This window comes from Eleutherodactylus coqui, chromosome 6, assembly GCF_035609145.1.
Source record: "Eleutherodactylus coqui strain aEleCoq1 chromosome 6, aEleCoq1.hap1, whole genome shotgun sequence".
NCBI lineage: Eukaryota > Metazoa > Chordata > Amphibia > Anura > Eleutherodactylidae > Eleutherodactylus > Eleutherodactylus coqui.
The window spans coordinates 214,712,049-214,776,803 of record NC_089842.1 but is presented as its reverse complement, the minus strand read 5'-3'; the positions used below and the strand labels follow the sequence as shown (position 1 = coordinate 214,776,803).

Below are 64,755 nucleotides of genomic sequence, written 5' to 3'. Positions count from 1 at the left end.
CCTCTGTCACTGGCTGTAGCACCTGTGATGTCCTGTAAACAGCCTGGGGAAGCCTGTAAATGTGATGTTAGAGGGGAGACCGAGAGCAGCAACGCGGGACAAACCAGGGCGAGGGGAGTATAGGCCTATTTCTCATCTTATGGCGGGCAGCTGCATTTTATGTAAATCATGTATCTCGGAAAACCCTTTTAAGTACTTAAAGTTAGTCTGAACAATTCATACCAAGTTTGGCATATTGGCACGTTTAAGTTTACTCATCAAACTTTACCAAGAGATAAAACTAATCAGAGATCAGAGCAATTCTGTATAATTCCTACTCTAGAGGCTAACATATAAATAATTATAGAGGACATGAAGAAATGCTGTCAGAAGAGGAAAATATTGAATAGAAATCAGCCAGTCACCATAAAATATCTTGGGAGAGATCCATTGAAACATCATGGCATCTATGACCAAAACTTCACTTTGTCAGGCAGGGTCATCACCATCAGAACAATGTACTTTACATAATATGAGATGTCCCATAGTGTAAGCAAATATTACTGCCATACCAACAGTCCAAAGACAATTCCATTTGACTCCTTACAAAAAATGACAGTGGCTATTAAAGCACAATATATGGGCTCTACCAGTTCTTCAGTACAGTCTAGTATAGACTGTCACTGGAACACATAGACCTCTAATATTACTTTGTGTGAGTCCACGACTCTCCGCGACTGAATGGGTGCATCAGACTAGGTACTTTTTAGTTTTTCTTTAGTTCATGATGTGGCCTACATGTTGCAGGTACTATACATTAGGTTGTTAGTTCTTAACATACTCACTACAGGATGGCTGTAACTGGAAACTGTGGGACTTATTTGTGCACTATATGGCCCCATTTTGTACAAGCATTGATAATTGTCAGTAAATCATCTTTGAAGAATTTCTGTTGATTTGATGTATTTGGTACACTGAACATTTTGTCTTAGAAGCTAGTCCTTCAAATATAGACTTTAGCCCTATACCGTCAGTGAAAATGATGCCGTTAAACTACATATGCACCACTGAATAGCATTAAAACCATCTGTCTAATATTGTGTAGTTTCTCCTCGTGTCACAAAAAAAGTTTTACCCAATCAGGACATGGAGTCCATAAGACCTTTGAGGATGTCCTGTGTTATCTCAGACCATGACATTAGCAGCAGATCCTTTATTTTCTGGTAGGAGCCTCCATGGATTGGACTTGTTTCTTTGGCACATCCCAACGATGATTGATTGGATTGCTAGCTGGGGAATTTAAAGGCTGATCATCACCTTGAATTTTTTACCATATTTTTCAAACCTTTCCTGAAGAATTTTTGAAACGTGGCATTATCCTGCTGAGACAGTCCACTGGCACTATAGAATACCATGAAGGGGTCCTGTCTGTACAATGTTTAGGTTGGCAGCACATGTCAAAGTGACATACACATTTCAGCCTAGAAAACAAGAATTGGAAACCCATGTACAAGATTGGCAGCAGAAAGAGACCACATGGTCCATCTTAGGCTGCCTGTCCATGGGCGTAGCGGGAGCCGCTGCCCTGGAGCAGGAGTCGGCAGACGGATCTCCGCCAGTCAGCCTATCTGACAGATAGGCTGACTGAGGAGAATCACAGCAAATCGCAGCATGCTCGTGGCAGGGCGGCTGCGCTCTCCATAGCAACGCTATGGAGAGCTTTCACTGCGTTCCCCGCTGCCGGATTATCGCCGCAGGGAAGGCAATGCAAACTCGCCTTAGTCTGCCCATGGAGCATCTCCCAGCAGAACATTGCACAGAGCCTGTGCTGGCTCGTTTTTCCCATAATGCACGCTGGTGATATCTCTTCACCATAGCCCTGCTCATTCATGGCTCTCCAGATCTTCCACCAGCACTAACTGTGAGATTAGATGGGTAATAGTCCTTACATGTCATCTTATAGACTTTATGGAACATATTTTTTCTTTAATTTAGCAGTGAACCGCTGCAGTACACCTGTGTAGATGTACAGATTACCATACCTCTACCTTCCAACCATCCTGTTCGTCATACAATTGTTCATTTTATTGAACACCAGTGGTGATGCTGATTATGAAAATGTTCTTTAAAGTGAGCATTTCTGGAATGCTTTGTGAGCATTAACATGCAAAAGTAGTGTGTATCAGGGCCCCCCAACTATAATGCTTCATTTAGAGTACTGGTCTCTTCATATAGGGAAGAGGGACCCTACTGGTCCTCTAAGGCCTTGTTGGGGCTCTTCAACGGAGACCAGTGCTGATGTTGCCTGAGTCCAAATTCAAAGGAAAGTTATAAAGAGTACACGGAGAACCATAAGAACCCACTATACACACAGCATAGAGTCTCAAAATGAATTCTACTTTATTTTGAACATTGCCAGTTCTTATACCAGAGGAAGAAGGCGTATCCAAATGTTGCCTGGTACAAAGATTAGTGTTACAAAGGTCAAACTACTTTACTGGTACGAAGGTCAAACTACTTTACTGGTACGAAGGTCAAACTACTTGGGACTTATTGACATCTACCAAATAGTCTCAAAGTTTAAACAATTACCCAAGTAGAGGAAATTACTGGTGAGTTAGACAATAGTTCTATAATAATTGTGTCTTCTCTGTTAACATAGCTTTATTTTTTATCTGTTGACTCCTTATCTGGTGCCTTTGTGTCTTATCACAATGTCCTTGATGCAAGGTCCAGACTAAAAACAACATCATTGTTCTATCTATCCTTATTTTTCTTAGGTTATGTTACTATAAAACAAGATTAACCCTTAACATAATCCCCCATTTGGACATCAGAGCCACTATTTTCTCCTGGTACTGTCACCCGTTGGTGCCGACTCCAGCCGGATCCCCAGGTAGGAATGGTGCACTCTATGTCCATCTAGGGTACCAAGACATTTAAGTGGGTGCAGAAAATCGGCTTTCAGTACATTTAGCTACACATGAAATTATTACCTTTATTGCAATATATACACATAAGATTATCATTACCACTTGTAATATACTTTGTAGAATTCCCATGAACCAACCTCCTAACCCCGAGAACCAATTGGCAGGGTTGAGAGAGCTAAACCACCCCTGATCTTCATCTTGTTTTATACTGGCAGCTATTTTCCCTAAGTTATTGATTCTTTGGTGTATAGATTCTGAGTGATCAGAGAGGTTAAAACAACACATCCCCTCAAATTCCTTACATCCGTGGTTTAGCGCAAGTAGCAAGTAGTCTATGGTGGCCCTATTCTGTAGGGCTGCTTTTCTAACTCCCTGTATATCTAATAGAAGAAGGTCCAAAGCCTGAGAGGTGGCATTCAGACCCTTTACCATATCGCATGCTAGACCATTAATTACTCTTGCGGTATTATTGGGCCAGCCCGGGAACACCCACAATACTGACAACAAGTGCCGTATGTTCCGAAAAACTCAGTAAAGTGGGTGGTCCTTCACACTTGCTATCTAGCCCCTTCACCTCCCGTCTTTGTCTATTCATGGATCCTGGGCTGTTAGGTTTTTGGTACATTAGTATACTTAGCCTGGACAATGCACACGGTCCTCCTGAAATATTACCAGGGATGTATGTATAAGTCAAGTTGCCGCAAGACAGGACCCAACCTAACGGTAGCTTGACATGTCGGAAATGGCTAGGACTTTTAATCGTACTGTTGCATTGCATAGTATTGGCCAGCTGTCGGCACTGACTAGTCGTACAATTGCAAAGTATTTGAGAATCATTAGTAGCTGTTACTTCTGCTGCCTTAATTTGTTGACATTTCCCGATTTCATTAGGGTCACAAGTAAAATTATAACACACTTCAGCCAATGCAACATTTCTCACCTGAAACTGAGTCATATTCGTCCAATGTGTATGTTCAACTGCATCACAATGGGGACAATATTCATATATATTAAGGAAGGTGTTTTCCTGAACAACATTGTCATCTACTACATCACTATCATTGTGTACTATTGAGTATATGTCTCGAAGAGTCTCTACAGGAGTGGGGACAGATAATAGACAAGTCCGCAAAATGTCCTCTCCACTCTTGAGGTTGGGCATACACATGTGGGAAATATTGAATACGTCTTTTGCTAGATATTCCCACATATTGGGATGTCCTTCTGCCCATCCAGTCCATCGCTTCTCAATGTGGATCGTTTGTAGTGGTGTTCCCCAATAAGAGGACAGTCCAATAAGACAAAATACAGATGTCAAAGTCAAAATGCCCAGTACCCCCCACCCAAACAACTCCGGGATCCCACCCATCACTTTTCCTTCGGTTCGGGAACTTTCTTGCAGTGGGAGGCGTGTATCCAGGTAGCTCTCCCTTCCACTTTTACCGAAGTAGGCGTTGTCAACAGAACTTGGTATGGTCCGTCAAACCTTGGTTCCAGGGCTTTTCTTAAGTGCTTTTTCACGACCACCCAATCTCCAGGTTGCAGGGAATGAGTACCTTCTAGATTGTCAGGGTCTGGAATTGAGGAAAACACTAGATCGTGTGTTACTTTCAGTTTACGACATAGTTTTTGTACATATTCAGTAACCTTATCACACCCCTACTGCAGGGCCTGCGGATTGTACAGGCCTAATCTTGGCACTGAGCCAAACAGTACTTCATACGGAGAAAGACCTGTCTTTCGATTAGGGGTGGTGCGCACAGAGTAAAGGGCCATCGGGAGACACTCTGGCCATGGTTTTCCAGTCTCAGCCATGGCTTTCTGGATCTTGAGTTTTAAGGTACCATTAAGTCTCTCAACCTTTCCTGAACTCTGCGGATGATGGGGAGTATGGAAGGCTTGTTCCACTCCTAATGCTGACATAACTTCTTGCATTACTTCATCAGTAAAATGTGTACCTCTATCACTTTCAATGGTCTCTGGAACCCCGAATCTACATACCAATTCTGACACCAGTTTTTGTGCAGTGGCTCGTGCAGTAGCCCTACCCACCGAATATGCCTCAGGCCACCCGGAAAAGAGGTTCACGCACACGAGCACGTACTCATACCTTCCTGATTTGGGCAGCTGAATGTAGTCGATCTGTAGCCTCTGGAAGGGGTACAATGGTCGGGGTGAGCATTTCTGAGGGGTCTTCACCACCTGGCCAGGATTGTGTAACGCACACACTTCACATGCCTTGACATATGCTTTTGCCATCCTGTCAAACCCTGGGGCATACCAAACCTTGTCTACCATTAAAACCATAGCATTGCGCGAAGCATGTACCTTTCCATGGGCCAATGACGCTAAGCTGGGGTAGGCAGCAGCCGGTAAACATACCTTGGTTCCCATCATCCACACGTTCCCTACTTGCTTCCCTCCACCTAGGGCCCATCATTCCGCTTTAGTGGGCTTGAGCACCACATCAACAGGGAGTGTGAGCCCTGTCAGGGTGTTCTCACCCTCCTCAGAGGTTCCCACCTCCATATCAGGGTGAGGGGTCGACCGAGTCTTTACCTTGTTGCACACATGGTCCTTTCTGTCCAGTAGGGCTGCAGTCTTATCTGCTCTATCTGCCTTCTTGTTGCCCTTACTCTCCATGGACTGACCCTGGGTGTGTTCTTTAACCTTCACTATGGCCACCTGTTCTGGCAACATGATAGCCTTCATCAATGCACTTACAGCTTTACCATTCTTTATCGGCTTGCCTTGAGCTGTGAGGAAGCTCCGTGCGCGCCAAATAGGCCCATAGTCGTGTGCCACACAAAACGCATACCTGGAATCTGGGTAGATGTTGGCAGTTACACCTTCAGCTAGTTTACAGGCTTCAGTCAAAGCGCACAACTCGGCCTCCTGTGCTGACATATGTATCAGTACCTTGTGCAAAGTGACCACAGCATAACCCCTGACAAAACTGCCCTTCTCATTCAGGTATCTAGATCCATCCACAAACATTTCAAGGTGGGGGTTTAGGAGAGGTTTGTCAGTGACATGTGCGAACCCAGCTGTCTCCTGCTCCATGAGCGCTGCACAATCATGCTGGTGTTCGGCGTCAAAGGCGTCCTCATCAGTCAGGGAATTTGCAAAAAGCAGGTCCCCTGTACTTACTCCCCTATTTGAATCAGTGTCACCTAATGGTAATAAGGTGGCCGGATTCAGAGTGGTGCAACGTTGAAATGAGACATTGGATGAAGAGTGTACTGCAAGTTCCATTTTGATCTGTCTAGCAAGGGACAGATGTCTACGGCTTACCTGTGTCAGAATTCCATGTACATCATGAGGGGTGTAGATCACAATGGTGTGATCTAAGACAACGTCAAAACTTTTGTCCAGTAGCGCCTGAACTGCTAGAACCACTCGGACGCATGATGGAGACCCTTCAGCCACCGCGTCAAGATGGGCACTGTAGTATGCTACAGGTCGCTTTTTGTCACCATGCATTTGTGTCAGTACAGCGGTGGCGTGTCCCGCCATCTCAGTGACGTACATTTGGAAAGGTTTGTCATAGTCTGGCAGCCCCAGTGCTGGTTCACTGGTTATCTGTACTTTCAGCTGATGGAAGGCTGACTCAGCCTGCGGGGTCAGGGCAAATGGCCGTGAACCCAAACAGTCGTACAGAGGCTGCATGGTCATGGAGGCAGAGCGTATCCATGGCCGACAGTATGAAACCAGTCCCAAGAAGGTACGCAACTGAGCATGGGAGGTGGGAAGTTGCATGTCACTTACCACCTTCGTGCGTTCCGGCGTCAGGTGTTTAGTACCCGGACCTAGGCAGTGGCCCAGGAACACTACGTGAGATTTGCAGAACTGAAGTTTCTCTTTACTGGCTTTGCAGCCATTCTACTCTGATGGAGGAAACACAAAAGGCATAGTGATGCATTGAGGCAACTATTTGGGTCAGGAGCACACAAAAGTAAATCATCAACATATTACAAGAGGGCGGTGCCCTCGGGAATTGGCCAGGCGTCTAAAACCAGTTCATGAAACTAGTTTTGGGCTATTCTGTGCCCCTTGGGCAGCACTGTCCAACAGTACTGCTTTCCTCTGAAAGTAAATGCAAAGAATAACTGACAGTCTGCCGTGGTCCGTCTGACTGGTATCCCAAAGGCTCGAAGGAACGACACTAAGAACTTGTTAACCCCTTCCCTGCCGCGATCTAAGTAGATCGCGGCAGGGAAAGAGTTCACAGAGGGAGCGGACTCCCTCTGTGTCTCCGGCCGGCTCTCGCGATAACATCGCGAGAGCCCGGCCTGTCACCATCTTATACGCCAGACACTGGCGTCCTGTATTGCCTATGCCTATGATAGCGTCCCGCTGCCTATGATCGCTATATAAGTGATGAGGCATGGCAGAGCAGTAGCTCTGCCATGCCTTATGACAGCGATCATCAGGGCAGTGGTTAAAGTCCCTCAGAGGGACTCAAATAGTGTAAAAAAAACAAAGATTAAAAAATGAATTAAAAAAATGTAAAAAAAGAGTAAAAAAAAATTTTTTATGCTTTTTCTCAGATTAGCATAAGAAAAGGGGAACCCCCCCCCACATATTTGCTATTGTCGCGTCCGTAACGACGCGTACAATAAGTTGCACATGCTTTTGACTGTGCACGAAAAAAAAACGCTAAAAAAAACGCTAAAAAATTAAAAATTAGCATTTTGCCTCACTAAAAACGCAATTAAAGTGATCAAAAAAGCCGTATGTACCCCAAAATGGTACCAGTAAAAACTACAGCTCGTCTCGCAAAACATAAGCCCTCATAGAGCTCTGTACATCACAAAATAAAAAAATTACAGGACTTTGAATAGAAAAAAGATTTCCAAAAAAAAGGGGTTTTTATTGCAGAAAAGTGGGAAAACCTAAAAACAATGCATCGACACTACAGCGTTCCTGCGCCCGTCAGCAGCACTCTGATAGCCATATGGGCGGCCAATTATACTAAACGACCAGACAGGCAGCCACCAATATACGTGCCCTGCTCTGATATTAGGCTACAGGGGTCTATAGAGAAACAAGAGTAGAAGCATATCCGTGTATGAAGGGGTTAATACCAGACATCCCGCCTCCAGCATGCAGGAAGGGGTTAATGCTAGACGCATCCCTCGTTCAGCAGGCGTGTATGAAGGGATCTCCACATCCAGGCACCCACACTGCGCTGCATGGTGCCCCCAATATACCGGCTATGAATGAACCGCCAGCTTCTCTGAGGAGTGCGGAGCCCATTACCTTTCCCTCTCCGTAAGGTCCTCTTACGTCACCACAACACGTGATGAAGCACCTGACCCATTACATCACGTGGTACGGTTGTCTCACGTGAACAAGGTAACGTGCCTCCTCTGGCGGCTGAGGGTAGTGCGGCTCATATGGGGACGTGAGCGGCACAGGAGGGGAGTGCCTGCGGCAGGGAACACGGTGATGTGTACTGTGGTCAGCGTTACCTGAGGGGAAGAAAGGCCTTGGACCAAGCTGATGGTAGTAAGGGCAGGCCCACTCAAATGGCAACTACAGGCGGATCCCACAGTAAATATGCACCCGGCTGCTTTTAGCCCCTCCCTCACACAGGAACGCGGGAAAGCAGCGCAATTTAAATTCCGGCGCTTTGCCGCACGTTACGTTTTCACTGGCTTTCAGCAGTCCTCGTCATTGAGGAGCACTACACGCTCAAAAATAGACCAGACACGGAAATCGCAGCAGTCTGAGGCCGTGTGAGAGGCTGCGCCTAAAGCCAAAAATATCGCCTGTGTGAGGGAGGCAGGACGCCATCCTTTGTTATCATGTTTGTTTTTTCCTCCCCCTTTTATAAAATCATAACTCCTTTGTTTATCCATCGACGTCGCTGTATGAGGGCTTGTTTTTTGCGGGACGAGTTGTATTTTTCAATGGTGTTATTTAATGTACCATATAAGGTACTGAAAAACTTCTTAAAAATTCCTAATGCAGTGAAATGGTAAAAAATTGACATTCTGCCATCTTTCAGTGCGTCTTGTTTCTACAACATACAAAAATGACATGATAACTTTATTCTATGGGTCAGTACTAGAGATGAGCGAACGTGCTTGGCCACGCCCCTTTTTCGCCCGAGTACCGCGATTTTCGAGTACTTCCGTACTCGGGCGAAAAAATTCGGGGGGGCGCCGTGGCGGCACGGGGGTTAGCAGTGGGGAGTGGGGGGGAGAGGGAGAGAGAGAGGGCTCCCCCCTGTTCCCCGCTGCTACCCCCCGCGCCGCCACGCCTCTCCCTCCCCCCCGGCGCCCCCCGAATCTTTTCATCCGAGTACTGAAGTACTCGAAAATGGCGGTACTCGTCCGAGTAATTACTCGAAACGAGTACGTTCGCTCATCTCTAGTCAGTACGATTACCACAATACCAAACTCGTGTAGGTTTTTTTTTGTTTGTTTTGGTTTTTTTGCTGTACTACTTTTTTTTTTTTAATTAACCCCTTCCTGCCCCAGGGTGTAAGTTTACGTCCTGGGAGCGGGGTACTTCCTGCCCCAGGGCGTAAACTTACGTCCTGGGGATAGCGTGGGATCACATATAATCCCACGTTATCCTGCAGCGGGAGCCGGCTGTCAGTCACAGCCGACATCTCGCTGCAACAGTGGTGGTGGTGGGGGGGGAGGGGTGGCATCGGAGATGTTAAACCCTTCCCTGCCGCTTTTTTTTTTGCATTTTTTCTCATATTAGCATTAAAAAAACCACATATTTGGTATCGTAGTGTCCATAAAGACTTGTAGAATAAATCAAACATGGTTTTTATCCTGCACGGCAAAAAGCGTTAAAAAAAACACAAAAAACTGAGGCAACATGCTAATTTTTAGTATTTTGCCTCTCAAAAAACGCAATAAAAGTGATTAAAAAAAAAATATGTACCCCAGAATGGTACCAATAAAAACTACATCTCGTCTCGCTAAAAATAAGCCCTCACAGAGCTCCGTCCGTGGAAAAATAAAACAGTTATAGGACTTTGAATGCAGCGATTTTAGAAAAAAATAATTTCCAAAAAAAGGGTTTTTATTGTGGAAAAACCTAAAAAAAAATATAAGAATTTTGGTATCGCTGTAACCATACCGGCCCGCAGAAAAAATGTATCGTGTCATTTATGCTGCATGATTAACGCTTAAAAAAAAAAATCTATGGCAGAATTGATGCGTTTTCTCTCCCTACAATCATAAAAAAAAGTAATAAAAGTTTTACAATATTGTCTATGTACCCAAAAATGGTACCAATAAAAACTACAGTTCGCCACGCAAAAAACAATCCCTTATACGGCCGCGTCAACGGAAAAATAAAAAAGTTATGGCTTTTGAAAAATGGAGATGAAAATCTACCAAAAATTATTTGGTCCTCAACTCCAAAATAGGCCATGTCCTTAAGGGGTTAATGGCATCATTATTGGGTACGTATAACGCATTCTTGAACTTTTATCAAATTTGGGATTTTTAAAAATTTTTTTTTTAGACCCTTTTCGATTGTAGAATAAATTACTAGTATTCTCCGGCTCAGCTAATTTCCAGTGATATTACCCCCATTGTGCCACAGGGCAAAACTGTACGTCCTGGCAGGGAGCTACTTAGCGCAACAGGACGTCCACTTACGCCCTGGGGATAGTGCGGGATCAGTAGACATCCGGTGCTATCTGGCAACAAGAGCCGGCTATCACCAATAGCCAGCCTCCCCTTGCAACAGCGGGAGTGCATCGGGACAGCAACACCCATTGTTAACACTTTCCCTGCCGCAATCTACGTAGATGGCGGCATGTAAAGGGCTCACAGAGGGAGCGCGCTCCCGCTGTAACTTCATCACACTCTCGCGATGCAATCGCAGAGAGCCCAACGGGTTGCCATGGCAACGAGGCACCAGATACAGGCGTCCTGCTTTGCCATTGCCTTTGATCGCTATTACAAGCGATAGGGCATTGCAGGACAGAAGTCCTGCAATGCGTTATCATAGTGATCAAAGCTGCTATTGTACAAGTCCCCTACAGCAGGGGTCCCCAACTCCAGTCCTCAGGGACCCCCAACAGGTCATGCTTTCAGGATATCCTATGGTAAGAACACCTTTGGCAATGTCTGAGGCACCTGCAATAATTACATCACTTGTGCAACACTGAGGGAATCCAGAAAACATGACCTGTTGGCGGTCCCTGAGGACTGGAGTTGGGGAACACTGACCTACAGGGACATAAAAAGTGTTTAAAGAGAAGTGTAAAAGAAAAAATGTAAAAAACTTTTTGTGCTTTTTCCCATATTAGCATAAAAAAATAACAAACCCACATATTTGCTATCGCCGTATCCGTAACAACGCGTACAATAAGTTGAACACTTTATCCTGCACGACAAAAAGCATGAAAAAAACTGAGGCACAAAGCTTATTTTTTTTATTTTGCCTCCCAAAAAACGCAATAAAAGTGATGAAAAAATCCGTATGTACCCCAAAATGGTACCAGTAAAAACTGCTGCTCGTCTCGCAAAAAATAAGCCCTCACCGAGCTCCGTCCATGGAAAAATTAAAAAGTTATAGGACTTTGAATGCCGCGATTTAGAAAAAGAAAATAATTTCCAAAAGAGGGTTTTTATTGCGGAAAAGTGGAAAAAGAAAAAAAAAAGTTTTGGTATCATCGTAATCGTTACGGCCCGTGGAAAAAATGTTTTGTGTCATTTATGCTGCATGATTAACGCTGTAAGAAACCCAACCAAAAAAATCTATAGCAGAATTGATGCGCTTTGAATTTGTATTTTTTATACTTACTTTTCAGTCGCTGCATTCCAGGAGACATTATGTTTTTTATTTTTCCATCAATGGATCCTCTGAGTGCTTGTTTTTCTTTTTTGTTTTTTTGCCGGAAAGGAGACTCTAGTACCCTGTTGTACCGCCTCTAGCTATGATACAAGGTATGATACAGGCGGGCATGGAGACTCTAGTACCCTGTTGTACCACCTCTAGCTTGAATACAAGATGTGATACGGGCTGGCATGGTGGCTTAGTACTCTGTTGTACCGCCTCTAGCTTGGATACAAGATGCAATATGGATGGGCATGGAGGCTCTAGTACCCTGTTGTACTACCTCTAGCTGGGATACAGCATGTGATACAGTGGGCATGGAGGCTCTAGTACCCTGTTGTACTGCCTTTCTTTAGGTGTTTAGCGCCGGTCCGCGGCACCGGCGGGAAGTTTTGTTCTAAACACAAGGCCCGCTGCCTCGTGTCATGTGCGGCGTGCCGCTCACCACTGAAGCGATTACCAGCTCGGTTGCCGCAGCTCCCCGCTGGTAATCGCGCTATTCCCACTGATCCGGCGCACACTGATGTCAGTGTGCAGCCAGGATCCTCCTCCCCGAGTCCCCTGCTCATTAGTTCCGCAGGAGAGGACTCGCGGAGGAAGCATGCCAGGCTACACACTGACTACAGTGTGCGCCGGCTCAGGGCAATTAGAGAGGGAGCGACGCTGACAGCAGGGAGGAGGTAAGTATATGGGTTGGGGGGGTGCTTATTACTAGGGGGGGCTGTTTATTTCTGAGAGGTGGTGGCTGCCTATTACTGGGGTGGGGAGTGCTTATTACTGTGGAGGGGGCTGCCTACTACTGTGAGGGCTGCTTATTACTGAGGAGTGGGGGCTTCCTATTACTGGGGGGGGGATAAATTATATGCTGCCCTATGTGTGTGCTTGGGGGGGGGGGGAAGATAAATTTTTGCTGCCCTATGTGTGCTGGGGGGGCGGGGGGAAATACATTATATACTGCCCTATGTGTGTGCTGCCAGGCTGGGGGGGGGGGATATATTATACTGCCCCCTTCATAACCCCACCCCATATAACCAAAGCCCCGCCCATGTTCCGCCCCACTCTGCCGGGCCTTGTAAAAATGGTCTTGCTTGAAGCCGGTCCCTAGTGCCAAAAAGGTTGGGGACCACTGCTCTAGATCATGCAAACTCGTGGGCTGTGGGAGTTGGCGTCCCAAATGGTCATATATATGTTCTATTGGTGATTAATCTGATGACCCACACCCTCACTTGGACGTCCGTGCTTTCGACCCTTACCCCTACTCCTCATCATGGCGGATTAAGAATAGAGCAGGGCCCAAATTAATTAGCCGACTGTACAGCACTGACAACTATGGCTTAATTCACCGCACACAGAGACTTGTAGATAGCGGAATGCTATGCTGTGACTTGAAAAAATTAACCCGCTGTCTTGCGCTGATACCTAGGGGTAATTTACTGCTCGCAGAGATTTGTAGATAATAGAGGCTGTATGGAGTGGGAGAAGATTCTAAAGCCAGTGGATAGTGCTGGTAACTGTGGCTATCTCAACCCCACCAAGAAAAGGGTATGGTGAGACGCTCTGCACAGCGGCAGAGCTGAAATATTTTGCAGTGGCCCAGGAAATATTACAGTACTGTTTAGCGGTGAGACCTCTGTCTAATGCACTGCAGACACAGAACGGTATAACTGAAGTTGTTTGCAGTAGGCTAGGAAATGTTAGCCTGGGTTCACACAGGGCGGATTTGCTGCGGTTTTGCCGCGGATTGCCGTTGCATATCCGCACTGCGGCAAAACCGCTGCCTTTGCAGTGCAATGCAGCACAAATGAGTTTTGCAAAAAAGCTGTTCTCACAGGGCGGATTTTTTCCGCACAGCCGCAGTGCGTAAATGCAACTGCGGTGCGTTTTTCAAAGATGCAGCAAGTCCACTCTTCTGTCTTTTCCGCAGCACTTTTTTCCATAGACCTCTATGGACGCAGCAAAATCCCTACCAAAATACTCGGCAAAAACTTTTTTAAAACTGTGGAAAAAAATGCTTGCGGATTTTTCCACAGGAAAATCCGCAAGCCAAAATTAACCTTTGAAGCGGTTTTGCCGCAGAAGCATTTCTTCTGCGGCCAAACCGCAACGGAAAAACTGCGGCAAATCCGCCCTGTGTGAACCCAGCCTTAGAGTGCAGTTTCATGGTGAGAGCTGGTTGTACGGCACTGCAGGCTGAGAAGGCTATTACGGAAAGACTGGGAACAGGCCTAGATGCGTAATACAAAAGTTGGTGCACTACTGCTCCCAGCCAGCCACAATTGTAAAGTACACGGATCAGATGTAGCCCTAAGAAGGACCGTTGGGGTTCTTGTACGGAGGATGAGGACTGTATAACTTTCCCTATAGAAGCAGCTCTGTCCCTAAACTCTGCGTTATGCACTGCAGGCTGAGAACGCTATAACTGCAAGGCTGGGAACAGGCCTAGATGCGTAATACAAAACTTGATGCACTACTGCTACCAGCCAGCCACAACTATAATGCACACGGTCAGATGTAGCCCTAAGAAGGACCGTTGGGGTTCTTGCACAGAGGATCAGGAGTACTGTAAAACTTTCCCTGTATAGGCAGCTCCGTCCCTAAACTCTGCGTAATACACTGCAGACTGAGAACGCTAAAGTTGAAATGGCCTGCACAGCCCGAGATGGTTAAAAAAAAATAAATTGGTGCACTACTGCTCCCAGCCAGCAACAACAGTAATGCAGACGATGTGGAGTAGCCCTAAGAAGGACCGTTGGGGTTCTTGACGACAGGATCCTACTCTAACACTGTCCCTATATCAGCAGCAGCACTTTCCCTAACCCCTGCCAGCATGCGTCTGAGGCGAGCCGCGGGCGGGACCAGTTTAAGTACTCGGCGGTCACCTGATCGGCCCAGCCACTCACTACTGGGGGAAGGGGGGCACGTCACAGCAGGAAGTGGTAATGCCTTCTCTCTTTAATGGCTAGAAAATGGCGCTAAACATGCGAGGAAGGAAATGCAATTGACTCCAGTACCGCGTGGTGATCGTCTCGAGTAACGAGCATCTCGAGTACCCTAGTTCGCTCATCTCTAAACTAGATACAGCTGATATTGTTGTAATTATTCTGTATTCTGACAAAATAAAGCCAACATGTCATTTTAGCTACAGGTTGTTTACTGTAACCCCCCCCCCCCCCCCCCTTTACAAAAAATGGCAAACCTGAGGGTTTGTTTTTCATTTCAGCTCACTTAGAAATGTTTAAAAGCTTTTCAGTACATTATGTGGTACATTAAATGATATAATTGAAACATACAACTTGTCCAAAAAAATCAAGCCCTCAGGTGGATATGTTGCCGGACAAATAAATAAGGTATGTTTTTTTTTTTGTTTTTTTTTTTAATGGGGAGAAAGAAAAGAAAAATGTTAAACCAAAAATTGGCCGTTAAAAAACCCCTTTAAGGAAGGTCTCTTTACATATGGATGATAATCACTATCGTCCACATGTGCCACAACGCAAGAACGCAGATGAGGAGGGCATTGATGTCTATAGATGGCACAGCTATGTAGTGTATTAACTATGTTGGCTCATTGCCTCCCTCTAGTGTCTGCTTATTAAACTGCATTTGAAGGGATAATCCTACCCAACACATAATGTCATTGATGGCATATTATGTGATATCTGATGCTATGTGATATCCATGGATGTCTGCACCCCCCGGGTAACGGCTCAACTGTCCCTTTAGCTTTTTTCTCATAATAATGCTGGTGAATGCAGCTGCACTTCCTTTACAGCAAGGTGTGGGAATGGTAGGGGTCCCAACAGCGGACCCCTCACTAATCAGACAATGATGAGATATTCTATCAATATACCATCCGTGTGAACCTGCCTCCAATTCTGTCATATGGCACTGCTAACGTGGGCACCCCGTGGCTGGCACTGTGCTCTGATATTGTGAACGGGGCTGTTGTTGGGGTTGAACTGTTTACTGGGACACTATGGCTGCTACTCTTTATAGGGTCACTGTCAGGCATGTGTGACCGAGCTGTTCATAGGGGCACGCAAGCTGCCTGTGTACACTGTTTATGGGGGCACTCTATCTAGCACTATTAATGGGGGCGCTCTGTCTAGCACTATTTGTGGGGACACTCTATCTGATACTATTTATGAGGGCACTCTGTGTAGCACTCGGGTGGCATTCAGTATCTTGCCCTATTTATTGGGTCGCTCTCTATGGGTCACTATGAGGGCATTCTATCTGATACCATTTGGCACTATTTATGGCTTTTGCTCGTGATCAATATGTGGATTTAGATCTGTCAGTGGGCAAAATCCGCGTACTGAATGTCTGACACATTTTTTCTTGGATCCCCATGAAGAAGTAACATACAACTTTTTTTTCTTGAATACACGTCAAAAAACGTGCTCGCAAATTTTTCCCACTGATGGCTGCAGCCACGTGTGGATCCACGGCAAAAACTGCAGCAGAATGGAATTCCAGGTGGAATCCACCTTGTGAACATATCCTTACTGTCCCCTCATCTCACCATGAGTCACATTCATTACTGTCCCCTCATCTCACCATGAGTCACATTCATTACTGTCCCCTCATCTCCCCATATGTTACATTCATTACTGTCCCCTCATCTCCCCATATGTTACATTCATTACTGTCCCCTCATCTCCCCATATGTTACATTCATTACTGTCCCCTCATCTCCCCATATGTTACATTCATTACTGTCCCCTCATCTCACCATGAGTCACATTCATTACTGTCCCCTCATCTCCCCATATGTTACATTCCTTACTGTCCCCTCATCTCCCCATATGTTACATTCATTACTGTCCCCTCATCTCCCCATATGTTACATTCATTACTGTCCCCTCATCTCCCCATATGTTACATTCATTACTGTCCCCTCATCTCCCCATATGTTACATTCATTACTGTCCCCTCATCTCCCCATATGTTACATTCATTACCGTCCCCTCATCTCCCCATGTGTTACATTCATTACTGTCCCCTCATCTCCCCATGGGTCACATTCATTACCGTCCCCTCATCTCCCCATGTGTCACATTCATTACTGTCCCCTCATCTCCCCATATGTTACATTCATTACTGTCCCCTCATCTCCCCATGTGTCACATTCATTACTGTCCCCTCATCTCCCCATATGTTACATTCATTACTGTCCCCTCATCTCCCCATATGTTACATTCATTACTGTCCCCTCATCTCCCCATATGTTACATTCATTACTGTCCCCTCATCTCCCCATATGTTACATTCATTACTGTCCCCTCATCTCCCCATATGTTACATTCATTACCGTCCCCTCATCTCCCCATGTGTTACATTCATTACTGTCCCCTCATCTCCCCATGGGTCACATTCATTACCGTCCCCTCATCTCCCCATGTGTCACATTCATTACTGTCCCCTCATCTCCCCATATGTTACATTCATTACTGTCCCCTCATCTCCCCATGTGTCACATTCATTACTGTCCCCTCATCTCCCCATATGTTACATTCATTACTGTCCCCTCATCTCCCCATATGTTACATTCATTACTGTCCCCTCATCTCCCCATATGTTACATTCATTACTGTCCCCTCATCTCCCCATATGTTACATTCATTACTGTCCCCTCATCTCCCCATATGTTACATTCATTACCGTCCCCTCATCTCCCCATGTGTTACATTCATTACTGTCCCCTCATCTCCCCATGGGTCACATTCATTACCGTCCCCTCATCTCCCCATGTGTCACATTCATTACTGTCCCCTCATCTCCCCATATGTTACATTCATTACCGTCCCCTCATCTCCCCATATGTCACATTCATTACTGTCCCCTCATCTCCCCATATGTTACATTCATTACTGTCCCCTCATCTCCCCATGTGTCACATTCATTACCGTCCCCTCATCTCCCCATGTGTTACATTCATTACTGTCCCCTCATCTCCCCATGTGTCACATTCATTACCGTCCCCTCATCTCCCCATGTGTTACATTCATTACTGTCCCCTCATCTCCCCATGTGTCACATTCATTACCATCCCCTCATCTCCCTATGGGTCACATTCATTACTGTCCCCTCCTCTCACCATGTGTCACATTCATTACTGTCCCCTCATCTCCCAGTATGTCCCATCCATTACTAGGGTTGCCACCCTCCTGGTAAATGACCGGCCTGGACAGTAATTACATCTAGAGGCCGGTGCTGGTAATAATTTTTTACTGGCAATTTTAATTATGAGAAAAAATGATGTTATGGCGGGGTGGCAACTTGGACAAATGTTGGGAAAAAATAAGTAGCTGATTTTGTGCACAAATATAGCCAGCACTAAGACTTGTAACTTTTGGGATTTTTGCACCACACTCCACACTTTTAGAGAAGTGGGGGCACCTACTATATTTAGTAGAATTTACACCAGAGAACTGCCTCATAGCTGGTAACGATTTCTTCTTCTGGCACATGAGCCGCCCAAGACACTTGTATTAAGTGGCATAGACCTCTTACCCTTAATGCCACAGGACGTAAAGTTACATTACTGGTTACAGTTACTGGTCTTAATAAATCAGCCCCATAGTGTTTAAACATAGAAGAAAACCGTGTTGTGTCTCAGTCCAGCATGGAGAGGGTCCTGGAGCCGCTTGGGGAAGAGTTGGGAGGATACTCAACCCTCATTCCATCCCATGAATTACACCTGCTGCTCTGACTGACCAGGTGAGAAGAGCTGTCTCTTTCTAAGTCACCCCGCTTGCTGTAGTGTCGATGACATAAACCCCTTAACAACACAGGATGTAAGATTACGTCCTCCACGTTTGGGGTATCCATTGAGGGAGATCATGGGGTGATTCGCTTTCATACAGCGCAGGTGCCGGCTGTTTCTGACATCCACCTGCAACATCCATCGGCCAATGTTCCAGCGGGTCGTGCGGGTGTCATGGCAGCCTGGGGCCTTCTTGCAGGCCCCAGGGCTGTATTAGCAAAATGCCTATCAAACCATGCCTGAGGCATGGCTTGATAGGATGCCTGTTAGGCCTCAGTCAGACGGGCAATTTTTCGCACGATTTGCGCATGCGTCTGGCGATTTTTTTTTTTAAAACCATTGCTTTGCAATGGAATCGGACACACGAGCGCTTTTTATGCGCTCGTCCGATAAATTATAGAACAGAAATCGCAGATCGCACCTATCTGCGATCTGCGATTCCTGTTCTCTTCTCTATATGCGGTCAATGGGGCCGGCGGCAGCAGCGCCGACCCCATTGAGAACATATAGAAGACAAATCATTCTTCTCTGCCACAGCTGTAACAGCTGTGGCAGAGAAGAACGATGTTTGTCCATTGAATTCAATGGAGCTGGCAATACAGCCGGCTCCATTGAAAGCAATGGGCTGCCGGACAGCGCTGGATGAATTGTCGGAAAGGGCTTAAATATATAAGCCCTTCCCTGCAATTCATCCAGAAATGTGTTAAAATAAAAAAAATATATATACTCACCTTGTCCCAGGAGTCGGAGTTCAGCACGGCCGGCCTGCAGTGGGTGTGAAGGGGGTGTGACTCAAAGCTGCCCCTGATTGGCTCAGCGCTGAGCCAATCAGAGGCAGGTCTCACTCACACCCATTCATGAATGGGTGTGAGTGAGACCTGCCTCTGATTGGCTCAGGCTGAGCCAATCAGGGGCAGGTCTGACTCACACCCACTGCAGGGTCAAGGTAAGTATATATATTTTTTTTATTTTAACACATTTCTGGATGAATTGCAGGGAAGGGCTTATATATTTAAGCCCTTCCTGACAATTCATCCCGCGCTCGCCGGCAGCACATTGCTTTCATGGAGCCGGCTGTATTGCCGGCTCCATTGAATGCAATGCGCTGGACAGCTCCAGCCTGTTTCTAATGAAACGCGGCTAGGAGCAGCTTTTCGGGCGATTTTTGGGCATCGGTCACGCGATTTGCGGATGCGCATCCGTCATGCGATCCGCAAACCGCGCGAAAAAACGCCCGTGTGACTAAGGCCTTAGAATGCGGTATGATGTTCAGCGATCAAAACATCACTAGTTCTTGTTCCCTCGGGAGACTTAAAAAAAAAAAAAAATTTAATTTTAAAAAAGTTTTACTAATTATGAAAAAAAAACCGGTAATAAAAAGTAAAAAAAATCCTTTTGCTATTTTATAATAAAAGAATCGAAATAATAAAACAAGAATACATATTTCGTATCGCTGTGCCTGCAAAAGTCCGATCTATCAATGTAAAACATTATATACTCCGCATGGTGAACGTCGTCAGAAAAAAAAATAAAGAATGCCAGAATTGCACTTTTATGGTCACTTCGTCTCCAAGAAAAAAATGTAATAAAAAGTCATATGTACTCCAGAATGGTACCAACGAAAACTACAGGACATCTCGCAGAATATGAGATGTAGCATAACAATGTCAACGGAAAAACTAAAAAGTTATAGCTGTCAGAAAATGGCAGCAGATAGTAATTTTAAAAATGTATTAATAAAAGCAATACAACAACAAAAACTTGGTAAATTTGGTATCCTAGTAATCGTACTGACCCTTAAAATAAAGTTATCAGGTCATTTTTGTTGCAATGTTTACACCGTAGAAAGAAGACGCAATCAAAGATGGCGGAATTTAAAATAAAAGAGTTATGATTTTTTAAAATTGGGGAGGAAAAAACAAAAATGGGGGAAAAAAAGGTGACGGTCCCTAACCCCTTCCCTCTATATGACGTACATTTACATCATGCAGCATTGGGGTATTATGAAGAGAGATCATGGGGCGCCTGCTGTTTACTACAGCTGACACCCGCGGGCAATAGCTGCAATCAGCAGCACAGCCAATCGCGGTTTTTAACCCTTTAACGCCCCGTGTGAGATTGCAGGAAGCTGTGCTGGTGGCAGCCAGGGATGGATTGATAGGCTGCCTGTCAGATTGCAGTATGATGTAATGCCATGGCAGGAGCGATCAAGTTGTGGTCCTAAAAAAAAAAAAGTTAAAATCAGATCAATAAAGTTTTACTAATTGTGTAAAAAAAAAAAAAAATAATAAAAATTTAAATCACCCTCCTTTTGCCATATCTATAATAAAATCTAAATCATAAAACAAAAATACATAATTGGTATCGCTGCGTCTGTAAAAGTCTGATCTATTTACAGCGCATTATTTACAGCACACGGTGAACTTCGTCCGGAAAAAAAAAAAGAACATCAGAAATGCACTTTTTCAGTCACCATCTCCCAGAAAAAATGCAATAAAAAAGCGATCAAAAAGTCTTATGTATTCCGAAATGGTACGAACATAAACTACAGGATGTCTCGCCAGAAATGAGCCCATACTCAACTATGTCGATGGAAAAATAAAAACGTTTTTGCAGCAGAGAATAATTCTAAAAAATTAAATGTCTTGTATTTTTTTCTTAGTAGTACAGCAAAAAAACACTATAAAAGTTTGGTATAATAATAATAGTAGTGACTCATAGAATAAGGTTATTGTGTCATTTTTGTTGTAGCTAGAAACAGGATGCACTGAAAGATGGCGGAATGACGTGGGTTTTTTTGTTTGTTTTTTTTAAATTTTACTCCACTTAGAATTTTTTAAACATTTTTCAGTACCTTATAAGGTACATTAAATAGCACCATTGAAAAATACAACTCGTCCCGCAAAAAACAAGCCCTCATACATGGACAAATAAGGGAGATACAATTTTTTAAAAGGGGGGAGGAAGAAACAAAAGTAGAAAAAAAAGGCGCTGCATCATTAAGGGGTTAAAAGAGAATTATTTTTTTCCCTTTAACAAAAATATTCCATAGGGTGCGTTCAGACGCAGCTGCAGATTTACACCAACGTTACGGAAACGGTGCGGATTTCACCCTTTCCATAGAAGGGGTAAAGTCCGCTGCAGATCTGCACCAAGAATGATACGGAAATGATGCAGACTTTCCACTAGGTGTGAACGTTCCCATAAATGGATTCTAATTAGTGATCTTTATCTCTAGCACGTTCATATAGCAGTGCAGTAGTCGGTGTATGACTGGATACGCAGATAACATCACACTAACGTCTGTTTGTCATTCTTACAGGATGAAACATTTATCGTCTCTGACAATCTGCCCGCATCTCTGGCGCTCCATGCCATGCCATCTCTCTGAGCTCCGCCTGGATTATGTTCTGGCAGGTGGTCAGTCCTTTCAGTTGGTTTGGTTTTGGTGTATTTTTTGTTTCTTTTATAAGTGTAACATATTCCTGATAACAAGTAAATGTACTACGTTTGTCCCCCTTTGTGACTGCAAACTTCTTGCAAATTCGTGACTGGAAAACTCTGTAGCTTATCTCCCGCAGCCTCATTTTAGCACCCTTACTTTTTCCGGAACACATTAGGCCTCATGTCCTCGGAGCGGAATCCGACCCTGCTTACCCGTTCGGGTCTTCTGTGTGTCTGTCCGGATCTTCAATTTTCTTCACTGCAGATGTGTGCAGGAGCGCCGGCCATCGCACATGTGCAGTGGAGATTTTTTTTAACCCCTTCCCGCTGCAGGGCGTAAGTTTACGTCCTGGCAGCCTGGTACTTCCCGCAACAGGGCGTAAACTTACGTCCTGGAGATAGCGCTGGATCACATATGATCCAGCGCTATCCCGCAGCGGGAGCCGGCTGTCAGTCACAGCCGGCGTCTCGCTGCCACAGCGGGGGGACATCGGAGATGCGCCCGCCACTGTTAACCCCTTCCCTGCCGCGATCTAAGTAGATCGCGGCAGGGAAAGAGTTCACAGAGGGAGCGATGTCATCGCGAGAGCCCGGCCTGTCACCATGGCAACAGGACGCCAGACACTGGCATCCTGTATTGCCTATGCCTGAGATCGCTGTATGAGCGATAAGGCATGGGAGAGCAGTAGCTCTGCCATGCCTTATGACAGCGATCATCAGGGCAGTGGTTAAAGTCCCTCAGAGGGACACAAACAGTGTAAAAAAAAGAAAGATTTAAAAAATGAATTTAAAAAAAGTTAAAAAAAAGTAAAAAAAACATTTTTTATGCTTTTTCTCAGATTAGCATAAAAAAAGGTAAAAAAAAAATAAAACCCCACATATTTGGTATTGTCGCGTCCGTAACGATGCGTACAATAAGTTGCACATGCTTTTGACTGTGCACGGAAAAAAAAAACGCTAAAAAAAAAACGCTAAAAAACTGAGGCAAAATGCTCATTTTTAGCATTTTGCCTCACTAAAAAGCAATAAAAGTGATCAAAAAAGTCGTATGTACGCCAAAAACCAATAAAATTTACAGCTCGTCTCGCAAAAAATAAGCCCTCATAGAGCTCTGTACATCAAAAAATAAAAAAGTTACGGGACTTTGAATGCAGCAATTTAGAATAGAAAAAAGATTTCCAAAAAAAGGGTTTTTATTGCAGAAAAGTGGGAAAACCTAAAAAAAATGTTAGAATTTTGGTATCGTTGTAACCGTACCGGTCTGCAGAAAAAATGGAAAGTCTCATTTATGCTGCATGATTAACGGTGTAAAAAAAAAAAAAAAAATCTATGGCAGAATTGATGCGTTTTCTCTCTCTATCATTAAAAAAAAAAAAATTTACAATATAGTCTATGTACCCAAAATTGGCATCGATAAAAACTACAGTTCGCCACGCAAAAAACAAGCCCTCATACGGCCGCGTCGACGGAAAAATAAAAAAGTTATGGCTTTTGATAAACGGAGAAGAAAATCCGCCAAAAATTGTTGCGTCCTTAAGCCCAAAATACGCCATGTCATGAAGGGGTTAAACTCCTGCTTTACCGTGGGAACCGCACTGCAATGGAGCATGCTGCGACTTGTTTTCTGTGCTAAAAGGTCAGCAAAACAAATCTGCAGGCTTTTACCCCTTAGTGACGGCCCCATAGTGTTTTTACATCCTAGCTAAGTGGGCTTTAATCCTAGAGGATGTAAAAACATGCATCTTCTGAGGATTAAAGCCCCATGGGCTGTGGACGTGACAGCTCCATGTTGTCGGTTCCAGGGGGTAGCTGACAACATGGAGCAATCATGGGAGCCCCCACCCGGCAATGCAATCGGTGCTATCCGATGGATGGCGCCGATCGCAATAAGGTAAATAAAAAGTTAAAGTTTCAGCTCCCCTCACAGAATGTACCCATGAGGGAGGCTAAAACTACTCACCTCCATCCTGCGTGATGTCCGGCGACGATCTGGGCTGGAACGGACCCTCCGACTTCTTCTGCGCATGTGCGCCTTAGTTAAAATGGCGACGCATGCGCAGATAACCAGATCGCCATGGGGCATTTGAAATCTCCTGTTTTCCGGCTACTGAAGGTAGTCGGGAGGCAGGAGATGTTGCCGGGCTCCGTGATCGCCGCTATCCAATGGATAACGGCGATCATGAAAAAGTTGTAAAAAGTAAAATAAGCTAAAATTTCACCTCCCCTCATGGATCAGATCCATGGAAGAAGTTGAAAATACTCACCCTCATCCTCCATGATGTCCCCTGGCGGTATGGTCCTTCCAAGACCTCACGTCACCTTCTGCCCATGCGCGCGCCCGACATTTCTGTACAAAAGTGCCCTCCAGCTCTTACATTTAGAAGGGATACACAACCCACTTAGAAAGATGATAGGACATATTTTTATGTCTGCATCTTACCTAATTGCCAAACATTGGAAAAAAACAGTTGACCCCGACATTAGAAAACCTTCAAGACTTACTGACATTGCATGCCTGGATGGGGAAATTGATGGCAATTCATTCTAATTACTTGCCAAAATACGAGGATATGTGGAATGTATGGATATGAAAGTATGCTGGATAGACGTATAGAGAGTAGAGATGAGCGAGTATACTCGCTAACGCACATTACTCGAGCGAGTAGTGCCTTAGCCAAGTATCTTCCCGCTCGTCTCTAAAGATTCGGGGGCCGGCGCCGGTGACAGGTGAGTTGCGGCGGGGAGCGGGAGAGAAAGATCTCCCCTCCGCCGGCCCCCGAATCTTTAGACACGAAGAAGGAAGACTTCAGCAGCATTGAAGGTGCAAAATTGTAGGTAGTTTTTCCTCCATCACACACAAAAAGACAAGCAACGTTTCGGCCATCTTGGCCTTTCTCAAGCTTAATTACAGAGTGGTAACACCCACATATAAATAGTACAAGACAAAGAGTAACAGCCAATGAAACATATACACATCACAAATAATCCTCCCCTTCTCAGGTGAAATCTATTAGCTTCATACAAACATCATGACGAGTATGGTCCAGTGCCGCCCTCCATTCCACATAGTCCACCAATCAGAGATGCATATGCCGACATACCTCCTTCTTGGGGGTGGTCGTCATGAGAATGCATTAGGAGATAGATCGCTACGTCACACGTCGCATAAACGGCAACGCGTCACGTGGATGGTAACGTCATTACGTCCTTCTCAGACATCATATGAGCCGATATGTCTGCATAACGCAGACGCGGGATTTTGCATCAGCGGCCGCGAGACCACAACAGCGCGTCCCCGCATACCATGTAGAGAGTGCATGCGCCGATGTATCTTCATAGTACAGGCGTGGGACTTACACAGCAGCTGCGAGAGCTCGGCAGAGCCACATATGATGGATCAATTCAGCCTTAGCAGCAGTTCTCCACGGGGGAGTGCTGATAACATGGTTTCCTGATGGAGAACAAAGGATCTGAGCTCAGATAAGTGCCCTCTGGCTATTAACTGCATTCAGCTAAAGGCTTCATTTACACACTAAATAGCTATTAAGTAGCTGAGTGGCTACTTAATAGTTTATGCAAAATGATCGCTCAAAGCTGTCACTCAAACTGCTGTCTGAGCGATCATCGCTCCTTGTAAATGGGCCTTTATAGCTTTTCATAACAATCAGTACACTTGTGCCTATTGTAGACAGAAAAGTTGTGAACTAACTAAATTCTGCACATCTCCAAATTTTATACACCATTCACATAAATGAGGCCTGCTGTAGATAACCATACGTATAGCGTTTGTTGTATCAGTGCATATTGAAAAATTCTAAATTACAGGTTTTTTTTCTGCCATGAAACATTTAGGTGGAGAGAAAGCAGTCCCGGGTACTGGACAGGGGTATTACATGGACGTGTGTGGACTCAGAAAGGTGGCCACTTGTGGTACGCAGTGTATCCCAGCCCAGGGACAATGGAAAGTCGGTTGGAAAAGAGCACTCAGAAGAGGTTGGCAAAACGAAAGCTGCCCCATACTGTCCCAGAATCAATAAAGCGGAAAAAAGACACCATAAAGCAGGAGAATGAGGAGGTAGCCGGAGATGATGGCTCTCTACGTACAGATTGTACAAAAGACGGTGACATCCTGCAGGATTACTTCCAGTTGCACGTTAGTCTCAGTGAGCTCTACAGTTTATGGGGAGCGTCTGACCAGAACTTTCTGAAAGTAGCTTAGGAATTTTCAGGTAATATACATAATATAAAACCCTACATTTTTTACCTGTGTCATCCAGCCATAAATGCAGAAAACGTTATTAGGGACCTCTCACTCTATTTATAACTGAGAAATTTGGTATGTGGGCTAACTTAAATTCCCAGTCATGTTACAAGGCCTGTTAGCATTTTGTACATAGACTTCTAGGGAAGCTGCCTTCTAATAAGTGATGCTGCTGAGACATTATACCATTCTCCATTTGCATACCAAATTTCCCAGAGGAGCATTGCATGACCTATTAGTCTCCTTGTGCCTGCATGTCCTCCTCCACAAGGAGAAAGAGTACCTCTCCCGAATTACAGAAAAATGTAGTATTGAATTGAGAAAATACCCTTTAACTAACTAAAATGTTAATTTCAGTGTGTGTCTGCGTATTTACATACATATAATCTGTAATTGCCATTTGTCTGTCTTCCAGGAATTCGAGTTTTGCGTCAGGATCCTGTAGAATGCCTTTTTTCTTTCATCTGTACCTCCAACAACCACATCTCTCGCATCACTGGAATGATTGAGCGATTGTGCACTGCTCTGGGAAGAAGGCTATGCCAACTTGACACGGTGGAGTACTATTCATTCCCCACACTCCAGGCACTGGCAGGCAGGTAACATGGCAGTTTTCATTTGACTGGCTAAGCATACAAAAAAAAAATCAAGCACCTAGAAGGAATTGCTCTTTGCTGCAAAACTCGGCATGCAGTTACATCTCAGGCAGATATACAAATGATTAGAAATAACCTAGTGCAAAACAGCTTTAACATGTTAAAGAGTCTTTACACTCACAAATGAGCACTTAAAAAAAGAAATATCAGTCATTTAGAATCCACTTGGCAAATGACAAATGTATCAAAGTCTTCCGTAGTTTGCAATCATCAGAAAGTCACAGAATTTTTACACAAGTAGTGTGTTGCTCAAAAACGTTGAAAATTGTTGCTTTTCTACGCTTCTTACTCCACTTTTATAAACTGTCTAGAAAAGGAGGCTTGGGTGGGGTAAGATTTTTTTACAAACATTAAAGAAATGTGAGACTTTAAAAAAGTTGATACCTTATATGTTTTTTTTGTTAATATTAAAGGTCTTTTTGTAATTAAATGGGTTTTTTTGCAATTAAACTAACTTTTCCACTTTTTTAGATGCTTATTTAGTGCAGTGTAATATACTTTTGACAACACCTGATAATCGCATTTCTGGGTGCTGATGAGTGACAGGGGGAATCCCTTTCCCTGTCAACCACTTTCATGGTGTGATTGCTGTTTATCACAGCATGTAAGGAGTTAAACGGCAGGGTCAGAAGTTTCTCTGCACCTGGGCCTTTAGAGCAGGAGCCCTGCTGCCAGTAGACAGGTAAGCCCTGGCTCTTCCAAGTATGGGAACTCCATGCTGGCTTTAGGCTAAGCCAAGACCAAGCCTAAATGCCCATTTAGACACGACGATTATCGCTCAAAATTCGCTCAAAAGCTGCTCAAAATGTTCGCCCATCGTGCAGATTTCGTTAAGCTGTCGCTCATCAGAAAGACGATGATTAGCCTTATCAGGGATTCACAGCAGGATACAGCTGATACTATTGTTTCAGGCCCCTATTAACAGGCTCGGTATGAAGACCAGCTCTGTTCTCCATACCTGGCACGGAGCGCCCGGCTGTATAACTACCAGGCTCTCCGAGCCGAAAACCTCTGGATGCAGAAGACAAGCAGGGACAACCCACTTATCTTCTGCATCCTCCACTCCCAGCGCTGGGCTGTATGACAGCCGGGCACTGGAGCGGGGGAACAGCTGTATGCAGAAGGCAAGCAGGGACACCCCGCTTATCTTCTGCATCCTCCGCTAACAGCGCAAGGTGATCGCTCATCTTGCGCTGTAAATGACACCGATGATCGCTCAAAAGTCGCTTGAGCAACATCTTTTGAGTGATTATCGTTGTGTCTAAATAGGCCTTTAGGCCCCTTGGTGATAAACAGGTCTCTCAATATGAGGAAGTGGCATTGTGCGTGTATACAGATGTATGCGTATCGCTAGGGGGCTAAAAGGTATTTTCTAATGGGATTTTTGGTATATTTGTGTATAATTTTAGTATATGGATTGCATATTTGTGTATTGAAATATACAAATTTTATACTACTATATACCATTTGTAACGTACTGCAATTTAGTGTGATACTGCCGTCAATAAACCTATTTACCATAAGATAATGTTGGGTTGTTTTCTGTTATCGTTTACCTTATATTGTGCCTCAAATCACAACAAACTTCGTCCGCCTGCAGACGAGCGGGTCGGATCCGGCGGCGAGAATTCTCGCCGCGGGACCCGAGCGCCTGCAGAGACGAGCGCGTACTCACCCGCGCCCGGCAGCCCCGCCTCTTTCTTGTGCCGGCTGCCAGGCAGCCGGCGCATGCGCCGACCGGAGTCGGCGGCCGGGTGAGTGACGTTTCTGTGCGAGGCTCTGCAAGCCCCGCACAAAAATAGGACATGCTGCGGTTTGTTTGCCGCGCGAGATTTCGCGTGGCCAAACCGCGGCCGCCTGCATAGGAGTGCGTATTGTAATGCACTCCTATGCAGGCTTTCAGTGGCGGAAATCCCGCTGCGGGATTTCCGCCCGTGTGCAGGCGGCTTTCCCTATAGAGTGTTGTGACAATTTTTGGTAAAAATGGATTTCATGAGCCTAATAATATTCTAAGTTTGCTGTAGATGTTGCACTCCCATAAATAAGCTGCTTGGAGCGAATATGTTTGTTCTGAATATTCAGTACATCCCTGTTGGTGACAACAGTGTACCAGTGCTGACTGAAGGCTACTCTGCCCAATCGGCTGTATTCTTTCAAGCATTATTGCTTACTGAACATTAATAGTCTACACGGTTAAAGCCCATTTACACAGGACGAATGTCGAGCAAACTATGCCCGACACTCGTCCCCGCATACACTCGCTCCCGTGCTATCACACAGGAGCAAGTATCGCTGGCTGACAGAGCAGCCAGCAGGTGGGCGGAGAGGCTGCAGGAAATTTATCTCCTCGCTCTTCCCCCTGCCTTTTTCCATTCACATAACATAATGAACAGCTGCTATTTACACTGAATGATCATCGTTCAGCTCATCGTCCATGCAGAATAAGTGATGGACGATGAGCTGAACGCTGGTCGTTCAGTGTAGATACCAGCCATTCAGTATTGAACGTCCGCTGTGTTCAGTTAACGGAGAGGGGCGGGGGAGAGCAAGGAGAGTAATCTCCTTCTGCTGCCTCGCTGTGAGCCAACGATACTTGCTACTGTGCAGTAGCATGGGAGCGAGTATGTACGGGGACAAGTGTCAGGCATCGTTTGCCCGACATTTGTCTCGTGGAAGGGGGCCGTTACTCATTATTCTTATTTGCATATGCCAAGATATAAATGACTCCTAGTGTGCCAGATAGGTGTAAGATGCTAGAGTACTTTTATATATACTCAGCCAAATGTCCTATACTCTACTAAATTAGTTAAGCTGTTTCCTCTAGCCATGTGTTTCGATGCAAATACAAATGGTCGTGGTTATAGTAAATCCAAATGTATGAGGTTTTCTTGTGTTTTTGTTGCAGCTGATGACACTGAGGCAAAGTTACGAGATTTGGGTTTCGGTTACAGAGCAAAGTTTGTCAGTGAGAGTGCCAGGTCAATTTTACAGAAGCAAGATAGTGATTGGTTGGACACCCTTCGACTGGTTCCCTATGAGGAAGCAAAGTCTGCTTTATGTGCCCTGCCGGGGGTAGGAGGCAAAGTGGGTGTGATATTTTCACTTTAGAAGCTATGACCATTCAGCACAAGTAATAAAAATGGTTCTTGTTTGAACTAAAATTGTGTTACTTTGTTAACTTCAGTCTGTTCCCCAAATGCAATCCAAATGTTTGGGGACATTTGATCTAGTGGGGATTCCATCAGAATTGGTAGAAACATATCTACTATGCATGAGCAGCTTTAGCAAAATGTTCATGATGAAGTTAGCCCTTAACTGCACATATTATTACTAACCGGGCAATCACTGACACACAAAACTGCAGGCGTGCTTTAAAAACGCACCTCTTCAGGGAGGCATGCCATATTCCCTAAACCAAACCTCTCTGTAATCCACCTGATAACATGCTCCCTGTCCTACCGACTGCAGTTCCTGCTAGCCGCCATCACACCGCCCCTGCAGTCCTACTGATTCAGCCCCCACACGTATTGTCTGACCATTGTCTATGTGTATAGCATCCCACACTCTCCACCCCTCCATACCGTGCACATCTCCAGCCCCTTTACCTTCCGTATCCCCTTATTATCTGTAGTATGTAAGCTCGTTGGAGCAGAACTCTCACGCCTAGTGTCTCCATCAACTGGTTACTACATGTAACCGTGGTTACACGAAATGTGTTGGCACTATATAAATAAAGATTATTATTGTAACCTACTAAGTAGCTGAAAAGACTGGAATTGCCATCAGTAGTAGATTACAGTAATATTAGGCCTGATGCCCACAGCCAGGTCAGATTCTGACTGCAAAATATCGCAGCGGAATAATACCCGGCGCCCACCAAAGACCCTATACCCACCTCACCGAACCCACCGGAACTGTCTCATCTGGCACGCATGCACAGTGCAGTACATGACGCTCTGCGCTGTGACACGGATTCTTGCTGTACTTCCTCAGTGCTCACTGCAATAGGAGCCGTCCGTGCTATTTTTTTTTTTTCTGCACAGAATAGAACATACTGCGATTCTACCCTGCAAGCAGAAAATCGCAGTTGATTTCCCTCGTAGACAGGGGAGAATCGTTTACCACAGCATGTCTATGGATTGGCATTGCTGCAGAATTCGCGGCAGGTGGCTTACCACGAATTCTGCAGCGATAATCCGTCCGCTGGCATTCGGCCTTAAGGTACTATAATGATGGATCTCGCAGTTGTTCAGACTGCACTGTTAGTTCCAGAATACATGCTTCTATTTGAATTTGGTATATTTTTTTAGGTTGCAGATTGTGTTTGTTTGATGGCTCTAGATAAACCGGGGGCGGTACCTGTGGACACTCATGTATGGCAGATTGCAAAAAGAGACTATTTACCTCAGCTCGGTCATGGCAACAAGACTCTCACAGAGCGGGTTTACCGGGAAATTGGTATGAACATTCAAGAATTGTTGGGAAGATTTATGTCTTTCATGTCCATTTCCAATTTTTTGGGCAATGCAGATAGGAGTGAGGTACATGGCACAGAGGGTAGTTGGTTGGCAAGCTGACCTCTCAAGGACATTGATTTAGTGCCAAGTAGCAGCTGCAAAAACATAAGATTTTGTAATTTATAAAAAGAGAGACCGAGTGTAATATTGTTTCTATAAATCTCTTGTAAAACCACATCTTGAATGCAGGAGGAAAAGATATTTGTATGGTGTTTGCAGATAAATAGAGAAGATTAAGAAGTGAGTTGTCGGTTGTTGATACTGTCAGTCTTTGCTGACAGTGGAAGCCAGTTGACCGCTGCAGCCAGAGACTACAATGTCTTTGTTCCAAGCTCCTGGCATCTTGGTGCCCAGGATGTGAGCGTTGATGCCAGGAGAACAAGCAGTTGGCTCTGTTTAAATGCAGCAGTCACCTGGCTTCCGCCGTCAGCAGAGCCCGGGTTGTCGCGGAGGTCGTTACACACTTTTTTCTGAGGGCGAAGAGAGGGGAGAATCCTTTCTTTTGTTTTATTTTATGCCATGGGCATCTGTTCATAAATTTAGTCACCAGTCACTTCATTTTAGCTCATTGAAGCCACTAGTAAATGACTTCTCGCTCAGTATAAACAGGCAGCCTTTCATCTTTGAACAACTTCCTCTTCTCAGTGAACGGAGGTGGGTCAGCGTCGGGAAGAAATCTTTTCTGCGCTCTGTCTCTATTCACTCAATCGTCACTTCTGTGTGAAAGCATAGTCGTCCAGTGGAAAAGTACCCTAAGCTGCTCTCTGACATTCAGTGATGTATGATTGATCTGAGAAAGATTGAACTTGAAAGAAGTGTGTTTCTTATTTTCAGCCTAAGTAATTCTGTAACTATCTAATATGTCTTTTCATATTTCTTGCTTTTCAGGAGATTATTTTTGCAGTATTTGGGGTCCCTACGCTGGATGGGCTCAAGGAGTAAGTTTCATTTGCTTATAAGACTTCAATCACATATACAATTTTTGTGGCGGTTTGAGGTGGAGTTTTAGTGGCATTTTTGATGCAGTCTTTTGAGCCAAGACAAAAATGAGGGGATCCCAGGAATCTTAAGCAAGACGATCTTCGCTGGCGGGTCACAAAGAAGTTAGGGCTTCTCTGTGTCACCTTGCCTTTCAGAGGCAGGGAATCAGCAGGGGAGTTAGAGCAACCTGGATGTCCCTCCTCAGTGGAGTTCTGTCACCCTGCTAACCCTAAAAGTCCAAGGAATTCCAGGATTTGGAGGACCTGCAGCAGGAAGGTCTGCCTCCTATGGATACTAAGCTAAAACTGATTTAGCTTAGTGGCCACAGGAGGAATATAGCTGGTAGGAGGAGTTACCTCCTTTTTTGCTTAGTGTCTGCCTCCTAGTGGCAGGAGCTATACCATAAGGTCTTCGCTGTATCCTCCAATGAGAAAAATTGTCTACAGGTGCATAAAGTTGACATCTATTTATTTTCTTTAATCTACAAACATGTTGTGAAATGAGCCATACAGATGGGTCCTGAGTTCTTAGTTTTTTAGACTAATGGTGGAAAGTTCACTTTTAGATGCAAGGTGAATATGAATTTTGTGTACTGCCTAAATAACTGTCCTATTGATTAAAATGATATAAAACTTGTTTTTACAGTTGAATTAAAACTCTAGAGTTGATTTGTAAATCATGGTCTAATCAAGCTTTCTGTTGCTGCTGTTATTTTACTCATTGGCACCACAACTAGTTTTCTTTTTTTTTTTTCATCCTTGACTTCCAAAAGCCATAGTGTTTTCTTGTTTTTATGTCAACTAGTGATGAGCGAGTATACTCGCTAAGGGCAATTGCTTGAGCGAGCATTGCCCTTAGCGAGTACCTGCCTGCTCGAGAGAAAAGGTTCGGGTGCCGGCGGCGGGCAGGGAGCTGCGGGGGAGAGCGGGGAGGAACGGAGGGGAGATCTCTCCCCCCTGCTGGCTGCCGCTACTCACCGCTCCACCACGCTGGCACCCGAACCTTTTCTCTCGAGCGGGCAGGTACTCGCTAAGGGCAATGCTCGCTCGAGCAATTACCCTTAGCGAGTATGCTCGCTCATCTCCAATGTCAACGTAACCATATGTGGGCTTGTGTAAATCGCAATGCAAACAATTTTTAGGTTTCGTTTCTACGAAGTTCACTGCAAGTAAAATGGTATGGTATCTGTCAGTATAATAATGCAAATAAGGGAGATGGAATAATATCTCCACAGTGCCACCTATTGGAGGGCAGCATTCCTTCAAACCAAAGTTAGACTCTTTATGCAAGCCTTGCAACAATGACTGAGAATTAAAAGCAAAGTCAGACTCCATGAAAAGATAGCTGTTTCGGGGTATTTATAATGGCAATACCAAATTATAGAAAGCTTTTGTTATGATTCTTGGGGGAAAAAAATCTGTTTTGTAAAATTGCTTTGTGTCAAAACTCTCTAAAACCCATAGCTTTGTTATTTAATGGAGCTGTGTGACGTTGGTTACAGGTTACCATGACAATCCCATGGTGGCATTTTAATGACCACTTAGATGCCTAGATCAATAAAGAACATGGCATCCAAGGAAGTAAACGGCTGAAATAATAGTGACCTCTGATCCTAGCCGTTGAGGGTGAGTGCCAGCTGTATGAGCCTGCTCCATACACTTCTTGGGCACATCTACACTTCTTGCGCGCATCTATCATAAAAATATGACAGATGGTATCAAGGTGTTAAAATTGATAGCCTATCCTTAGGATAGGTCATCAACATTAGATCGATGGGGACCTGACTGTTGCCACCCCAGCTTCTTTAAGGAACTTCCTTGTTTACCAGGCAGATTCCTGTTTAGTAACGGCTTTGCTTGATACTACAGCTTCTTCCCATTCAAGTGAATGGGACTGAGACGAAATATCTGGCACCAACGCTCCTAATAAAACTAGGGCTGTGCTGTACAGAACATTGTAAACAGTCATGGTGGTGGCCCCTTCAGAGAGCTGTTAGGTGGTGGTGCTGAGAGTCAGACCCCACCGATCTGATCTAAGGATAAGCCATCCATTTTGAAGAATTGGAAAACCATTTTTTCCACCTCTTACTAATTGCATTTTTTTTTTATTTACAGGTTTTATTTTGTTCAGATTGTGGGAGATATCCTATATGTATTTTCTATAATGTTTTAAACCTCTGGGAGAAGGAACATCGCCCCCCCACCTCCACAAGAATTTAAGGAGCAGTGCCTATTGTCCCAAATACTGGTTAAACCAGTTCTAACTGGCCAAACCTTTTTAGGAGTGTTTTGTCTTGGACAGCAGAGAGGAGAAACCCAGGATGCTTCTCTCATGAAGCCAAATTCAAGAATGAACTGAGCGTGCTCATTGAAGTTCCTCCCAGATGGATGACATCACAAGCTACCTCACAAATACCTCCCTCTGAGAAATGGCCTATAAGCTCACTGTAACTGCTAAATTGCCTGACTTCCTGTGTTGAAACTTTATTTAAGGTTTTACGCGCGCATAATAAAGACAGACTCTTTTGGGAACACATGATGTAGGCTTGTGATCTTTGAAGGCTCTCCAGGCCTGTACACATATTATTTAATTTGGAACACATGGTATATCTATAATAGCGAATTTGCGCTAACAAATTTGGAGGCACCGCTGGGATAATGAAGATACAGAGATATGAAGATATTTCATCGTTATCCGGACACAAGGGGACTTCGAAGCAGAGACGGACAGATAATGAGCTCAAACAAGGTAATAAGCTATTCTTGTACCTGTCCCATCTCTCCCTCTCTGCTATGATCCGCCCCGGGCCGGGTGAGTTGAAATATGATAAGTCTGTATCTAAAGAACTATGAAATAGATATACTGTGTGGTTTTTATGTTGTCTGTGAAGAAAATGTCCTGAGTGAAAGAAGGTGTGAGCTATGGGGGGTTTTGTATTGTCTCTGTAGAAGTGAATGGTGTGAACAGACTGTGCAGGTTAATAAGGAACAAAGAATGTGTAGTATAACTTGTTAAAAGAAAGCAAAAAGGAAAGTTGATATAAGCAATTTTAGCTGAAGGTTATAGTAGTGATTCTGGTTAAAAACAGTAGTGTCCATGCGGTCAGAGAGTTTCCATTGTGCAACATGTGGCTGAAGAGGTCTCCCTTTGTTATGTGGGGGGAGGGGTGCACATGGAATGCTTGTATTTGCCATGTTGGCATACCTCAACTCAAGGGAATTTGGGCTTGGAGTAAAGATGTAGGCTAGCCAGAGATTCTGCTCCGATTATGGCAGGCCAAGCAGGCTGTTGAGGTTCCACAATGTGGTGCCAAAAGTGCAGATCTGTGCCATGAGGTGCAGGAGTAGAGAGTCTCAATTAATTAAGGATTTTTCCAATTACGACAAGATGGGCAGGGGTGAAATTGTAAGTGCTTATTAGTGGTAAGCCAGACCTGTGTCGTGAGTTGTGGGAAAAATCGTAAGTATGACTCGCAAGCAAATTCAATGAGCTGATGTTTGTAAACACAACTGGACACACAAAAATGGGTGAAGGAAAAAGCAAGTCAATGAGTTAAGAGAAAGGTAGAAGGTTTAACAATGAACGGTGATAATGGCTGCTATCTGGAGTGGTGAATATAAGTATGTGGGTGGAAATGGGCATAAGTTGTATTGTGTTTGTCATTGGATAGCCTATTCTGAACAAAATATGTAAAAACCGCGGTACATAAGAGTTATATATATATATATATATATATATATATACACTTTGTTCAACATGGGAAGTTCTATGACCAGTAAATACAATCCCAGTTTCTACTTCACATGAGATACTTATCAGTCTGTATATATGAGTGAGTGAAAACCCCAGTGAGTGTGAATTTGTGTGTATAAATGAAGGGCCCGTATGAGAGTTAGATTGTGTTATATGGTATATACTGTCCGGTGGCTAGAAACGAAATGAGGCAAGAATGACCAAACGCTGAGCCAGACCACAGGGGGTGGAGCTAGGTGATGTAAGGAGATGGGAGGGAAGAACAATAGGAAGAGGTCTTGCTCCACCCTCCACACAGACCAGCCTAGGAGAGAAGAGTGTCTCCATTTAAGGGGATGTTGGTGTATATATATATATATTGTGGTAATGTATAGAGGGAAGGTCACTCTTAGACTCCATGTTAAGTCTCTCACTTGAACAAATGTAGGTGACCAAAGGAGGGGCATCTAATTTTATCCCTGAGGGTAGTTGTGTGAGATAATAGTCCAGGGTTACCACAGTATATTTATATATATATATATATATATATATATATATATATATATACACACATATAGGTTCTTGGAGTATGTGGAGAATTTAAAAATATTGAGTTGTGTTAATTTGAATATTAGAAAATTAAGATACGAAAATGAGATAATTGTGTACTTGAGACATCTGATAAGTACTTTAGTCAAATTAATAACAAAAGTTCTATTTTAGAGAGTATCTCATTTTCAATTAACAACAGTATTTTACATGAAAATAGTTACTTTTGAAAAATAAGTAAATGTTGGATGCCAGTAATTGAGTTATCAGGGATACGAGTCCCTTAGTAAACCAGTAATTAACCATCATTGGTGCAGTTGTCATGGTTGCAGATTGTAATAACAATATTTCCTCTCCTGTTTGCAGTATGTTTTCGTACAGGTACCAGAAATGATGTGGGGCCCCTTAATATCATGCTTCCTCAAGGGGTCATAAAATACTGTATAGAGTGCAAATTAAACATCTTTCAGTTTCCAGACTAACTATGTATGAGACTGCCCTGCTAGCACCCTCACATATCACAATCAAGAGGGGTATCGTTCCAAATGATGTTTCATGTCCTTTACTGAATTCAGAAGGTTGAGAGGAAGGGGCAGCAGGCGCAGACCATGACATTAAATAGCAAGCACATGATTGTATGGTTGTAGAAACACGAATGAAAAGGGAAAATAGGGTCCTAACAATAATGTTGTAACTGCCATGATTAATGTAAATCTTGAGTTTTACCCATAGATGGTTCCAAATATTGTGAAAATGGACAAGCAAAACAGGCTATGCAATGGTAACCGACAGAAAGAGGTAATTATACAAAAACCACTCTTTCCCTCCTGAGACACTCAGTTACTCACTGAAATATGTAAGCTGGCTGCAGGTAAGACTGTTTGTGTCTGCACCGACTTAAGGTACACATTGGGAATCGTACACGATTTCACATCTTATGGGGCACAGTGGAAGTTTCATGGGGTCCTTGAGTAAGCCAATCCAGAATGCAGAAGCAGTGTCTTTGTTCTACAAGTTTTTAGCTCTTTCCGCACAGGTGACTTATCAGAGTCCAGGCTTATGCCACAGAGACAACCACTGAGGCTGGAAGGAACCAGAGAGCAGGCACCACAGCAGCCTGACTTCCATTGAATGAGGTAACGGCTGGTAACCTGCTTGCACCTGAAACAGGTGTAGATATTTCTCTGTTGCTTGAATTACAGGAACAGGCCTCAAAAGAAGAAAAAGGAGGAGTGGAAAAGCGAGCGGAATGCTACTGGGGTCTGGCAGAAAGGTAAATGCCTGTGCCTCCCCTGCACGCTGTACTCCATGATGTCACACCTGATCCCTGAGCTAACCCATTCATCCAAGGAGGTAACGTGTGGTATGGTGTCTTCTGCTTGGCTTACCCCAGGGTTCAACACTGCTGCAATAGGGTTTGTACAGGGATGCATAATATGCGCCCGTTACAATCCAGGCCAATTGGTCAAGGTACCGTCTCGATGCGAGCCAGACTATCTGTATCAGTGACTGCAGGATGATAGCATACAGCTACCACAGGTAGGTGTTTGGAGTTGTTGGTTTGCATAGGCCTCTTTTCATGTTATTTGGAGGCGTGGCTTGAGAAATAAAGAAATAAAAAAAAAAATAATTTTTAACACGCCAAAAATATGACCTAAGAATATGTTTTATGAAAGTAATTTTGAATATTTGGATACACCAGAAGTAATAATAATAATGGAGGTAAACATTTTATTAGTCATCTACTTGGTCAGAGCCACGCCTAAATATAAGACTAAGTTGAGGCCCTATGAAGGTTTTGTTTGGTAATGCTGCTGTAATAGGCCTATGCCTATTCCAGGCCAAAAAGGAGGGCCTTACCTCCCATGTGAGTGCCTAATATCAGGAGTTATATCATCTGTCACTCATAAATGTGTATTCTCCGTGTTTCCAGATCAAAATGCAAAGAATCCTTTCAAGTGCTGTTAACCACTACGGTCTCAGTGAAACCTCAAGAAAAGCTAATTTGGGTTCATGTCAGACATTGAATAAAGATAATCAAGGAAGGAGACAAATGTGGCCCATAATCCTTTGTTATATGTAGGACCCCTGCGGTCATTGGGCTGTCATTTCTCTTCTTCCTCATAAGGGATGTGGTAAATACATAACTACTGATGAAGAGGATTATGACAAAAAGGAATATTGCGTTGTGGTGCAAAAATAATTGGCTATTTGTAGCCCTCCATTTTGTCCTTCATCCTCCATTTTGTATTTTCCTTTATTCTCCATTTTGTATCTTACATACGAATAGCTATGAACATTCATGTGGCCTTCAAACCTGTTTGGTGTAGGAAGCTTTGATGGAACTGTGAAATGTGACAGAACAATGCTAACTGCATTAACTACAGTTCCATTTGTATAGGTTTGTTTGAACTCTGTCCATATACATTGTATGGCCAGGAATCTGTTGTCTTGTTAATCCTGTGATACCATCATCATTGTCTAGGAAATTGAGTTGCTGATTCTGAACCTTTGATCAATGAAACTGGCTCCTTCAGATGGTGGGGGGTCTCAGACTGATAACATCTTGGTTTACAAAGCTTGTGTATGACCTAGCAAGTTTTAGTGTATAAAATAGTTACGCCCCTGGTAATGTGTCAAAGATCGGAAAAATGTCAACAGATGCAATAAGGTAGCAGTAAGTGTACCAATGTTTCAGCCATATTGTGTAATCAGACCAATGTTAACATGTAACAAACAATATAACCTGAGATCACACTTGGAAAGTCGGTCACATTCAACATGTTGTATGTCATCTAAACTATGAACAAGGTGGCTTATGCAGAAAACGTGAAAAAAAAAAAGATAAATCTTTCAGGAGCCATCTACCTAGAATACCGTTGGGAAACTGTAACGTGTTGTGAGGTATTTTCCTTATCCTGGATATCACCCAGCAGTAGGAAGGGATAAGGCAGGAGGCAGCCCCATGGCAGAGGTGACAGCTAGGGTCCCCTGTAGGTGGTAGGGAAAAGGCCCGAGAACACAAATAGGAAGGAAAAACCATCCAGGAGAATGAAAATACGCACAACAAAGGAGGGAATTGTGGGAGATATCCTATATGTATTTTCTATAATGTTTTAAACCTCTGGGAGAAGGAACATCGCCCCCCCACCTCCACAAGAATTTAAGGAGCAGTGCCTATTGTCCCAAATACTGGTTAAACCAGTTCTAACTGGCCAAACCTTTTTAGGAGTGTTTTGTCTTGGACAGCAGAGAGGAGAAACCCAGGATGCTTCTCTCATGAAGCCAAATTCAAGAATGAACTGAGCGTGCTCACTGAAGTTCCTCCCAGATGGATGACATCACAAGCTACCTCACAAATACCTCCCTCTGAGAAATGGCCTATAAGCTCACTGTAACTGCTAAATTGCCTGACTTCCTGTGTTGAAACTTTATTTAAGGTTTTACGCGCGCATAATAAAGACAGACTCTTTTGGGAACACATGATGTAGGCTTGTGATCTTTGAAGGCTCTCCAGGCCTGTACACATATTATTTAATTTGGAACACATGGTATATCTATAATAGCGAATTTGCGCTAACAAATTCTAAAGAAATTCAGAGAGAGTTCAGGATATAAACCAAACGCAAAAACAATAAAGAAGCTAAAAGGATAAAAATAGTATTTCTTTTTCTTTTGTGTTTTTCTATACATAATGATTATTTCCCTGTGTACAACAGAAATAAAGTATTAATTCTATATTACTCCTGTGTCGGTGGTATAAGTTTTATAAATAAATTTCAAATGCAAAACTTCTTTGCAGCATATGGTACAATGGTACAGTCACTTAATAAATATACTAACTAGCAGAATAATGGTTTCTGGCATCTTTTCCAATGTTGTAGGGTTTTTCTTTAAACTCCACAGATGTTAGCCTTAGGCTGTCCAGGTAAACAGTATAAGGCCGGGCTCACATGAACATATTTGCTTTGCGTATTGCATGCGCAATGTACACACGCCTAATATGTGGTAAATGGCGTCAATGAAAGTATTTTATTCTAAGAGAACTATTGTTCTCTAAGGGTGTGTTTGCAACCCAGTAAATGCACAATTTTTTTACGCACCGCATTACCATACGGCCATGTGAGCCCGGCTTAACATTGCTAACTAAATTTTGTTCCCATAATGCACAGATTCTAAATTTATTGTAGGCTTCACTATACAAAGTTTTTTGGTAATTAGATCCTGTTTCGCAAGCAGCAGAAAAACATGTGAACTAATGTAACTTTTATAGTTTAAAAATGGCACCAAACTCTCCAGGAAGGCCCCTTTGTGCCATTGGAGATGCCCACATTTGAGATGTAGAAAGCCTCTGCTACAAAATTACTTTTCAGCTGTGGCCCTCTACAGCAGTTGTTTAAAACATAATCAGCAATACTCACATAAAAAGACTCAAGATCTGTCGAACACCATCAGGAGCAACCCCTCCATTAGAGGGATTCATCTAAACAAGAAGACCCACAAACTAGCACTGTACGCAGACGACATGCTGCTCTACATCACATCTCCGAGAGTAGATATCTGTATGCTTCTACAAGAATTTTCTAATATAGTAGGATTAGTAACTTCAAAATTAGCATTCAGAAATATTAAATATATCTATCCCGGTGGGGAAAGTGGAACACTTCCCATTTAGGTGGAGAAACTCGTCCATAAAATATTTAGGAATCCAGCTTGCAGCGACCCAAAACAATCGGCAACTGCATCATAGACATTTGTCAACATTCTAGGACTAAATTCTATGTGGAAGTGGAGCAGGCCAAAAGCCCTATTAGAATTAAGGGAGCATTCTGGATACCAGGGGGACTGAATTGAGGGAGGATTGGCGCCTCAACTTTAATACAGACATTGCTACATGCCTGGCATGGGTGAGCTAGAGGGAGTTTGATGATATCGAGACCGGGACTATTTAACCCACTGGTAAGGAACCCCGATCTGTTAAAAGGAGTACACAGTCTGCCAAGGAGATCCTGGTTATTGTATTTCCATTTATATAACTATATTACCATGCTTGCCCCAAACTTTGACCAGACAGTATATCTCACACCATTTAAAAGACAATGCACAGCAGAGAAGGCACCCACACACGTGATCGTACTAGTGCACGCGCTCCTGTTGGATGGTCGGATGAGGAACTCTGACCCTAGTTGGATCAGGAAGTGGGACGAGGCATTGGGGAGGACTGTTCCCAGAAAGCTCTGGTCTAAATCTTATGCCCTGTCAAGTAAAATGAATATATCGCTCAACTTCAAAATACTTTCGCAGTGCTATAGAACCCCGGTCAGACTGCATAGAATGCACCCCTCAGTCTCGGAACAGTGCTGGAGGGAGGTGTATGTCAGGCAGGGGCTCCATGCTACGTATGTGGTATTGCCTTTTGGCAAGATGTTGCCCAATTATACCAAGCCATGTGTGCATTTTCACTGCAGTTCACACCGGAATTGGCACTCCTATCTATCCTCCCTGGTCTAATCTCCCAGTTGAAGAAAGGTCTGCTCAAACACTTTATTATGGCAATGAGACAGATAATCCCAGAATATAGGAGGCAGAGCATTGCTATTCTGAGAGTGGTGTGGTTGGAGGCCATGGACTCCGTGATATAGATGGAGAAGCTTAGAAGCAGACAACTCAAAATTTTATGCTACTTGGGCCATCTGGGTGGAGTTCCAAGACTCCCCCTCTCACATCTTGATTGAGGAGTGGTTTGATGACATAAGAGATCCCAGGTGAATTTTCATGAACAGTATTGCTCTATGTCCCCAGGGTATTTTCCCTTCCCTAAAGTCCCCTACTAATCCCTCTTCAGATTTTCTATTCAACTTATCTGGCTTTCCTCTTCAAACTACTTCTGTACTTTCATATAATTTTGGACTAAAATGGACAAGAGGGGAGGGGTTGGCGCTCGGCGAGCTATCTTAGGGGGACCAGACGGCGGAGAGAGAGGGGCTGGACGAGTAGCCCCCAGACAAGACACAGAAGAATGTTGAAATGTTTATTTTGTTCTATACATAAATAAAAGGAACAGAAGAAAACGCCAAATTAAGGCTGTCTGTCCACAGGCGGGTTTTCATTGCATTCCCCGCGGCGATAATCCAGATGTGGGGAACGCAGTGAAAGCTCTTCATAGCGTTGCTATGGAGAGCACTTCCCCCCTGTCCACCAGCGGCTGCGACTTGCCGCGATTCTCCGTGGTCAGCCTACCTGTCCTACTCCTACTCCCGCGCATCGGTATCCCGTGACGGACATCCACCACAGGATACCACAACGCCTGTGGACCGGCAGCCATAGGTGTGCTGAAGGACAACGATGAGTCTTATCAGGGATTCACAGCGGAATACAGCTGATACTATTGTTTCAGCTGTATCCCACTCCCTGATGACAGGCTGGGTATGAAAAAAAGAGCGGTCCAGCTATGTTCTCCAGACCCCACACGGTGCTCTCTGCTGTATAACAGACGGGCGCTCCATGCAGAGAACAGCTGGATGCAGGAGACAAACGGGGACAACCCGCTTGTCTTCTGCATCTTCCACTCAAAGCGCAAGGCTGTCTAACAGCTGGGCGCTCGAAGCAGGGAACAGCTGGATGAAGAAAGCAAGCAGGGACACCCCGTTTGTCTTCTGTATCCTCCGCTCGGAGCGCTTGGCTGTACAGTCTCTCCGGTTATCCGCAAAAATAAAGTTAAAGTTCTGGTTTCCATATTCTTTTACAAAAGATAGCAGGTATGGAGGCAATAGTTTTCAGATCTCAGCATTCTCTTGTTGGATCAGTATCTACGGTGGGTACTGGCTTTCAACATAGCTGTCTCCATTAAGGTATCGTTGCAGGCTTCCTAGACACTTCCTCACAGGAGGAGCAGCGGTAGAAGAGGTGGATGCTGAAGCAGAGGACGCACTCTCTGGCCAGATAGGGTCCCATTTCTTAGATTCCCTCAGGCAGTTCTCCGGCTGTGGGGAGACCGGTGTAGACGGTACATAAACGGGTGCTGGTAGTGGCAGAACCAGCTGCTGCAGCTCCGGCTCGTCGCCCCGATAAAAACGGGGTTGAACAGGAGAATAGCCAGCAGAAATTCCAGGAATAACTCTGGCTGCCAGCTCTCCTGGGTCAGCATTCTTGTTAGTCTGCCGAGACAAGTCTAGTGGTTCGCTGGTGGCAGAGGAAGTCTCCTTCTATGTGCGGTTCTCAACTGCAGACTGTTGCTCCATGGCAAGGGAGATCCCCCTACTTTTTCCACAGCCTTCGTGGGACCTCCTTGGTGGGAAGTTTTCGTGGGCTCTTGAAGAACAGCAAAACTGGGCGACATTTTGTGCAGATATATTAGCTTCTCCCTCCACAGTTACGGAATGTAAACTTGTCAAGATAACAGGGTCTAACAATTTCACACGCCCTTTTCTCAGGGCGTAATGCATCCTGGCAATATAAGAATGAGATCCAGGTGAAGAATTTTCTTTTTGTCTCTGCATTCTTAGCAGATGGCTCAGTCTTGTCTCTCTGACACTTCTTCAGAGAATTCAGTGGACTGGAAAAAACAAAAAAAATTCCTAGACACTCAACCTTTCTCATCACCGGTCTGGAAAATAATGGCTGAGGCATTTTCTCTCTGATCTTTTTATACAGGCACATTACACCCATCCTGTTCCCATAAGGGAAGAACGTGACCCGTCCAGGCCACCGCTAGGGTAGCCGTCAAGGGTAAAACAATTCAAGCGGTGTTGAAAAACTACAGTTCGATGTCACGTGATGCCACCGTTCCTTCCTCTGCGGTGATACTGGATAATAAAATGAGAGTTAACACATACAGAGTATTGATGTAAACAAAGCCGGAAACAGTTGGCAAAATTGCTTTACTGAAATACGCCAACTTCAAACAGTCCAGCAATAATTTGGCCAAAGCTTAGCATGGGTGCAGACAACGTGAATGATGAGACAGGGAGGCAAAACACAGGATGACTATCAGACCCACAGTCCAAGTTATCTGTGCAGCTCCGCTCCTGGACAAGTAAACTCTATTCTTCTCCAAACTCTTATCCTGTCAACACTCACTCTTTTAGATGCGTCACAGCTCTGCTTGGTGATTTCTTCTCCTTAGTTTACTGAAAATGACTCCTGGGGGCAGTAGTCTCAGGCAACTTCCATTCTCCAATTCCTCTCTCAGCCTACTCCCTGACTGCCTGGTTACTTCTATTGACTGGCTACTACCGTGTTTCCCCGAAAGTAAGACAGTGTCTTACTTTCTTTTTATCCCCAAAAGCCCCACTATGTCTTACTTTCGGGGTATGTCTTATAATAAAAAAAATCATTACTCACCTCCCCCGGCGTTCTGTCGCGCTCCGGCAGGATGTCGCTCGCTCCTCGTCCCCGGCGCAGCATTGCTTTCTGAATGCGGGGCTTGAAATCCCCGCCTCCAGAAAGCTAATACACACGCCGTCAGCCAGTTACAGCCATTCAATGACAGCATTGAATGGCTGTGATTGGCTGAAGGCGCACGTGGCTTCAGCCAATCACACTATTCAATGACATCATTGAATGGGTGTGATTGGCTGAAGCCAATCGGCTATACCTTTCACAGCACAATTCCAGGTCTACACCCATTTTTGTGGTGGAGACAAGATACACCAGTACCCAAGAATCTAACTACTATAGTACTGCCCACTAAGTACAGGAATATAACTACTAGAATACTGTCCCCTATGTACAAGAATATAACTGTTACAGTACTGCCCCGTATGTACAAGAATGCAACTACTATAATACTGTCTCATGTACAAGAATATAAGTACTAGAATACGGACTACTATGTACAAAGATATTATTACTAGAATACTGCCCCCTATATAAAGTAATATAACTACTAGAATACTGTCTGTTACATACAAGAATATAACTAATATAATACTGCCCCCTATGTACAAGAATATAACTACTAAAATATAACTACGTAGAAGAATATAACTACTATAGAACTGCCCCTTATGTACAAAAATATAACTACTTTACTAATGTCTCCTATGTACAAGAATATTACTACTAGAATACTGTTCCCCCCCCTGTGTACAAGAATATAACTACTAGAATACTGTCCCCTATGTACAAGAATATTACTACTAGAATACTGTTCCCCCCTGTGTACAAGAATATAACTACTAGAATGCTGTCTGTTACATACAAGAATATAACTAATATAATACTGCCCGCTATGTACAAGAATATAACTACTACTATACTTTCACCTATTAGCAGGAATATATTTACTAGTATACTGTCTCTTATGCACAAGACTATAACTACTAGGATACTGTCTCCTATGTACAAGAATATAACTACTATAATACTGTCTCCTATGTACAAGTATATAACTACTAGGATACTGTTCTCTATGTACAAGAATATAACTACTAGAATATTGTCCCCTATGTAGAAGAATGCAGCTACTAGAATATGGTCTACTATGTACAAAGATATAATTACTAGAACACTGCCATCTATGTACAGGAATATAACTACTATAATGCTGTCTCCTATATACATGAATATAACTACTAGAATACTGCCTCCTATGCACAGGAATATAACTACTAGAATACTGTCCCCTATGTAGAGGAATATAATTACTAGAATACTGTCTCTTATGTACAGGAATATAACTACTAGAATACTGTCCCCTATATACATGAATATAACTACTAGAATAGTGTCCCCTATGTACAAGAGTATAATTGCTATAGTAACAGGAATATAACTGCTTGGATGATAATAATCATCGACTTGGCCTAAGAAGTTAAACGTACGGTATGCATTTTTTTTTGCCGCAGATAACTTAACTATATCGCTATATATGCATCTATGTATAGATAGATAATATATATATGTATATACACATATACACAGTCATTTAGCTGACATGTGGCTAAGCCGTATTGGACCGCAGTGCGAGATATGGGCAGCTGGTCCTTGAAGCTCCACCACAGATCGAGGGCGAGGCTGATCCAGGGCAGCAACAGTAAGTACTGGATGATAAGAGGCAGCGGATGCCAACAGAAGGCCAGGATATTGAATTTGGGAACTCCTCTCAGAGATGTTTCTCCATGTCGGTGGTTAACGCCCCACCTCTTCCCGATATTACAGTAATTTATTTACTAAATCACACAGTCATTAACTATCAATTGAAAACCCCAAACAACTGCGCAGCGGTTACGTTTTTTTAACCAGAATGTGTAAACCCAGCTTGAAACCTCATATATTTAATGGACATAATACGGACAACCTACAACACCATTGATTTGCATTGGTGTATTCATGTGTGCGGTGTTTTGCAGCATGTCTTATTTTATTCCATATTTACACACCAAAATTGCACATTCAAATCTATAGATGCATAAAAAAAACTATCCTACGGCTGTCAAATGCATATTCACTGCATTTATGCCAGAAGACCGTGTGAAGAAGAGCGGACATCAGTTGGGCCTTTTTTTTGCACAAGTGAAAAAAAGCACAAATTACACACAGACCAAAATAGCATGCGCCCGTATGAATGAGCCCTAAAGCTGAGATCTCACTGTGGGGAGTTTTTAACTTATGAGATGCAAGGAAAAAAACACTGAAAACCCAGAAATAAAACATACTGTTTTATAACATACATGCATTGTACAAGCTTAACCAGTGATAATCAGTCCTTGCACTATCATCATTTACATTCATATATATATATATATATATATATATATTGTAATGGAGCGACATGGGCCCTTTAATTTAGCTCTTGTGAGACAAGACATAACAGTTATCCTCTGTGTAGTGCAGTGAAGTGGGCGGAGCTTGAAGTGGGCGGAGCTTCCAGAAGAAAAAGTGGCAGTTGGTCAGTCAGACGCCATCTTGAAGCCAGATGAGAACTGTTGCTGCTGCTGACAAGAAGCTAACCCTACTGGATTGGATTTTGCCAGGAACAGCTGGAGAAGCCAGAAGAGGAGAAATGGTGACAGTGGCAGATGAAGAAGAAAGAAGAGGCAACAGAAAGTCATAGTCCAAGGAGATCTATCCTGTAGCAAAGACCAGGCAGACAAAGAGCGCAGCGGAGACCCAACTAGGGGCCCAATACGTTGGATTGGAGGACAGAAGGAACAGACATTAAGGACTGGATTATTACCTGATAGGACCAGTGATCTGCAGCTGTCCGCGGGGAAGCCAGTGCCGGCCGCAGCGTTAAGCCTCAAGGAGCGCCAGCGAGGGGGTCACCTGGAGCCGTAAGCAACCAAGTCACACAAAGATTAGCAGTCATTTAATTCACAGTTTAATGTTATAGATTTTGTCTTGCATTTTGGGTGGACTTGCCGCAGATTTCACACTTTGGATTCAAAAAGGTGAAATCTGCAGCACATAGTTAACCTGCTGCGGATATAAAGTCCACAGCGTATCCCTCGGGGAGATCGTCTGCACTCTGCGGGGAAGATTTGCTAAACTCTCATCCCCATGGCTTATATTGTAAATGCTGCTGATTCACCTTGCGCAAAGTCCACACCGAAAATCATTCTTGTCCCATGTGATATACCCTAATGCTCTAGGAGGAGTCGGACAATTAGGCCTCCTTCCCACGGACGGATTTCCGCCACGTAATACGCGGCAAAAATCCGCCGCGTTGCCCGCAGCTATTAGGTTCTATTGAACCGAATAGCTCAATGCTCATGGTGCGGAATTCCATCGCGGAATTCCGCACCGTGAAATCTCCCGTCCTCACCCGCGGCATGCTCTATTTGCCGCGGGTGTACGTGCGGCCGGCTTCCATTGCAGTCAATGGAAGCCGTCCGCTCACGCTATCTTCCGCTGTGGCACAGCGGAAGATGGCGTGAAATCGCCTCTCCGCCCATCGCCGGCGCGTCATATGACACGGCCGGCCGCGTCATATGACACGGCCGGCCGCGTCATGTGACGCTGTGGACATGTCTTGTGACGTGGTCGGCGTGTCACATGACGCTGCGTGCGCGTCACGCCGAAGCGTCATGCGGGACCCAGAACACCGGATCCGCTGGTAAGTATGGGGTCTCTGGGGGCGCCATGACGGGCTTCGCCGCGGAATATTCTGCGGCGGAGCCCTTCACGGCCGTGTGCAGCCGGCCTAATTCTACATCTATATATATATATAAAGACGAAAGCCCTCACTGACTGACTCACTCACTGACTGACTGACTGACTGACTGACTGACTGGCCAAAAGTTCTCCAACTTCTCGATGTCGTAGAAACATGAAATTTGGCACACGCATAGATTATCTCCAAAATAGGAAAAGTAATTGGGTCCCAACTCGATTATTCAATTCTAGCGCAAAAGAATTGGTGTCAAAATTTTACGTGCGGAATGTAATTTCTTCACTTTTCTGTGTCATAGAAACAGGAAATTTGGCATGAGCATTGATTATGTCATAAATAGGAAAAGCTAATGGGTCCCAACTTGATTATTCAATTCTATGCGCAAAAGAATTAGCGTCCAAATTTTACGTACAGAATCTAATTTTCTCACTTTCCGGTGTCATAGAAACGTGAAATTTGGCACGAGCATGGATTATGTCATAAATAGGAAAAGTTAATAGGTCCCAACTCGATTATTTAATTCTAGCGCAATAGAATTGGCGTCTAAATTTTACGTGCGCAATGTAATTTTTTTCACTTTCCGGTGTCATAGAAACGGGAAATTTGACACGAGCATTGATTATGTCATAAATAGGAAAAGCTAATGGGTCCCAACTCGATTATTCCATACTAGCGCAAAAGAATTGGCGTCGAAATTTTACGTGCGGAATGTAATTTTCTCACTTTCCGGTGTCATAGAAACGGGAAATTTGGCATGAGCATTGATTATGTCATAAATAGGAAAAGCTAATGGGTCCCAATTCCATTATTCAATTCTATGCACAAAAGAATTAGCGTCCAAATTTTACATACATAATCTAAATCTCTCACTTCCCAATGTGATAGAAACATGAAATTTGGCACGGGCATTGATTATGTCATAAATAGGAAAAGTTAATAGGTCCCAACTCGATTATTCAATTCTAGCGCAAAAGAATTGGCGTTGAAATTTTACGTGCGGAATGTAATTTTTTTACTTTCTGGTGTCATAGAAACGGGAAATTTGGCACGAGCATTGATTATGTCATAAGTAGGAAAAGCTAATGGGTCCCAACTCGATTATTCAATTCTATGCGCAAAAGAATTAGCATCCAAATTTTACGTGCAGAATGTAATTTTTTCACTTTCCGGTGTCATAGAAACGGGAAATTTGGCAGGAGCATTGATTATGTCATAAATAGGAAAAGCTCATGGGTCCCAACTCGATTATTCAATTCTAAGCGCAAAAGAATTAGTGTCCAAATTTTATGTACGTAATCAAATTCTCTCACTTCCTGATGTCATTTTATATAAAGGAAACGTCGCATGGTTGCCTCCCCGTGGTGTTTCCTGGGTAACGCAGAGAACTATGCAAAATGGTGAACATATGTTTTTCCTCGGTATCTCTAAAGTAACCACGACTTCATAAGATTTTTCGTGTGAACACCAGATAAATACCAGTACCAAATTAACTCGGGCGAAGCCGGGTATATCAGCTAGTGTAGTATATTTGTGTGACTATTATATACAGAACAATAATATATGTATACACACACACTGAATAGCCATTGAGACGTGAAATAATAAAGTTAAAAGGGTTTTCCAATTCGGTGACATTTTTTGAAAATCGATCGATCAGTGGGGGTCCTACTGCTGGGAACCCCATCCCATTGATCACCAGAATAATGGCTTTAAAGACGTTCAAATGGCCACCTTTAGCAGTCCTACTGCAATAAATGGAGCAGCAGTGTGTATGTACAGCCAACGCTCAATTAATTCTGCCAACTTCAGCACTACCATTGTGGTGATTGGTGGGGATGCCGGCAGTCGGACCCTCACCGATCTATCAGGTATCACCTATCCAGAGAACAGAAAGAGGAAACATGAAAACCGTCACCGAACCAGAAAACCCTTTAATATAGAAATATGACATTGCTGTATTTTCCTCAAATGGGCCGATACACAAGTAACGATTTCCTACTGAGTTATTTGGCCTATATGGTATTCATTGAGGACCCTTATCTATTTCATGTTTATCTAAGGAAACGGTTCTATAAGGAGCAGTCAGTCCACAATAGACTAATATGTAGGTGTAAGTAGTGATCGTTATTCCTCAATGACTGAAGCGCTTGTAGTGATGACATACGGGTCATTGGGGCTTTATTATAGATATTGGTAGAAATTACATCTCTGGAAATTACACAACTAAAATGCTGGTTATTTCATTAACCCCTTCATAATAAAGGTTGTACATGTTTGGGAGCCAAGCCCGCTCCAAGCACGGAGGGTGCCCAATGTGTTACATAGCAGACATCCACCTTCAGGGATCAGATGCCAGCTGCTTAACTTATTTCACACTCAATGATGAACGTGGCATCTAAGCCGTTAGAGGGAATCCCTCCATCCGTCCCCAGCAACACAACTGTAGGGTGGCTATGGGTTACTATGGTAACCCAAGGCCTAGTTAATGCTACTGGGACTAGTGTATATTAAGGCCTTTTAAGTCTCAACAGTGAAAAGGTGTAATATATATAAGTATTGCAGTGTTTTCTGTCAGCAATCGCATGTTCCAGTCCCCTAATGGGACTAAAAAGTGTTTAATAACATTTTTAAAATAAAATATATTGAAAAGTTAAAAACCTCTCACATATATCTAGACAATAAATAAATATAATTGCTGTGACACAGTAGAAAGGATCACAGCACTACAGACATTACGTCATGTAAGTGTTGCAGGTTGTTCATATATTGTACATACCTACACAGTATTTGAATGGAAGAAGTCCGAAGTAGAAAACAGCCACAAATAAGGTAAGCTGCCAAAATGAACATTTCTTTCCTGTCTAAAGTTTATGGCGCTGTATGTATAAGAAGCGCTTTATGTACTTGTCCATTCCATATGGTATGCAGAATAATGTGCCCGGTTACAACAAACCTGTCAAGTCACCCAAATTCAGGGCTGCCAACCGTCCATAAATTCATGAACAGTTGACAAAAACTGGGTGCTATTTTTCTATCCCAAAAAAAAGCAACGTTCATTAATTTTCAGCTTTCATTTCTGAATTTGCACAGTGCGCATGTGCCAACATGGTTCCACTACTGCAGCCGACAGGAGAGGAAAGAGGATGTGACAAGAGAGGGGGGGATCTCATTCACCCAATCCCCACTCTCTTTAACCCCTTAAGGACATGACGTATTTTGGGCATATGGATGCCCACTTGTCAAAACTCATATTTTTTTTAATTTCTCTGATGACTTGAGGGCTTCTTTTACTTGCAAGGCGAAATGTAGTTTTTATTAGTACCATGTTTAGTGAAAAAATACCATATTTTGTAAATCTTAACTTTTTGGAAAGCAAAGAGAAAACACGTCAATTCTGCCATTGTTTCTTTTACAGCATTAATCATGCGGCATAATACATTTTTTATGAGAGTCAGTTCAATTATGACGATAACAAATTCTTATTTTTTTAGCTTTTCCACTTTTCCGCAATATTTCATTTCTACATCGCTGCAAAGTCCCATAACGTTTTTTCTGTCATGTTTGGAGCTCTGTGAGGGCTTGCTGTTAGCGTGACAAGATGTAGTTAATATTGGTTACCATTTTGGGGTACTGCTTTTTTAATCACTTCTATTGCGTTTTTGGGAGGCAAAAAGAAAATACCGTATATACCGGCGTATAAGACGACTTTTGAACCCCGAAAAATCTGCTCTGAAGTCGGGGGTCGTCTTATGCGCCGGTAATACAAAAAAAAAAAAGGGTAAAAAAAAAAAAATCATTACTCACCTCCCCCGGCGTTCTGTCGCGCTCCGGCAGGATGTCGCTCGCTCCTCGTCCCCGGCGCAGCATTGCTTTCTGAATGCGGGGCTTGAAATCCCCGCTTCCAGAAAGCTAATACACACGCCGTCAGCCAGTTACAGCCATTCAATGACAGCATTGAATGGCTGTGATTGGCTAAAACACACGTGGCTTGAGCCAATCACACTATTCAATGACATCATTGAATGGCTGTGATTGGCTGAAGGCGCACGTGTGTTAGCAATCACACCCATTCAATGATGTCATTGAATAATTTTTTAACTTTTTTTTTTTTGTCCCTTTAGGGGACTTCCACAGGGACCCATCAGGACCCCCTGATCACATTCCGGGGGTCTGATGGTGACAGCCCTTTACATGCTGTAGTGACAGCCCTTTACATGCTGCAGTCACATAGACTGCAGCATGTAAAGGGTTAACACAGCAGAGATCGGAGGTTTTCTCTGATCTCTGCTTTAAGAGCTGGTACCTAGCTGTCCTCTGATAGCCAAGCACCAAGCTCTCCCTGTCACAGAGACCATCGGCTTGCTTCTGACAAGCCGATGGTCTCTATGGCAACCTGTAAACAAAGCAGGACATTGCCGATATGCCGGCAATATCTTCTGCTGGTTTTTCAAAGCCCTTGCTTTCTTCTTTGTGGGTCTGTGCAGGCAGAGCACAGTGTCACAGCTTGTGGCATTGTGCTCTGCAGCTTCCATAGTGATACATAGCCCGGAAGATTTCCGGGCTGTCACTATGAGCAGTGGAGCTCGTCCCGGAAAATTTCCGGGCGTGCCACTCAAGGGGTTAAACGTTTCATTTTTTTCCCCCTTCATTTTCCTGTAGGGGATTTGAATCATAATGCGAATAATCGCTATTAAAAGGCATTGTAGGACTTCCGTAACGCAATGCCTTATTGATTGTAATAGCGATCATAGGCAATGGCAAGACGGGACACCAGTATCTGGCATGCTGTTACCATAGCAACTCATCACCCGGCTGCAATTACATTGCGGGGGGCCAATAAGGTCACGAATAGAGCGCCCACCCTCTGTAAACCCTATTCATACTGTGATCTAAATAGATAGTGGCTTATAGGGGGTTAAAAGCAAAGATTAATGTTAATTGTTCTCAGGTGTTGCAACGCATGATATAAGTTTATGTCCTGGTGCATTAAGTAGCATGCTGCCATGACGTAAACTTACTTCATACAATGTTGATGTTAACCAACAGGAATCAGAGAAGCATGCCATTACCTCACTATCTGAAGAAAATGGTACACTCACCTGCTCTATACAGAACAAGCCGTTCATTTGTTTCAAAAAACAACTAAAATACCCACTTATCTTTCCATAAAGAGAGGCCCTACGTGGGACAGACCGGCCGAGAGGCCCTACGTGGGACAGACCGGCCGAGAGGCCCTACGTGGGACAGACCGGCCGAGAGGCCCTACGTGGGACAGACCGGCCGAGAGGCCCTACGTGGGACAGACCGGCCGAGAGGCCCTACGTGGGACAGACCGGCCGAGAGGCCCTACGTGGGACAGACCGGCCGAGAGGCCCTACGTGGGACAGACCGGCCGAGAGGCCCTACGTGGGACAGACCGGCCGAGAGGCCCTACGTGGGACAGACCGGCCGAGAGGCCCTACGTGGGACAGACCGGCCGAGAGGCCCTACGTGGGACAGACCGGCCGAGAGGCCCTACGTGGGACAGACCGGCCGAGAGGCCCTACGTGGGACAGACCGGCCGAGAGGCCCTACGTGGGACAGACCGGCCGAGAGGCCCTACGTGGGACAGACCGGCCGAGAGGCCCTACGTGGGACAGACCGGCCGAGAGGCCCTACGTGGGACAGACCGGCCGAGAGGCCCTACGTGGGACAGACCGGCCGAGAGGCCCTACGTGGGACAGACCGGCCGAGAGGCCCTACGTGGGACAGACCGGCCGAGAGGCCCTACGTGGGACAGACCGGCCGAGAGGCCCTACGTGGGACAGACCGGCCGAGAGGCCCTACGTGGGACAGACCGGCCGAGAGGCCCTACGTGGGACAGACCGGCCGAGAGGCCCTACGTGGGACAGACCGGCCGAGAGGCCCTACGTGGGACAGACCGGCCGAGAGGCCCTACGTGGGACAGACCGGCCGAGAGGCCCTACGTGGGACAGACCGGCCGAGAGGCCCTACGTGGGACAGACCGGCCGAGAGGCCCTACGTGGGACAGACCGGCCGAGAGGCCCTACGTGGGACAGACCGGCCGAGAGGCCCTACGTGGGACAGACCGGCCGAGAGGCCCTACGTGGGACAGACCGGCCGAGAGGCCCTACGTGGGACAGACCGGCCGAGAGGCCCTACGTGGGACAGACCGGCCGAGAGGCCCTACGTGGGACAGACCGGCCGAGAGGCCCTACGTGGGACAGACCGGCCGAGAGGCCCTACGTGGGACAGACCGGCCGAGAGGCCCTACGTGGGACAGACCGGCCGAGAGGCCCTACGTGGGACAGACCGGCCGAGAGGCCCTACGTGGGACAGACCGGCCGAGAGGCCCTACGTGGGACAGACCGGCCGAGAGGCCCTACGTGGGACAGACCGGCCGAGAGGCCCTACGTGGGACAGACCGGCCGAGAGGCCCTACGTGGGACAGACCGGCCGAGAGGCCCTACGTGGGACAGACCGGCCGAGAGGCCCTACGTGGGACAGACCGGCCGAGAGGCCCTACGTGGGACAGACCGGCCGAGAGGCCCTACGTGGGACAGACCGGCCGAGAGGCCCTACGTGGGACAGACCGGCCGAGAGGCCCTACGTGGGACAGACCGGCCGAGAGGCCCTACGTGGGACAGACCGGCCGAGAGGCCCTACGTGGGACAGACCGGCCGAGAGGCCCTACGTGGGACAGACCGGCCGAGAGGCCCTACGTGGGACAGACCGGCCGAGAGGCCCTACGTGGGACAGACCGGCCGAGAGGCCCTACGTGGGACAGACCGGCCGAGAGGCCCTACGTGGGACAGACCGGCCGAGAGGCCCTACGTGGGACAGACCGGCCGAGAGGCCCTACGTGGGACAGACCGGCCGAGAGGCCCTACGTGGGACAGACCGGCCGAGAGGCCCTACGTGGGACAGACCGGCCGAGAGGCCCTACGTGGGACAGACCGGCCGAGAGGCCCTACGTGGGACAGACCGGCCGAGAGGCCCTACGTGGGACAGACCGGCCGAGAGGCCCTACGTGGGACAGACCGGCCGAGAGGCCCTACGTGGGACAGACCGGCCGAGAGGCCCTACGTGGGACAGACCGGCCGAGAGGCCCTACGTGGGACAGACCGGCCGAGAGGCCCTACGTGGGACAGACCGGCCGAGAGGCCCTACGTGGGACAGACCGGCCGAGAGGCCCTACGTGGGACAGACCGGCCGAGAGGCCCTACGTGGGACAGACCGGCCGAGAGGCCCTACGTGGGACAGACCGGCCGAGAGGCCCTACGTGGGACAGACCGGCCGAGAGGCCCTACGTGGGACAGACCGGCCGAGAGGCCCTACGTGGGACAGACCGGCCGAGAGGCCCTACGTGGGACAGACCGGCCGAGAGGCCCTACGTGGGACAGACCGGCCGAGAGGCCCTACGTGGGACAGACCGGCCGAGAGGCCCTACGTGGGACAGACCGGCCGAGAGGCCCTACGTGGGACAGACCGGCCGAGAGGCCCTACGTGGGACAGACCGGCCGAGAGGCCCTACGTGGGACAGACCGGCCGAGAGGCCCTACGTGGGACAGACCGGCCGAGAGGCCCTACGTGGGACAGACCGGCCGAGAGGCCCTACGTGGGACAGACCGGCCGAGAGGCCCTACGTGGGACAGACCGGCCGAGAGGCCCTACGTGGGACAGACCGGCCGAGAGGCCCTACGTGGGACAGACCGGCCGAGAGGCCCTACGTGGGACAGACCGGCCGAGAGGCCCTACGTGGGACAGACCGGCCGAGAGGCCCTACGTGGGACAGACCGGCCGAGAGGCCCTACGTGGGACAGACCGGCCGAGAGGCCCTACGTGGGACAGACCGGCCGAGAGGCCCTACGTGGGACAGACCGGCCGAGAGGCCCTACGTGGGACAGACCGGCCGAGAGGCCCTACGTGGGACAGACCGGCCGAGAGGCCCTACGTGGGACAGACCGGCCGAGAGGCCCTACGTGGGACAGACCGGCCGAGAGGCCCTACGTGGGACAGACCGGCCGAGAGGCCCTACGTGGGACAGACCGGCCGAGAGGCCCTACGTGGGACAGACCGGCCGAGAGGCCCTACGTGGGACAGACCGGCCGAGAGGCCCTACGTGGGACAGACCGGCCGAGAGGCCCTACGTGGGACAGACCGGCCGAGAGGCCCTACGTGGGACAGACCGGCCGAGAGGCCCTACGTGGGACAGACCGGCCGAGAGGCCCTACGTGGGACAGACCGGCCGAGAGGCCCTACGTGGGACAGACCGGCCGAGAGGCCCTACGTGGGACAGACCGGCCGAGAGGCCCTACGTGGGACAGACCGGCCGAGAGGCCCTACGTGGGACAGACCGGCCGAGAGGCCCTACGTGGGACAGACCGGCCGAGAGGCCCTACGTGGGACAGACCGGCCGAGAGGCCCTACGTGGGACAGACCGGCCGAGAGGCCCTACGTGGGACAGACCGGCCGAGAGGCCCTACGTGGGACAGACCGGCCGAGAGGCCCTACGTGGGACAGACCGGCCGAGAGGCCCTACGTGGGACAGACCGGCCGAGAGGCCCTACGTGGGACAGACCGGCCGAGAGGCCCTACGTGGGACAGACCGGCCGAGAGGCCCTACGTGGGACAGACCGGCCGAGAGGCCCTACGTGGGACAGACCGGCCGAGAGGCCCTACGTGGGACAGACCGGCCGAGAGGCCCTACGCGGGACAGACCGGCCGAGAGGCCCTACGCGGGACAGACCGGCCGAGAGGCCCTACGCGGGACCCCATATATTTAAAAAATTATGTACTATACTCACTTTTCTCTTTTTCTTTTTAGAGGCCGCCCCCAGCGCCATCCAACACAGAGGCCGCCCCCAGCGCCATCCAACACAGAGGCCGCCCCCAGCGCCACCCAAGACAGAGGCCGCCACCAGCTGCACCCAAGACAGAAGCCGCCACCAGCTGCACCCAAGACAGAAGCCGCCACCAGCTGCACCCAAGACAGAAGCCGCCACCAGCTGCACCCAAGACAGAAGCCGCCACCAGCTGCACCCAAGACAGAAGCCGCCACCAGCTGCACCCAAGACAGAAGCCGCCACCAGCTGCACCCAAGACAGAAGCCGCCACCAGCTCCATAGTTTAAGACAGCGGTCCCCAACTCCAGTCCTCAGGGACCACCAACAGGTCATGTTTTCAGGATATCCTATGGCAAGAACAGCTGTGGCAATGTCTGAGGCTACGGCAATAATTACATCACCTGTGCAACACTGAGGAAATCCTGAAAACATGACCTGTTGGCGGTCCCTGAGGACTGGAGTTGGGGAACACTGGTTTAAAAGACTCTTTGTTCCTGCAAAAGCTTGCATACAGAGACAGTGTTGTTTAATAGTAAAGCAAGCATAGTCAAAGTAGTTGAAACTGTTCCAAGTTTGTGACTGTACCATTAATTCAGCTGTCAAATAAAGACCTTTATTTTACTGCAATGTGTGTTGTTGTTAAATCTACCTACACACGCTTTCAGTAGTAGTCTGTGACCTGGTTCTTAATTTGAACTAGGGGCCCTCTAGACTCTGAATTGAGGACATATCCTCTGGCAGGCCTCAATGCAAGATTCTGCAAGGCTACCCATTGTATACCCATTGCAAATAGTGGCGAGGGGCGTAGAGGGGGCAAGAGCTCAGTGCACTGCTTCTGGCCTGGCCCACTTCCTCCCCCTGCAGAGAGGAACAGCGTATATCAGCCGGGCGTGAAAACCCCACCGATATACGCACGTCTGAATAAGCCCTAACACCGTGCACTGTGCTGCTTCCTTAACTCCCAGACTTTTGATAACAGTGTAGTGTTGGTCTGTGCCGTTTCCTTAGCCGCCATTTACTTCAATGAGATTAACAAAAACAGCCCTGTATTAAGCACTCAGTTCTCCTCTTTGACTGGTAAAATGCCGATCCAATACTCCCCTCTGCATAGGGTTTGTGTTGACAGTCTGCATTCAACCCGTTTACAGAAAATCAGACTACGGCAGCCAATCAGAGACCTCAGTGCTCGAATGCTGAGATCTGATTGGCTCCATCTGCCTGTGACATTCCATACACAGGCCGACTGCAGCCTGTCCACACTGCATTAGAGAGAAGACTGACGGATGTGACACTGCAGCTGCACAAACCTGGGAGAAGGGGCTATACATTATTTCTATGTAATATATATTTTTTTGCATTGTGAGCAGGAATATAAATGGAACCTGTCACGTCCCCACCGCACCATAGACAAAGTTAGTGCACCATTAGGGGATGTGACCGAGTCAGACGATGTATTATATATACTCACCGATCCCCATGATCCAGTGAAGAGTCTCATACATGTGCTCTCCAACAGACGTGTATGGGAGTGTGCATGCACAGGACTCGGAAAAGAATCGGAATTTCGTGCCATGCGTTGTCTTCAGAGGGGGCATCGTGAGAGTTTCTAAAAAATACTATATCTGGCTCCCTGTCACGTGTCTCAACAGCACCATAACTTTGTTTATGGCGCTGTGGGGACTAGACAGGTTTTCTGTAAAAAAAAAAAAACAAAAAAAACTAAGTGACAAGCTATGCTGTTATTGCGCAATAGAAGAATAAAGAAAAATCTTCTACATAGTTGGCATCACTGTAATTGTACTGAGAATAAAGGTAACACATTATTGCCACTCGTTACTGTAGAATTTAAAATGCAAAATAAAAAGCAACACTTCTGGTTGTCTGAAAAAAGTGACAAAGTTGGCCTGGTAAGTAGTAGGAGATAAGTGCTTTGGTAATTGCCTCCGTTCAAACCGTCTATCCCATTTTTGGAGCAGAGCGACCAAAGTAAGGTCTCTTACACACTGGCGATAGGTTTTCTAGTGAGTGGAAATGCATGATTATGAAACCAATGTTTTTCAATGGTTTCTTTCTCATTTGCTGTATTTACTCAAGCCTCCGTGCGATACAAAAAAACTTGCAATATCACCCATTGTTTTTTATGGGGCCGGGGCCCCATTAAAATCAATAGGAGAAGATCGCACAACAGTCTTGGAATCCCCCATAGCGAGGGGAGAGAGCGGGCGGAGCTACACGGGATCTCTGACATATCTTGAAGAGATATGGGGCGCTGCTAAAGGGCTTTCTCAGGGTTTAGCTGAGAGAAGGGTGAGGCTAGAGGGATTCTCATAGTGATTCTTGTCTAGCAAAGAGAGAAGGCAGGGCTAGCGGGAGGATCCCGCTAACCCTACCCCCTCTCTTGGCCACAGATTGAATTACTATATCACTAGAAAAGTAAAGTTATGGGGGAAGAATTTACTAATACTGGAATTTGTTACAAACCTTGGCACAAAATGCCCCAAATTTATTAAGGGCTCAGGCCCATGGGCTATGTGTAAAACACGAGTTTAACTACAGAGGCCCCTCCCTCATATAAGTAGACCAAAGTATTATAAACACCGCATGTAAGTAGGGGGTCACTGTTATAGATTTTGCATCGGGGCCCAAGAGCTTCTAGTTACGCCTCTGCTTGTGACCAGAGAGCTGGCACAGACCGCGTATGGCACTGCACATGCCCGCGTATCATTTTTTATCTTGACTTTAGTAAAGCATTTGACAAAGTATCTCATACTATACTTATTGAAAAAAATGACCAAATATGGGATTAACAAGGCAACTGTTAGGTGGATTCACAACTGGCTGAGTGATTGTACTCAAAGAGTGGTCATAAATGGCTGCACATCCAAGTAGAAGAATGTATCAAGTGGGGTACCACAAGGCTCTGTCCTAGGCCCAGTGTTGTTCAACATTTTTATAAATGATCTGGAGGAGGGAATTGATGCGAAACTGATCAAATTTTCTGATGACACAAAGCTAGGAGGGATAGCTAACACTAGGGAAGAGAGGGAGTATTCAAAAAGATCTAGAAAAGCTTGAACAGTGGGTGGCGACTAACGGAATGGTATTTAACAAGGAGAAATGCAAAGTCCTACATCTAGGCAATAAAAATGAAAAAAGCACATACAGAATGGGAGGAATTGGGCTAAGCAGCACATGTGAAAGAGACTTGTGTATACGAATAGATCATAGACTGAACATGAGTCAACAATATGATGCAGCAGTCAAAAAGGCAAACACAATTCTGGGATGTATTAAGAGAAGCATAGAATCTAGATCATGTGAGGTAATTATCCCCCTCTACTCTTCCTTGGTCAGACCTCATCTGGAATACTGTGTCCAGTTCTGGGCACCCCACTTTAAAAAAGACATAGACAAACTGGAGCAAGTCCAAAGAAGAGTTACCAGGATGGTGGAATACTGTGTCCAGTTCTGGGCACCCCACTTTAAAAAAGACAGACAAACTGGAGCAAGTCCAAAGAAGAGTTACCAGGATGGTGAGCGGTCTGCAAATCATGTCCTATAAAGAACAGTTAAAGGATCTGGGAATGTTTAACTTGCAAAAAAGAAGGCTGAGAGGAGACCTAATAGCCTTCTACAACTATCTGAAGGGTTGCCACAGTGCAGAGGTATCAGCCCTATTCTCATTTGCACAAGGAAAGACCAGAAGCAATGGGATAAAACTGAAAGGGAGGACACACAAATTAGATATTAGAAAAAAACTTTCTGACAGTGAGGGGAATCAATGAGTGGAAGAGGTTACCACGGGAGGTGGCGAGTTTCCCTTCAATGGAAGTGTTCAAACAAAGGCTGGACAAATATCTGTCTGGGATGATTTAGTGAATCCTGCACTGAGCAGGGAGTTGGACCCAATGACCTGGGAGGTCCCTTCCAACTCTATGAGTCTATGAGTATCACACAGACATGCAGGGATGCATATGAAAATGCTACACATACACAATGTATTGCATAGCAGGGTCATACAAGCAGGACAGACCCATCAGCAGTCTATGCACTGGTCTTACCACTCTTGTCTGCTCCAGTCTTAAAGCCATCACTCACTAGTACTCCTCTGTGCTAGCAGGGCCATACTAGCAGCACAACCCCATCAGACATCTCTGCAGTGGTCTTACCCCTCTTGTCTGCTCCAGTCTTACAGCCATAACTCAGTAGTACTCCTCCATGCTAGCAGGGTCATACTAGCAGCACAGCCCCATCAGCAGTCTATGCCCCGTTCTTACCCCTCTTGTCTGCTTCAGTCTTACAGGCATCACTCAGTAGTACTCCTCCGTGCTAGCAGGGCCATACTAGCAGCACAGCCACATCAGCAGTCTATGCCCTGGTCTTACCCCTTTTGTCTGCTCCAGTCTTACAGCAATCACTCACTAGTACTCCTATAGAAAGAGCCAGCTCTTCTCACCTGGTCAGTCAGAGCAGCAGGTGTAATTCTTGGGATGGAATGAGGGTGGGGGATCCTCCCAACTCTTCCCCAAGCGGCTTCAGGACCCTCTCCATGCTGGACTGGGACAGAACACCGTTTTCTTCTATGTTTAAACACTATGGGGCTGATTTATTAAGACCAGTAACAGTAACCATGAATGTAACTTTGTGTCCTGTGGCATTAAGGGGTTAAGAGGTTTATGCCACTTAATAGATGTGTCTTGGATGGCTCATGTGCCAGAAGAAGAAGTCTTTACCAGCTATGAGGAAGTTCCCTGGTGTAAATTCTACTAAATATAGTAGGTGCCCCCACCTACCTCTCTCAAAGTGTGGAGTGTGGTTCAAAAATCCCAAAAGTTACAAGTCTTAGTGCTGGCTATATTTGTGCACAAAATTAGCTACTTATTTTTTCCCAACATTTGTCCAAGTTGCCACCCCGCCATAACATCATTTTTTCTCATAATTAAAATTGCCAGTAAAAAATTATTCCCCACACCGGCCTCTAGATGTAATTACTGTCCAGGCCGGTCATTTACCAGCAGGGTGGCAACCCTAGTAATGAATGGGGCATACTGGGAGATGAGGGGACAGTAATGAATGTGACACATGGGGAGATGAGGGGACAGTAATGAATGTGACACATGGGGAGATGAGGGGACAGTAATGAATGTGACACATGGGGAGATGAGGGGACAGTAATTAATGTGACTCATGGGGAGATGGGGGGACAACAAGGATATGTTCACAAGGTGGATTCCACCTGGAATTCCATTCTGCTGCAGTTTTTGCCGTGAATCCACACGTGGATGTAGCCATCAGTGGGCTAAATTTGCGAGCAAATTTTTGTGACGTGCATTCAAGAATAGAAGTCGTATGTTACTTCTTCATGCGGACCCATGCAAAAACGTGTCAGACATTCAGTACGCGGATTTTACCCATTGACAGAGCTAAATCCGCATATTGATCAAGAGCAAAAGCCTAATAAATGTGTCACACATGGAGATGAGAGGGCAGTAATGAATGTGACATAAATAGTATAAGATAGAGAGTGCCCCCATTGTGCCAGACAGACTACCATCATAAATAGTGCCAGACAGAGAATGCCTCCATATATAGTATCAGATGGAATGCCTTATAGTGACCCATAGAGAGCGACCCAATAAATAGTGCGAGATAGCGAATGTCACCCTAGTGCTACACAGAGTGCCCTCATAAATAGTATCAGATGGAGAGTGTCCCCACAAATAGTGCTAGACAGAGCGCCCCCATAAGCAGTGTCAGAATTCCTCTATAATGTAGGCAGTCAGCATTCCCCATGAACAGTGTCCGCCAAATAACGTCCCCGCAAAGAGCAGCCCCATAACCAGTGCCTGACAGTGACCCTGCAAAAACTATTAGCCAGTAAACAGTTCTAGCCCAACAACAGGCCCGTTCACAATATCAGGGCACTGCACAGTGCCAGCCACAGAGTGCCCACATTAACAGTGCCATGTAAGAGAACTGGAGGCAGGTTCACACGGATGGATATCTCATCATTGTCTGATTAGTGAGGGGTCCGCTGTTGGGACCCCTACCATTCCCACACCTTGCTGTAAAGGAAGTGCAGCTGTATTCACCAGCATTATGGCAAGGAAAAAGCTAAAGAGGCAGTTGGGCCGTTACCCGGGGGGTGCAGACATCCATGGATATCACATAGCATCAGATATCACATAATATGCCATCAATGACATTATGTGTTGGGTAGGATTATCCCTTCAAATGCAGTTTAATAAGCAGACACTAGAGGGAGGCAATGAGCCAACATAGTTAATACACTACATAGCTGTGCCATCTATAGACATCAATATCCTCCTCATCTAGGTTCTTACGTTTTGGCACATGTGGACGATAGTGATTATCATCCATATGTAAAGAGACCTTCCTCAAAGGGTTTTCTTAATGGCCAATTTTTGGTTTTACACTTTTGTGTTTTTCTCCCCATTAAAAAAAACCCATAACTTATTTATTTGTCCGGCAACATAACCATCTGAGGGCTTGTTTTTTGCGGACAAGTTGTAGGTTTCAATGGCATCATTTAATGTACCCCATAAAGTACTGAAAAGCTTTTAAAAATTTCTAAGTGGGCTGAAATGCAAAAAAAACCCCGCCATTTTTTGGAAGGGAAGGGGTTACAGTAAACAACCTGCAGCTAAAATGGAATGTTGGCTTTATTTTGTTAGAATGATTACAACAATATCACATGTATCTAGTTTATTTTTAAAATGAATATATAAAATATATTTTTTCTGTCACCATCTTCTGACACCATCCCTTTTTCATTTTTCTATCAAGTTGGTTGTTTAAAGGCTTTCTTTTTTGGGGGGGTGAAGGGGGACTCTAGTTTCTATTGACACCATTTTGGGGTATGTACGGATTTTTAATCGCTTTCTATAACATTTTTTTCTTGGAAATAAAAGTGCACTTTTTGTACGATGTATCCTTTTTCTAATGGTGTTAGCCGTGCGGCAAAAATAATACACTCTTTGTCAAAAAAAAATCAAGCAGCTAGAATTAGTTGTCGTTTTACTACAAAACCCGCCATGCAGTTATATCTCCGGCAGATATGCAAATAATTATAGTGGTGGCATGATTAGATGAACAGTCCTGCCAGCTGTGGCCTCTTTCACACGGGCTACAAAATTGC

General features: G+C 45.4%; 1 pseudogene; it reads left to right on the top strand.

Annotated features, from left to right (window-relative positions):
• The first annotated feature begins 21,818 nt into the window (after nt 1-21,818).
• On the top strand, nt 21,819-32,315 carry LOC136571826 (N-glycosylase/DNA lyase-like; annotated as a pseudogene).
• Nucleotides 32,316-64,755: the final 32,440 nt, after the last annotated feature.